Raw genomic sequence first — 72,089 nt, forward strand, 5'->3', positions numbered from 1 at the left:
ATTAATCCCCATATGGAAGAGCGGGCTTTTTAAAAAAAATTATGATAATGACATTTTAAGCCACGTTACATTTATATAGTATTTTCGTACCATTACCACTTCAAAATCTTTGATAGTGGGATGTCCAGATAGAATCCCTACTGAAGTTTTATGTTACGCCTAGTGGAGTGTAAATGATCTTGCCGCTGACAAAGCTTAAGAAGAAACTCTGACCCCTGGATATTTAAAAAAATAATCCATATTGTTTTTTAATCCCAAGTATTTTTAAATTGCTATCATGCTACTTTCCCTAGTCCTGGCTGGTGTTCTTTTCAGAGTTGCTACACTGGTTCTTTCTTTGAAACAACATACGTAATCCAGCAAGGCACATGTCAGCCAGGCTTCAGGTTGAAGCCAGGCCTGGGAAATATTTTTCAAACAATCCCGTCTTCATCCTTTCGGCCTGAGGTGAAACTATCGAGAACGCGATGGGGAAACTGCTTTGAGGGGGACGCTGGGTCCTATAAAGGGTCGTACTACTCTTGAGATACTGTGCATGGAATAAGTGAGGAGAATTACTACCACCTTCACGTAGCATCTAGAAGTGCTAAAGCCTCTGATGACCAAACCTCTCCACGAGCTTCCTCATGGGAGAGTCCGGCTTCTGCCCACCTTGGGGGCAGCTGGGACCTGGTCTTGCTAGTGATAGCCGCAAAGGGCCGTGAGGCTCAGCTGGTCATCGCTGGGTGAAGAAGCGTCAGGATCACTGTAGATCTGCGTCAGGGCTAAACTCAGGATCTCTTTCTTCTCTTTGTAAAACCGTAGTTCTTGTCCTGCTTTCCTGGCTTCCTCCAGCTCCCTCAGGGCCATTCGCAGCTCTTGGGAGAGGATTCCCGGCGACTCCCGCTCCTTCATGATCCAGTCTAGCGCCATGTGGCTGCGCATCTTCTCATCCAGGGAGTACTGGGAATAGTAGGAGATGACTTCCTGCGAACCAAGAGACGAGGTCCAGAGCATCAGTGAGGAGCAACCAAAGTACCTAGGCTCCTGGCCTTCTGACACTTCGTTTCCTAGGCCTCCACCTCCCACCCCCAGCACACAAACACCTGTGGGGGTTCTACTGACAACCAAGCCTCTCTGATGTTCATGAACTGAAACCCAGCCCCAGGACACACCTCTTAAAGGATCAAAATGACTTAAGTTGGTACCCAAAGTAAAGGTTACTCCAGGTTGAATCAAAACACTGCCACCAGGAATGACCTAATACTGTTCACAGAACAGAACTCTAACCTCACTGGAAAATATATGTTCCTTTGAAACTACATTCTTACAACAATTAGTATGAGCTTTACCTCATTTATTTATAACCCTTCTGCCCAACATTAGCTCCTTTGGCAAAGTGGAGGGAAACAACTGCACAGAAGATTCAGGAAGAACTGGGTTTGGTCACACCCACGGCAGTGGCACCCCACGCCAGTACTCTTGCCTAGAAAACCCCATGGACGGAGGAGCCTGGTGTCCATGGGGTCGCAAAGAGTTGGACACAACTGAGCGACTTCGCTTTCACTTTTACTGCAGAAAACAGGAAGCTTTGAGTCAGGACAAGACTTAGACACCAGGAGAGTCAGCTTCCTAACTGCTGTGTTGTTAGCATAAGGAAGATGACAGACTAAATGGCTCACAGTAACTATGGGAAGGACCCTAAAAATTATGGAATATAGGTATTATCATCATGGATATCATAATGGTAACTATGGGCATTGTCTCTTACTTTCTGCAAACAATGCAAAATTCATCACTGTCTTCCAATTCTCATGCTTAAAATTTGCCTGTTCACTTAATGTCATGTATAAGTTTGATGAACGCTCTTTAAGAAGACCTTGTGGAGTGGATGCGTTGCTTATTTTTATTTTCAAGAACATATGGTATTTATTTATGACCTTAACAAATTAAAAACAATCACGGAAAAGTGTTTGTAACCAACTCGGCATGTTTCAAAGGCTTTTTATGAAATCAAAGGAAAAGAAAAAAATAGCCAAAGCCATTGTCAGCTACTCATTTCTTTTCCATCTTTGACATTTTGAAAGCCAGGCTTTCTAGGCAAAGAACAACTAAAAACTCCTGGGGCAGCAGTGCATGGAAAACTTTTACATCCCCCCTCATCTTGCCGACTAGTAGAGGCTTTGCTCCTCATACAACTTCCTGTTAGCAAATTCTCAAAAATAAACTACTATCCTCAAAATCTAATGGGACAAAGGAAGAATAAATCTTAAGTGATAGTAGGGTGAGAACCATTGAGTAGGGTGAGAACCATGGGAGGGGGTTTGCCTTTGCCACCAAAAAAAGGGGCAGGATGCTTTTCATAGATAGCTAAGAAATAGTGAAACCCTGTCTCTGAAAAATAAAGAAGAAACTTCCAAACCCCAAAACTGAAGTGATTGAAAAAACAAAAAACTGAAGGTATAGAAAACAAAAACAAAAAATTGAAGTGATGGAAACACCATGTCTCCCACCTTTATAATCAGTTCTGTTGCCCACTGGGAATGTTTGGTGGGGGTGAGAAGAATCTTCCTGCTACACATAACTACCTGTTCTTGGTCAGGAGGTTTGGAGGCGGTGCAGACTCACATTTCTTTCTGCCTTGAAGCGTGGGAGGGGGCACACTGCATGGAGTAGTTGCATATCTGACTTAGGAACTAAGCCTGTCTTAGTGATCCCTCCATTCTAGCGGGAGTGTTCAGTACAGGTGTCTAAATCTGTCCTATGGCCAGCCAACATTCTTCTTAGTGTGTGTATGTGGTCAGTCCCTGATGCAACTGGACTGATATATCTAGATCTAAATCTAGATGGATATATCAGGAGCGATCAGATAGAGATATCAGATTTATATATACATATATATACATGTTAGTACACTTATCGGAGAAGGCAATGGCACCCCACTCCAGTACTCCTGCCTGGAAAATCCCATGGACGAAGGAGCCTGGAAGGCTGCAGTCTACGGGGTCGCTGAGGGTCAGGCACGACTAAGCGACTTCACTTTCACTTGTCACTTTCATGCATTGGAGAAGGAAATGGCAACCCACGCCAGTGTTCTTGCCTGGAGAATCCCAGGGACAGGGGAGCCTGGTGGGCTGCCGTCTATGGGGTCGAACAGAGTTGGACACGACTGAAGTGACTTTGCAGCAGCAGCAGCAGTACACTTATATATAGTGCACATATAGTTATGTGCACATAAATGCACATAAATTTACACGTTAGTATACATATACTTCCCTGGTGGCTCAGACAGTGAAGTATCTGTCTGCAATGAGGGAGATCTGGGTTTGATCCCTGGGTTGGGAAGATCTCCTGGAGAAGGGCATGGCAACCCACTCCAGTATTCTTGCCTGGAGAATCCCATGGACAGATGAGCCTGGTGGGCTATAGTCCAGAGGGTCTCAAAGAGTTGGACACAATGGAGTGACTAAGCACAGTATATAAATACATATATATATATATATATATATCCTCTGCTTTTAATAAATAAGGTACTAAACAGAGAAAAATTCAGATAAAGGAACCTTAGTGGAAGATGCCATACAACACAAACCTGCTTTTTATTGGTAAACTCTCACCTGTCGGGAACATTTTGTTTCACGAAGGGCTTTGAGGCTTCCGTTCCAGTGCAATAGTTGGAAAATGGTCATAAGCTCCTATAAAACCCAAATGCTTGTCATTAGTCTCAAAGCAGAAATGTGAAAGAAAGTGCCTCAGTGATTGCCAAACTCTAACTCCCAACTATATCAGGAAAATGGAATATACAGTACTGTCAGAACACTTTGAGACTTTTCAAATACCACAGTCGGAGGCTTCCGGATCGTTTTTCCTTCCCTCCTCTGTTTTATCTACATTTGGCATGAACTATTAAATAATGGACAAATACCTCTCAACAGTGTAAACACATATGCTGTAACAATTTTACACCCAGGAAGTTATATAAATATACCAGCACATCTTCGAATAATGTGTAGGCAAGGCTATTCATTGCATCAGTTTAAAGAAAATTGCCTGAGACTGGCAATATTTTAAATGTTCATTTTTAAAGGAATGCTTAGATGAAATGGTTACAAGAAGGAATGGTTAAATCCTGAAGTGCAGCAGAATATAGCACCCCCAAATACGCAACTTTGGTATATTGATTATTTTGAGCTGTAACTACTTAAAAAACCGCAAACAGAGGAAGAGGCTTTCTCAGAACTCCCCTTATCTCCCAAAAGACAGATCCTCCAAAAGGGACTTAATTGTTATAACTCCCTTCTCCAGAAGTTTCATCAACCAGGGTATACTGACTCATCACAGAAGTAGAAACTGAAGTCCCCTCCATGCTCAGCCAAACTTTGTCACTATCTTATCTGCTATCTATTCTTCTAAGGATCAATTCATCTTAAAGATTACCTCCTTTCTCCTGAGGGGCTTCCCTGGTGGCTCAGCTGTAAAGGATCTGTCTGCCAGTGCAGGAGACCTAAGAGACACAGGTTTGACCCCTGGGTCGGGAAGATCCCCTGGAGGAGGAAATGGCTGCCTGTTCAAGTATGCTTGCCTGGGGAATCCCACGGGCAGAGGACCCACGTGGAGCCTGATGGGCTATAGTCCATGGGCTGCAAAGATTCAGACATGACTGAGCAACTGAGCAGGCTCACATCCACTTTCCCGAGAGGCCTATACCCCTCTCCCTTCCGTAGTAAGATGGTATTTAATCGTGAATTCTAAGCCACCTTGTGGAGCTCCTCATTTTTCCCTGGGTATCTCTCACACATACATGAGGTGTACTTCTGTTTTTCTCTTCCTAATCTGTCTTTCATTACAGGAGTCTCGGCTAAGAATTCAGAAGAATAAAAAGAAAATAATTCTTTCTCCCTTACAACACAGTCATCCTACCAAATACAACGCAGTCACAAAGGGTGAGAAGGCTTTCTCATTCTAATGCAGAGTCTCTGTGAGGTGTTGTTAAAAGCAAGGTGTCCAACATGTATACTGTATGTTACTATTTGATTAAAAAAGAATTAGAAGATGCCTATAAATATTTGCTTATAAATGCCTAGAAGACTTCTGACAAGATACAAAAGAATCTGGGAACATGAGTCGCCTCTGGGGAGAAAAATGAAGCGAGACTTTCCTCTGACACTCGTTTGTACCTTTTGAGATTTGAACCATGTGACAGTATGCCATATGAAAATAATTTAAATTTTAAAAAATTCAGGTGAAAAAATAAATATAGAGCATATAATGGAGAAACTACAGAAACTGTAAAATACCCCTGAGTTTATAAATTCAGTCAAGAAAATGCCTTAAAATATGACCAATAAGGATGAATTGACATTAAACCACCCACAGTTTTCACATCCAATGGCCAGGGCTGAGCACAGCATTTAGCCTTTCTGTCAGCATCATCCTTTCCCTGCATGATACTGAGCATCAAGCTAACATGTATTCAACATACTGAAGATTTTGTTTTTCCAATCTGATTAGGATTAGCAGTCTTCCATTGAAGTTATCTACATTTTTTTTTCTTTCTTTTTTGATCAGAGAAACATCTACAGTGGATTAGTGGGAGTATAAACCACAGCCACATACCTATTGGAAAATAACAATACAGTTAAGGAACTTCTTGATCATGAGACAAATTATGGAAGCTTAACATTTGAACAGATGTCTTATGCCCATTCAAAAAAAAAAAGTGGACTTTTATTGTCTTTATGTCTGGTTGCTCTGGAAAACGTTTTCACTATGAAATCTGGAGACATAAGCTCAGTTTGAGATTACAGTTACCTTAAAATTATGAGGTAAAATTTAAAGAGATAAGATCATCAGAATAAATATTCTCATGTCTAAATGTCTCATGTCTGAATAGCACTATTCTCATGTTTAAATTGCCCTTAGAATGTAATGCTTTTCTTCTTTTCGGTTTAGGATTTTGTGTATGTATTACTACGTGGTAAGCACCACAAGGACACACATTGTTAGTTGCTCAGTTGTATCTGACTCTTTGCGACCCTATGGACGGTAGCCCGCCATTCCTCTGTCCATGGAATTCTCCAGGCAAGAACACAGGAGTGGGTTGCCATTCCCTTCTCCAGGGGATGTTCCCGACCCAGGGATCAGACTCGGGTCTCCCACGCTGCAGGCAGATACTGTCTGAGCCATCAGGGAAGCCCAAGAGCAGAGACTTGGTAAGGGCAAAGCCATGTGCTTCCATTAATTAAAATATAACATGGACACCAGCTGAGCCACACTGACCGCATGTCTGCCCAGGGCCCTGGATCCAGTGCCAGGGGAACTCACCCCTCTTATGACTCCTCTCCACTTCTCTCTGCCCCCATCCAGATTTCTTCTCTGCCACATCACTGTGCTACTTTGGGAAAGTGAGAATCTTTTGTTCCCTAACCAAATCCATAATCTAATCTGGCTCCGACCACGGTGTCTTTTATCAAGATAACCCCAGTGGCTGAGGAAGGCAAACTCGTGTTGCCCTCCTTGCTATACCCTCAGGCCTACTCACCGAATGCTTTGCAGACATAAAAAAGAGGATAGGAATGCTCTTTAGGTTCTGATATGAAGTAGTCTCCATGGTGTTACAGGAGGGACAATATTGACACATGTTTTATTGTAAGACTCCTCTTAAATTTTGCATTTTATTGTATATGTCCGTTTCCTTAAAGCGGAAAATGAATGCCACTCCACTCCTTTCCTTATCCTGTGATCTTCACGTAATGTCGACAACCCAGAAAGAGGTATTGAGTTTATTCTGTGACTTCAGTAACCCTCCTGGCATCGTCCTTGGATCTGTGTGGCCCAGTTTGAGAAACAACCTATTGCTAACAGAGCTCTTAATTCCATCCTCTGATAACTGTCACCTTCATAATATATTTTTCCTCCAATGTCCTCTAAGCTTTCATTCTTATTTATGAGCCAAGCCCCACATCCAGATAAATTTCTGTTGTGTCACTCAGCAACCCTCCTAACACTGTGGAACCCACAATTCTGTGAACAGAACTGGAAATCTTTCTCATATCCCTCGGTAACCTACCCCTGTTATAAAACTTCCCCACTGAGACTTGGACTGTTTTCGCCTGCAAGAGGAGGATTATCCTCCTCACCCCCTCTGGTTTGTCTAAATTTCTATCCTATCATCAAGCAGTTGTTCCCTCTGCAGTAACACAACTGCCTCTTCTTCCCTGCGGCTCTTGTTCCTAAATCCCCCAGGAAAGGTAACCTTCTTTCTACCTTCTTACTTTGTGTCCTGATCTGCAGCGCTTGCCCTCCTCTCTGGAGATAACAGACCTTACCATCGTCCTATGAAGTCTACTGAGATATTTCCACATTCTCCCTGTCCCACGTCTTTATTTCCCATCACATGACCAAGAATTGATGCTTTTGAAGTGTGGTGTTGGAGAAGACTCTTGAGAGTCCCTTGGACTGCAAGGAGACCCAACCAATCCATCCTAAGGGAAATCAGTCCTGAGTATTCATTGGAAGGACTGATGTTGAAGCTGCAACTCCAATACTTTGGCCACCTGATGTGAAGAGCTGACTCATTTGAAAAGACCCTGATGCTGGGAAAGATTGAAGGCGGGAGAAGAAGGGGACGATAGAGGATGGGATGGTTGGATGGCATCACCGACTCAATGGACATTGGTTTGGAGTTGGTGATAGACAGGGAGACCTAGTGCGCTGCAGTCCATGAGGTTACAAAGGGTCGGACACGACTGAGCGACTGAACTGAACTGACCTGAACTGACCAAGTTCGCTATCTTCAGATCTTCCTGAAGCTGTGTGAACCCTGGCTCAACCCCAGGAAATCCTTGCGTGCTTATCATTGATGCCATTGGAAATCCTTGCATTATGAAAGACTGGCAAGGAGAGGGTGGCTGTGGGCTTCTGTGAGGACTCACTTCCCAGTTTTCCCATGAATCCTCACTGCCTGGTCTTCTCAGCCTTCTTTTCTACTTGTTGAAGCCCCATCATTTGGAATGAAGTCTGCTTGGTGGGCTATCTGTCCTGCTTCTTCCTCACTGAAGTCTTTGAGCTGTTTGTAATGTAGGCTGACATAGAAGCCTGGCTTCTCTACATGGGCTTACAGATAAACAGGAAGCTGGCCTAGAGGTGGGGTTGAGACTAGGGCCAGGTGAGTGAAGCAAGACTTAAGGTGAGTCGTACAAGTTCAGGGTCTTTTATTTAAAATCTTATCTTTATTTAAAATTTGGATGTTGCATTTGTCGTAGATTTTTGCATGTTTGAGTTTTAAATGTATTGCATTATAATATTATTTGCCTTGATTACTGAAATTTTTGTTGCTCCTTCAAATTTTGTACCCCAGTTGAATGCTTGACTCTTCTTACCCTAGTCTGGGCTGTTCTGGGGATCTTGTCTCAGGGACTAGGGCAGTTTCACAAGCTTGTGATCTGTGCAGTCACATAGGCTTTGAGCTTGGTTTAGTGCTTTGCTATCTTTAAATTCATAGCAATTTTGGAACAAAAGGCTTAAACTTTCATTTTGCACCAGGCACCATAAATTATGTAGCCAGTTCCCTTTACCAAGTATTAGTTGTTCAGTTGTGTCTGACTCTTTGTGACCCCATAGACTGTAGCCCACCAGGCTCCTCTATCCATGGAATTCTCCAGGCTAGAATCCTGGAGTGGAAAGCTATTTCCTTCTCCAGGGGATCTTCCTGACCCAGAGATCGAACCTGGGTCTCCTGCACTGCAGGCAGATTCTTTACTGTCTGAGCCACAGGGAGCCCCCATAAGTAAATCCGAAATCAAATGGTGAATTGAGTCCTGTGTTTTCTTTCTCTTTAGGAACACTGCAGTTGTAGCTTTCATTCTACAGCTTTTCTGGTTCATGTTGTCATCATTAAATCTAAACCAACGACTGGGGTCTGTCCTCACAGAGCTTCCTGGTGTTGCCTCCTACGAGAAACAATGTGTGGCCTCCCAGCTACTTCGCAGGGAGAAAATGAACACTGCTTCTCTCTGGAACTCTGTCTGGGAGACTGGCTTGGTTCTGTGATTCATCAGGAATAAGAAAAACAAACAGTGTAAATGGAGAACTTGAAAAGCAGGTGGGCACCATCTCCCCACCCAAGAGAATGGATTTAAGAGGAAATTTGTTTATGGGATGAGGTTTTAAAAGGCAACCTGGAGAATTTAGCAAAGATGTAAATAAACAGCTCATCTTTGGATTGCATTAGGCTTCAGAATAAATATATTAACCAGCTTCAGTCAAAGTCTGCCTTGAATCTGACCTTGACAAGACCCAGTGGCTAGAGCCTCCGCCATCCCACCCCTGCAAACAAGAGGCAGTTTTCTCTACGGAGAGAGGCAAGGCTACCTTAAACAGGCACCCCAGCCTCCCGCGCACAAAGTGAAGGTAAGCAGAAACCTATCAGGTTTCTTCTGAGCTCTTCCCGCTTAACGGCCCCCCCTGGAAAGCCCGAGGGCAGTCAGGAGACGCCAGTCTTGTCTTTAGGCTGTATAGTCATCCATAGCTAGATACAAACACACATCTATTACCCACCGCGGGGACTGAATTGCTGTGTGGACTGCAAACAGCCCAGGCCTGTGGTCAATTCCCATTATGAGCAGAAACAAGTTGATGCATTTAACCCAGGCCCCGAAGGAATGTGTAGGAAACCAGCAGGCAGCCTGGGGCTGGAGGAAGGAAGAGGGATGTACTTCATGGCCCTCCCTGTGGGTTGCCAGCATCCCTACTGGGAGGAGGGAGTTTGGATTTTTCCTGCATCGGGCACCCAGCCTCCTTTATGAGAATTTATGAAGCATTTCCACAATATGAGTCAAATTATTATTTCACATTCTTAAATACCTTACTACGCAGACCACACAGAAAACATGCAGCCCATAGTAAGGCAATTAAAAAAAAAAAAGTTTTACTAAAAGAAGGTTGAGTACAGCCTTTCATAGTACTTGGACAGAATTTAAAAATTAAAAAAAATTTTTTTTGCCTTCCCTATATTTGGCAGACTAACCCACTGCATTAAAAAAAAAATCATTCTTTATTGTTCTGAAAATAGTTACTAAATCCTATACAAGCTACCATGTTCTTGGCCAGGCAACATTCATTCTGTAAGAAAAAAAAAAAAGTACAATATTTTTCTGTCAGGGAGAGAGGAGAAATTAAAATAAATGATTTCTTTCTTAGGGCATCATTGTGCTAAATGCTTTATAAATGTCACATTGTATAAGTCCCACAAAAAGTCTACACAATGGACATCATGATTCTTATTTTGTAGATGAGAAAAACTGAGTCTCAGAATGGCTGAGTTCACAGGTGACAAGCAGTAGAACAGGCTTGGCTCTTGGATCTGTATGATTTTTTTCAGTTGTGTTCCTTCTCTTGTGTCATGCGCTTCCCTGTTTGACTTTAGATTGTTATGGGATATAAAAAATGACTTGCCAGTTTCACTCTGGTATTCTATAGCAGGGCTTCCCCTATAGCTCAGTTGGCAAAGAATCTGCCTGCAATGCAGGAGACCCAGGGCCCTGAAGCATTTATTGCTGGGAAGCTACTTTGTCCTCTTCTGGAGACTTAAGTTAGATAAAGCTGTCGGAGGAGTCCATCTGGGAGCCTCTGGCATTTCAAGTAAAGCAGGCCTTCTTCAGAAACATATATCTATCAGTTGTCATTTTTTTAATGAGAATTTACCATATACCAGGAGCCGTTCTGAACTCCCTATGCAGTCTCGTTTAATCTCCACAATGGCACAGTGAGGTAGCACTGCTATTACTGCTACTATTATTCTTCCTGATTTATGTACAAATGAGAAAACAGATTCAGAGGTGAGCAACCAAACCCACTTCCCAGCCTGGGCTGAGAACCACTGGCTGCTGCAAGCCGCTGTCTACACCAGAAGGTGAGCTTCAAGGTCTTTTGCAAACCAAGACAAGCAACATCAAAGGTCAGTGAGACCACAACTGCTTAAGGAAAAATCTGGATGACTGAGATCTTCCTAGGAAAGGATGAGAAAAGAGCATTTTTGCTTCAATCAAATAAGAGAGTGGTGAGTGAAATTAATGAATTTTAAAATGGGCAGGATGGACATATCCAGCTGAGAAGTAAGTGGCTGTGGCACTGTAATCAGCAAAAGAATTTGAAAGGTACCAAAGATGGTATTTGAAAGCTGGCTTTAGGGTTCAGCTATACCACCACTGTAAATTATACCACGATGAACATTTTTGTCCATAAAACTTTATATTCTGATTTCTTCTTGGAATCTAACCTAAAATAATAGAAATCTTGGAAGTAAAGTCTCCCTATTATAACACTGCATATTGATTCTTAGTAGCATTGATGTATATGGATGGTCAACTGTATTCAAATTTAATTTTTTAGAGAGCATACTTTTCATTCTCAACCACTATTGAATTTTTGTCTGTCGAGCCCAATATAGGATAAGAGTCAAAATATGAACTCAGAAATCAGACTGCCTGGGTCTGAACCCAGGCTGTGTCATTTACTAAGCTGTATGTCATACTTCCTTCAATGATGATATGGGTATAATAAATACTCATATGTTTATTGTAAAGATTAAATTATGGTAAGACTTGTTAAATGCTTAGCACAGTGCCAGACAATGTAAGCATCCAATGAGTGTAAGCTTGTCTTCTTCTTCTTACTACTAATATAATTAATTTACAAATAGCAGGTAATATAGTTCCTTAGCTCTGTTATTGCTTGTCAGCAGTGGAATGAAAACAGCTAGAGCTTGCTAAATTTTTTTATTTACTTGATAGGAGATGGCAGATCTTGTTTACCAAAAATATCATAACAGATGGGGAAATTGGTAACATACATGCAGTCACCTTCATCTATAACTTCTGAAAATTAAGAACCAAACGGTCATGACCAGTATTTCAAGCTGTTTGATTTGGTTTAAAGGGGAGCTTTATACTGAAAAGCTGGTAAAGTGTTATTAGGGTCATAAGATAGTAATGTTCCCTACCTGTTTCTTAGCTTAAGTCTTCTACTTTCTTTGAAGAAGCAAAGATTGTGCCTTGTTGACTTGTTTGTTTTAGCCTACTTCAGTGCTGCTAAAAGAGAGTTATAGTGCTGGATCCTAAGAGGGTTAAATTAAAATGACCAAAATAAACGAAGAGCTGTTTGTGATAAGACTGGCATTCCCCCAGGCTTCCAGGGGCTGTGTAGCAAAATAAACATGCGGCGGGCACCTGAAACTCCAGCATGGTCTTCCCCATGTTTGACTCCAGCATGTAGTGATAGGCTCCGACGCTGGTGCTTGGGTCGTCCGCATCATCCAAAGTGCCCTTGGGAAGGAAGCAGAAAAGGAGAGCATCACGGATGTTTCCTCCTCTTCTTTGGGGGTCATGAATGAATCCTGTGGCCCCACGGTGAAACTCCTGTGGTTCTAACCCTTCAGGTGTGCACCTTACAACCATCTCCAGCTGATTGGGGATAAAAGCCTTAATCTCACCATCTCTAAGTGAAGAGGATTTTGAAGTCAATTTGAATCTAGCTTTTCATTAGAATGTTAACTGATTATATACTCAAAAAGAATAATTATACTAAAGCAGAAATTGCCACATCTCTCTAGAGTTTTTGTTGGTAGTGGCATTAATGCCACCCTAATGAGCAGCCATGAAATTAAAAGACGCCTACTCCTGGGAAGGAAAGTTATGACCAACGTAGACAGCATATTAAAAAGCAGAGACATCACTTTGTCAACAAAGGTCCGTCTAATCAAGGCTATGGTTTTTCCAGCAGTCATGTATGGATGTGAGAGTTGGACTGTAAAGAGGCCTGAGTGCTGAAGAATTGATGCTTTTGAACTGTGGTGTTGGAGAAGACTCTGGAGAGTCCCTTGCACTTCAAGGAGATCCAACCAGTCCATTCTAAAGGGGATCAGTCCTGGGTGTTCATTGGAAGGACTGATGTTAAAGCTGCAACTCCAATACTTTGGCCACCTGATGTGAAGAGCTGACTCATTGGAAAAGACCCTGAGGCTGGGAAAGATTGAGGGCCGGAGGAGAAGGGGACGACAGAGGATGAGATGGTTGGATGGCATCACCGACTCAATGGACATGGGTTTGGGTAGACTCTGGTAGTTAGTTGGTGATGGACAGGGAGGCCTGGCATGCTGTGGTTCATGGGGTCGCAAAGAGTCAGACATAACTGAGTGACTGAACTGAACTGAACTGAACTGAACCGAATGAATGGTTGCCCTTCAAGGCTGTTTTCATCCATTATTGAAATCTTGAAATGCTGACTTGCTTCATAAGACTCTTATGATTACCAAGCAAATTATGTAATTAACAGGGAAAAAATTTTCCAGTTGTATGGACCATTCATATTTTACCACTAAGATTCTTTTTTAAAAATTTTTATTTATTTTTTTATTTGAAGGTTCAAGAGAGAGGGGACATATGTACACCTGTGGCTGATTCACATTGATGTTTGACCACCGTGATTCTCAATGGGAGCTTTTCATAATAGGCTGGTGTTCAACCTGGAGACGTGGATTTTGGTTTATATTTTTTCAATTCTGGACCGCTTAATCTTTAAGAAACAAGGTGGGTGGGTGATGGAAAATGAAATTCCCCTTTAATATTTGGTTATGGGGAGTGGCAATAAAAAAAGCTAACATGAGCTCTGGAATGGCATTGGGGCCTGCCCTTCAATATCCCATGGCCTTGGATTCCTGGGAAGGTGGGCAATGGCTTTGTAAGACTGAACAAACAACTGCCAGCATCAGATAGCCGCAAATTTATAGCTTTTGAATGCAATAACATTAACACACTACTGCCGAAATATTTATGTTGGCTTTTTAAATATCCCAGAGGAAATCCATCCAGAAGCCTATGAACCATATATATTCTCCTTCCTTAGAAATTTCCATGAAAAAAATGATAAATTACATTTACACTGAGGACCCCTCCCTGCTCCTAAGTAAATTCCACACATATAAATCAGGCATCATTTTCCTAACTTCTCCTCGAAGGCACTTGAAATTTACAGGGCAGAAAAATAAAGGCTTCCTTTCATCCTCAGAGCAGAGACAGACCAGAGCTCCCTGAAGTCTCTCTGCCAGGACAACCACTCTCAGTCTCTGCCGCTGCCCCCTCATCACTTCTCTGTGTGATAAGACCATTTAAGAGGGGGGAAGGCAGTAAAAAAGGTCACAGCTGGTGGGATAATATCATCTTCCTTATCAGTAGCTTCTCCAGAATGACAGAACCTTGACTTGCATAGTCAGGTTAAGGGAATCAGGGAATGAAAGTCTCAGATAGGGTTGATCCATGCTAAAGGCGAAGCAGGAGGTAGCTTATCTCTTTGGTAATGCCCTTTGGTTTCTGCACTTTAAGGACACATAGGGAGACGCCTGCCCCAGGTGAGACCCAAGGCTTCCTCCGTGGTGAAAATGATTTATAGTTTGGAGGTACAAGGATCAGGACCACCAAATAATTCATGGGGCAAATAATCTACTCCTAGATTGGCGAGAAAATGTCCTGTCTGAATTTCTAAGACATAGTTTGGCTCTCAAAGCACTTTGCATTTAATTACATCGATTACAGAAATTTCCAGAGCTCTCGGAATAAAATAATCGATATTAAGTGTGATAACTCTAACATCTAACAAATATTAGGCATACAGCTTTTCTCATAGCTAAGCAGTTAGTGGGTTTCCCTTGTGGCTCAGCTGGTAAAGAATCTACCTGCAATGTGGGAGACCTGGGTTCGATCCCTGGGTAGGGAAGATTCCCCTGGAGAAGGGAAAGGCTACCCACTCCAGTATTCTCCAGAATACTGGAGAATTCCATGGACTGTAGAGTCCATGGGGTTGCCAAGAGTCACACACAGCTGAATGATGTTCATTTCACTTCACTTCAAGCAGTTAGTATTTCCTTAAAAACACAGATTGCAGGACCTCACGCTGGCTGGGGAATTGGCACTTTTAACAAGCGCTTCAGAAAATTTTTATGATTAGTCAAGTTTGGGAAAAACTGAACTTTATGTCTAGGTTAAAGCGGTATTCAACTGCATGCATCCTCAGGCCCTAAAAGAATCAGTGCTCCTCAAACAGCAAACACCCAAATAAACAAATCGAGATGGATAATTCGATCCACTTTGATAGACAGCTTGATTAATTGTGATCCAGGAAGGCTAAAGAATCTTGCTGAGACATGGATAGGGAGACAGCCCCAATATCATGATTTTCAATCTAAGTGCTCTTTTTGCTGAAAATTAATGATTTAACGGGGGCAAAAAAAAACAAACCTGCACAGTTCTTAAAGAACTTGTACACATTAGCATCTCCCAAGATTCAAAGCCCTCAGTCCTCTCAGTATAGCCAGCTCCCCCTTCCCTGGTGGGTACTCACACTGGTGGAGGCAACTGCTTCCTGCACACTCTCCATAATGAATTCCTTGGTGATTCGGCGAGAGGGCAGCTCGTTGAAGAGGGAGTTGATTAGGGCCACTTTAGCTGCATCCCGTCTGGCCTCAGCTCTACTTAAGCAGCACTTAAGAAGGGAAGGAGAAAAGGAGTCATTAAAGAATCTGGCATCTCATCATTTCACCCCAACTCAATGGGTCTCTGGACACTTATTTCTATTTATGCATTCACTGTCTGCGTCTATTCTCCCATCGCCATTGCTAATCCCCGTGATGGTCATGCAGACTTTCTTGCAGCCCCAGAGCCCATGCAAATGTCTTGGTTAGTCTTCAAATGTTTTAGTCTGATTTCACAGTCACTGAATGCCTACTATGTACGAGAGGCTTTCACACTCTGTTAATAAATAATAACAAAAGTAATAATGGCAACTGTTCTGTGCTCAGTGATTGCACTCATTACCAGGGCCCTCCTCAAATCTTTATTTCAGAGAAAAGAAAGTAAGGAACGAAGGAAAATGGGAGACATGTTTAACACAATAATTAAAAACGTATATTCTGGAGTCAGACTCCTTGGGTTCTGATTCCAACTCTGGAACTTACTAGTTGAAAAACCAGGGACAAACTTGTCTTTCTATGCTTCAATTTCCTCCCCTCTAAATGGGAATAATAGTGGTCCCTGTGTCGTAGGGTTGAGGATAGGCTCAATTCATTAATATAGAGAAAGCACTGAAAATACCCAGAATGTGGTAACACTCTATGAGAGTACCTCAGGCTTATGTTGTTTTAACCTTCAGGTTAGGACCAAGTGGCTTCTGTGAAAGATGGTTTGGGCTTTTTCTCTTTGGTGTTGGATGGTAATCTATAAGCCTTTCAGGTAGCTTCAGGCACCAAAGCCCTTTAAGCTTTAAACCTCTCTCAAGGTTTAGGCCACCTGCATTAAACCAGGGGTGTGGAGACTGGGAGAGGTGTCTTTGCAATTATGGATTTGGCTGGAAATTTACAGGATACTGAATTCTGAGTCAGTAGTCTTTCACTAAAGCTTGGGTACCACCTCTTCCAGGAAACTTTCCCTGACCACTCCCATTGCAGGCTGGGAGGACCAGCATCCACAAGAGGGACACACCACACTGAAGTGTAATTGTCTACCAGCGCTCTGCCGCCCAGCCCCAGGCTGTGAGCAACCTCAGGCTGGAGTCTTTGACTTAATCAACTCTCTGTCTTTGCACCTGCAACATAGTTTGTTGAATGAATAATTGAATATAGCCTAGGAAATTGAAAGCACCCATCACTAAAGCGACTGACAAAGTATTTAAGATATCCTCTTAAAGAAGAGAATTTAAGATTTACACTTATCCTTATTAATTTTAAATAGTCCCATTTCAATATACCCTTTATTGTATTCATAATCCAGTAATAGAAAAATATACTAATATGTGAATTGCAGAGGGGAAAATTGGCCTTTTAGTTCAGGCACTCTGAGAGTACTAGTTTTGCCCGAGTGTAGGATATGTTTATTATTCTTTGGAAAATCAGTTCCCTGTTAAAAAGCAAACAGAGTTTTTGCAAATATTACCTGACATCTGTAAAAGCAGCTCATTTTAATAAGAATTTGCTATATGAAACATATAATAATGCCGTTGGGGTTTTAAAATTTAGAGAATTAGATTCAGATCTGGGCACTCTTACAAAACTTTATATAACTTTCTATCTAAATAACAGCAATTTAAACCGTCTTTCATAGAGCGAGACCTAGTAAACACGACTTAGATAAAAGAAGCTATCTATTTTAAATAAGACCAGCTAAGTACTAGATCAAAGGCGCCACATACATTTACAACCAAATGGCACTGCTTCTGAGATCAAAGTGCTGCAGGGCTGAGAGAACAGAAAAAGCCTTTACCCAGAAAGCATGGAAAAGGACTCTGAGACTTAACCAGTATCGAGATTTTTAAAGAAGACACATGTCTTTACTTATTTTATTGTTTCAATGTACAGAATCTTTGGTTAAAAGGGGGGAGAAAGTGTACCAATTAATAAGTACATAAAATAAAATAAAATAAAATAAATTCTGAGTGATCAAAGGCTTTCCTTGCTATTGTTCTTTGCATTTCTGAAAAAGAAGTACTTCAAAATGTCTGTAATGTTAACCAGCCCCTTTCTTTTAAATTTTGGAGCTACAAATCCGAGCCAGTAAAACTGCATATTTTTCTTTAGCAGTCTTTTAGTGGGAACTCTCAAACTGTAAGGACCTGTGTTTGGACAAGAAATTTGGGCAAAATCAATCTACTTGGCAAATCTAAATCAGAGTGTGGATTCTGCTGTAAGAACATGCACTGTGAGAGTTACCATCAAACAGTGGGAAATGCTGCAAGAAAATAAAATATGGTAAGTGACAGGCCGTTTTATTGATGTGTCCAAACTGGTCGTCAAAGACATCATTTGGGGAGTGAATGAAGTATGATGTTATTTCAAAGCAACTTCCTGCTGGAATTGGACTCCCCAGGTTGTATGGTTTATTCTTGCTGTTTGTCAGCCAGACCCCAGTCATAAATACAGATTCATAAACCATGACTTCTCCGCTAACCATTCTTACTTGTTAACACAGAGAGACAACTTCTGTCCTTTGCACTTTGTGAAAGTGCAGGGCTGGAATATTTAATAGTCAAGATCTTACTAAAGCCAGCTGTGGATTTCTTTAGCATGTGGAGCCACGTGTCTTTCAAGTGGCCAGAAGACCCCACTCAGACATTTATCTTGATGCTTGGATGTCTTTCATTTGCCGGTAGATTATAAACAACTATAATCATTTCAAAGCCTCTCAGCTCTAAAATTAAAGCCAAAAAAAAAAAAAAAAAAAAAAGAGCATCTGCGGCATTGCTCAGGAAAACTATTTAAAGGTGGGGGTAGCCAGCCTCTGAGAAAACACCCAGCGATCTCTGCCTCCTGGTATTCACACACTTGTACAGTCCCCTCCCATACTGTACAGGGTTAGTCTGTGTAACCAACAGAATACGGCAGAAGCTATGGTACGTCACATTTGATATTAGGTTATAAAAGGCACTGTGGTCCTTCCTGGTCACTCTTGCTTTCTCTCTAGGAAGAGTCAGCTGTTGTGTTGTGAGCAGTCCAACTGAAAGGTACATATGCTAAGGATCTAACTAATTCCTACTGCCAAGAGCCTTCTGAGGGAGATTGGAAGCTGATCCTCCAGACCTCATCAAGCCTTTAGATGTCTGTGGCTCCAGGCTTGACTGCAACCTCTGGGAGACCCTGGGTCAGAACTACCCAACTAAGCGGCTTCCAGACCCCTGATCCTCAGAGTGAGACAATGAGAAGTTCTGTGGCAATCTGTTACCCAGCCACAGAGAGCTAACACGGAAACTTTGCTCCCATCAGGTAATTGGGAACTTCTTCAGCCCACCCTTGAGGTCTGTCTGTCTTAGTTGCCCAGTCGTGTCCTACTCTTTGCAATCCCATGGACTGTAGTCCGCCAGGCTCCTCTGTCCATGGGATTTTCCAGGCAAGAATACTGGAGTGGGTTGCCATTTCCTTGAGGCAGAGCTCACTAATAGTAATCCTTGTTGCTGGGTGCTGAGCTAAGCTGTTCCAGGTGGTGCTAGTGGTAAGAACCCACCTACCAATGCAGAAGACATGAGACGTGGGTTTGATCCCTGGGTCCGGAAGATCCCCTGGAGGAAGAAATGGCAACCCACTCCAATATTCTTGCCTAGGAAATCTCATGGACAGAGGAGCCTGGCAGGCTATAGTTCACAGAGTCCCAAAGAGTTGAACACGACTGAAGTGACTTGGCATGCATGCACAAGCTAAGTGTTTTATGTCGATTGTCACATTTAGTTATCACCACAATCCTGTAAGGTTTATTTTATTGTGATCTTTACTTTTCCCTTGAGAAAACAGAGGTTATATAGCCCAAAGTCATACAACTTAAAAAATTATCAAAGCAGGATTAAACCCCCTGTCTGTCAGACTTAAAAGCCCAGATTTTTAACCACAACACTATACTGCTTGTCACAGAAATGGTCACCCACCTTGGAATAGAGAAGAGATATAATTTGGCTAAAGTTCCCAGCATTCCCCAAATCAGTATAGATAGTACTTTGAGTGAGTGAGTGAAGTAGCTCAGTTCCGTCTGACTCTTTGTGACCCCATGGACTGTAGCCTACCAGGCTCCTCTGTCCATGGGATTTTCCAAGCAAGAGTACTGGCATGGGTTGCCATTTCCTTCTCCAGGAGATCTTCCCAACCCAGGGATCGAACCCAGGTCTCCTGCATTGTAGGCAGATGCTTTACCGTCTGAGCCACCAGGGAAGTCATACTTTAGCCCAAGCTAAATACTTGGTACTCCGTGGATTGTTCTGACATAAGATTCCAAGAATATCTCCTCCCATTCCCACATGATGAACTCAACTTCTTTAAAAAGAAAAGGCCAAGGGAGAAGCAGTGTAGTGTCTCAAGAAAGTGTCCTCAGTGATGAAGGCATGTGCTAACAATTATATTAATATCATCTTCTCTCCTATGTCCTTTTGGTTCTTTTCTTCACCTGGACCATAGGGAGAAGGAAAATGGAGAAAGACCAGCTGTGATTAGAACAGGAGATCAACTGTCAGCCCCTGTTAGAATTTTCTTGTGCTGTCTGGAATTGTTCCCTTGGTTAAGAATGGAGCCAAGAGACTTGAGAGTTTTACCACACAAATCTTAAGGGTTTTACCTCAACAACTTTAAGATATATTTGGTAACCCTTCAAGAGCAAAAAGTCATTTAGATTAAACTTCTCTGGCTCCACCGGATGAGAAATTCTCCCAAGACCAGCTCCTTCTGGCTCTTTATTTTATTTTGGATGTGAGATCATTGACAAGCTGCTAGGAGCCCACAGGGTATGTTATAAAGACCATTGCTAAGCCTCAGCCAGCAGTCCAAACCAAGAATTCGAAACCTTTAGTTTTCATGGTAAGATCACCTGGGGAACTTGATAACATGCACATTCCCAGTCAGAGTCTCTTCAGATGGACCGCAGTGGGGGTCTGCATTTTAACAAGCTTCCCAGGTGATTCTGAGGCAGGTGGATCCAGGGCTATCCTTAGAGGAATGTTGCTCTAGCTTCTGTCCGTTCTGTCTCATTTCTAATCAGCAGAGGCAGAACCAGGTTTTCTGTGGGACCTGAAGCTTACCCAGTTTGAGGGATTTTGTATGAGAAAAACAATAAGAAATCACACATTTTAAAAACTGGCCTGTGAGTTTGAAGTCACCTATGCAGCAGAAGTCTCACTGGCTTCATGGTTGAGAGGGAGAACGGCCTCTGGTCACCACCACATGTGGGGTTTTCCCCTTCACACCAACTAATTCTCTTATGCCAGCTGGGTATGCTACAGTTCAGTTTAGTTCAGTTGCTCAGTCGCGTCCGACTCTTTGAGACCCCATGAACCACAGTACACCAGGCCTCCCTGTCCATCACCAGCTCCTGGAGTCCACTCAAACTCATGTCCATTGAGTCGGTGATGCCATCTAACCATCTCATCCTCTGTTGTCCCGTTCTCTGCCTGCCCTCAATCTTTCCCAGCATCAGGGTCTTTTCCAGTGAGTCAGCTCTTTGCATCAGGTGGTCAAAGTACTGGAGTTTCAGCTTCAACATCAGTCCTTCCAATTTTCACCCAGGACTGGTCTCCTCTAGGATGGACTGGTTGGATCTCCTTGCAGTCCAAGGGACCCTCAAGAGTCTTCTCCAACACCACAGTTCAAAAGCATCAATTCTTCGGTCCAAATCTCACATCCATACATGACCACTGGAAAAACCATAGCCTTGACTAGATGGACCTTTGTTGACAAAGTGATGTCTCTGCTTTTTAATATGCTGTCTAGGTTGGGTATGCTACAGTTTAACTCAATGCTGAAACTGTCCACCTGGAGATAGCATCAGATTCCATAGATGGCTCTGTCTAAAGCCATCTCACCTACCAGATGACCCCACTTCAGACACCAATCACACAAGTCCAGGCTGTCCCCTGTGTTTCTAACCAAACTGCTAAAAATGACAGATTCCTACAAGTCCTTCCTCAGCATCCATCATTTGCTAGAACAGTTCAGAAAACTCATAAAAATTAGTTATAGATTATTGATTTGTTATAAAAGGATACAACTCAGAAACAGTCAGAGAAAGATGCATAGAGCGAGGTGTGTGTGGAAGGACTCCAAGCTTCCATACCTTCTCCCAGCACCACCAACCTAGAAGCTCTCTGAATCCCACCATTTAGGACTTGTATGGAGTCTTCATAACATAAGCGTGATTGATGAAATTTTTGGCCACTGGTGGGTGCATAAATCAATCTGTAGCTCATCTCCCTTATCAGATCAGAGGTTGGGGCTGAAAATTCTAAACTTCTCATCAAATGGCTGATTCTCCTAGCAACCAGGCCCCATCACTAGGAGCTTCCCCAAAAGCCACTTCATTAACATAAACTCAGGTGTGGTATAACCCTTTATTTGTTATGAATACTAAAAGATACCTTTATCACTATTATCACTTAGGAAATCCTAGGGGTGTCAGGGGCTGTTGGGCAGGGGCCAAACCAAATACAACCGTCTGGGCCACCAGGGAAGTCTATATATGTCATTATGAATCTCAATATTGCAATAGTAAATTCACCTCTGCTAACATTAAACAGCCTAATTTCTTACTAGAGAAATTACTTTTACACAAAAGTTAGGGACAGCAGGATTCAGGTTGAAAAAAAAAATCATTTATGACTGTTCTTCTAAAATTAAGCCTTTAGGAAGTCTATAGGCACTTCTAACTTAAGTCTCAATATTCCTTTTTACTCAGCAGTTCTTATTTCTTCATGATAATTTTCCATGTGTCATACTATACAACAGAAAAATTAAACCAAGATTTATTTGTGGGTCAGTGGGCTGTCCTGAAATAAACTGGTAGTTAGTCCATTTTTTAGGATGTACAGAAATTTTTGAAATTCATTGAAATAAAATTTTAGCAGTCATGTACATATTGTAAACATAGAAATGCCCAATAAGATATTAGTTTTATTGTTAATTATTGATAACAATAAAAATTGAAATTATAAGTGCATTACTACTCACAGAAACATTTTCCAGCCAGGATGGCACAGTTTATACTCTGAATATTAACTTTCCTAGTATTCCTCATTTTATTAACAGTTTTTCCCATCCTTTGTATTAGAACATGTATTGAGTGACTATTTCTGGATACTAATATTTTTCTGTCCATACACCCCAACTATAGGGCTTTCAAAAGAAAGTCTGTGAAAAGATATCAATATAAGTGACTTTTCTCCATCTTAAACAATAGACTTTTTAGAATTTTTCACATTTGCATTTTAAAGACATCAAGAAAAATAAGTGTGCAGATCCCAAATCAAGTTAGGTACACTTTACTCTGTGCCTACTGGTGGTAGCTGAGGAGCTGAAAAGTGGTTGGTTAGGAGCAGGTTTTTTGAAAAAGACCCGTCATGTATTATGCATTTGACAGACTGTGTCTACATGTAGACTCAAAGCTGAAGACGCCGTCTTCTCGGGCCAACAGCAGATCAGTGTTATTTAGTGGCATTTGCTCAATAGCATGTTGGACCCAAGGGGCTCTCCCAAGCTGGGACTTTGCAGGTGGCAAAACCAAATAAACGGACTCTGTGTGAGGTGAGAATTCTTGCCCAGATTCTTTAGGCTGTCAAGCCTGTCATTCAGGTGGTGGGGGGCATTTGCTGGTGTGACTCAGAGTCCAAGTCTCAGCAAGTGACTTGCAGAGTTTGCGTGTACGGCCTGCCAGCTCTGGGCAGTGTCACCAACACCTCGGTTCCATCCTGACAGCAAGCCATCAGCACACAGAATGCCACACCAACCAGGCCCTGAGGCTAATTGTCCCCCTCTCAGCTCTTTAAGACCTTGACTGCCCTGGTCTAAGCATGAACATGTGCATGTGTTCCAATTTATCTAATTGTAGATATATTAGCTTTTTTTTTTCCCCTTCCCAGATGGTGATGAGGAAAAGGGCAACCGTTAAGACTCAATCACCCAAGTTAATATGGTGTCTCTTCCCCTGTAGGTCAGGCTGGCTGTAAATACATTGGGAACAATTTGGAGCTCTGTGTGTGCTGGGAATGGGGATGGGGGTAGGGGGTGGGTGGGGCGTCGGGGGGATGGTCTTTGCTAGGTGTGGGGGAGGGGCTGGTCTGGGAGTCCAATTTTCAGGGAAATCTCACCCAGTTCCTGTCAACTGAAAGAAACGTTTCATGCACATGGTGGGTCAGAATGTTATTTTTATAATATAAACCACCTGGCCTCCTCCTCCTTACCACTGCTGCAAATGCTATTCTACCTAGACCCAGGTCCCTGGCAACTATTACAAAACCATGTTGTGTTTGGCTCCTGGAGGTTTTTTTTCTTTTCCCTTTTTTCTTTTCTTCTTATTCTTTTTTTCAAGTTAAGGTGAAGACAAGATGGATTGATCAGGGCTCAAAATTTTGGTTTATTTTTACAGTTGCTTTGATGTAAGAGGACTTGGCTCTGATTGTGTGGAGAGAGATGCAGGGATGGGGTGGGGAAAGGTGAAGTCAGCCTTTCTTCCTCACTCAGCATCTCCTAAGACTGTGAGCATCTTCCTAAAGTTTAACAGCAAAGGCTGGGGAACCCCTCTGGAGATTGTCCCAAGTCTATTTACCTGGAACCTTTCCCCAAGCGTTATCTTTCAGTATATGTGGAGGTTCTTTTAGGAACAGCAATATGTGACTATCTCTGTTTACTTTGCTTGATGAAAAGTCAGCCAAGAGTTCTGGGTGATAACCAGGTCTCATGAAAACAATACTCACTTCCAGTTTCACAGGCAAGCCATGAAGGCCTGGATCATTAGCTGACATATGAGTTTCAAATGGGAAGGGGTTTTAACTAATCTTCCTATCTTTGAGTCTCATTAGTTGCCAAACAGGATGCTTTCCTGTGGAGATTTCTACCAGGAATACCTCCTTTAGAAGTTAAGTTATATTGCATAGCATGTCGTGCGTCTGCGTCTATACAAATCTAGTGACAGAGAAAAGGTCATGGCTGATTTTAAACAGTAATAGTTGACATTAAAACAGCATTAGTGCAAGGCAGTAGTCTCAGTTTTATGGCAGGAACTAAATCTTTCTTTCGAGCATGGAATGTTAAGGCTAGGCCTTATTTAATAATCAGTACAAAGAGAACATTACAATTCCATTTAGCCATGACTATGAATTAATCAAATTTTCTCCTAGTCCTTCTCTCTTGGGAGAAACTTAATTTCATAAACTTAGTTCATTGTGATTTAATACTTTAAAACAAAAAGGAGAATCATGCAACTTATGAAAGTCTAAAATATGTTTTATATCTGATAGTAAAGTGCGTTTATTGCCTTAAAAATGTTGTGGTTCAGTTGCTGTCATGTCCAACTCTTTGTGACCCCATGGACTGCAGCATGCCAGGCTTCCTGTTCTTCACTATCTGCCAGAGTTTGCCCAAACTCATGTTTATTCAGTCACCGATGTCACCCAACCATCTCATTCTCTGTTGCCCTCTTCCCCTCTGCCCTCAATCTTTCCCAGCATCAGGGTTTTTTTCCCCAATGAGTCAGCTCTTCACATCATGTGGCCAAAGTACCGAAGCTTCAGCATCAGTCCTTCCAATGAATATTCAGGGTTGATTTCCTTTAGGGATTGACTGGTTTGATCTCCTTCCTGTCCAAGAGACTCTCAAGAGTCTTCTCCAGCATCAGTTTGAAAGCATCAACTCTTTGGCGCTCAGCCTTCTTTATGGGTGGTGGTATGGAGTAATGTTCTAGAGTCAGGAGAGGACTTGAATCCTAGTCCTGATGATGTAGACGTGTGCTTTTAGGTGCTCCGTTCACTCTTTTTGAGCCTTAATTTGAACACATATACTTTTGGGAAGGGGTGTGGACTAGAGATACTATAGGCCTAAAAATAACTAAAACAAATGAAACATACCTATCCTTCTTTTGGGTAGTATGTAGCTAGGAAAAGTAGTTTTTCCAGGTGACGGGCTGTAGAAAAGTAGTCTTCCCAGGCAAAGGCTTTGGTGTGAAAACCAACTGGCATAAAAATGGAAGGCCTCTTACAGACAGTGCTTTGGAAGAAGCTCATTTGCTCTGAGTGTTTTCCCACTTACTTCTCCCAACTGTGACTTGTTACACAATGCCATATATTGGTTGAAAATGAAAAGAAAAGAGAAAAATCAATCAACATATTTTTATGGAAATATTAAATGTCTCAATTTTATATGGTGCTTGGCATGATACAAAAAGCCCAAGTACCACAAAATAGGTGAAAAAAAAGTACCGCAGTGAATTAGCGTCCTAAATGTCAAATAAATTAAACTATCACATCAATGTTTTAGCCAGGGGATACATTTTTTATACAATCAAAACTCATATACATAAATAATCACATGGTATAGTATTATACTCAAAAAATTTTTTACTTTTTATTCCAAATAAGAATAAAGTGCACTAACCCAAATCATTCTAGCAGACTATAGGGAAGACTATGTCACTGGCTGGAAAACAAAAACTTGAATCACAAAACTTTTAATCAAAATATAAAATAAGAGAAAATACTCAATTAAGTTCCCCCTTTTGGATTTGGAAACAAAACAGCTGCTGAAACAATGAGTGGCTTTCCTTCTGAGTTCATCAAGAGGGGAGCCAGACGTTGAGCTGATGGCTCTTGTGTTGTTCTTATTGTAAAAAGTGGAAATTATTGCAAGTTTTTGTGGTCATGATATGTGGCTAGGGAAGGATTAACTGCCTAGACAAAAATGGCATGGAGAGAATACATCCAAAATGCATGAATTCATACTTAATGCCTGCAGTATTAGAAGATAGTTTCTTTTATAAAAGACAATAGGCACTAATGTGTTTCAGTATAACTTTCTAAAAGAAAAATAGTTTAGTAACAATAGATTGTTTTATTTATTGTTTAGAAACTCAAAAACAAATCATATTTTCACTTCTCTTTTTCTATACCAAAGCAGTTTATGAAGGCATGGTTAAAAGGCAGATTTATGGTTGATTTATCTCCCTCTGGCTGTTTTTTAGGGGGTTGTGGCATTAAAACCAACTGAAAATTCTTCAATTAGTCTTCTTGGACACAAGCCTCCCGTTTACTTCAGTGGGAGGTTTCTTTTCATAAAACCAGTGGTTTGTGTCCACCAGAGCCTTTTGACTGCTTTCCTTTGATTAATCAGAAGACTAAGCTCAGTCTGAATACCGCTTTTCTAAAGAATGAATGGGCGTAATCTCTTAGAGCTTTCATGAACCAGAAGGATTAATCCTGCAATCCAGTCCCATACTCCACTTCAAGTATTTTCAATTACTTGGCACCATTGGAGGTGACGTCCATGGCTCAGTGAGAAGGCTACTGCTGGCATAATGATTTCTCCATGTCCCAGCACATGGTCTTGGCGTTAATAATCCATCGTGAAATGATTTGCAGTGCACAAGGGTGACATTTGATTACATGAGAGGCATTGCAGGAATGAGCATGTAGGCTCTCACAGACCAACTGCTGGCAAAAAGATGATGAAATGTTATGTGGTGAAAATAGCTTTTAAGATGGTTTCTGAAGAACCAAGAAAAGTGTAAGGACATTGCTTTTGGAGAAATTTTCTTTTTCTCTTTTTCCCTTCCTGGTTTTCCTTTCTCAAATCACAGTTTTGGGGGCCAAATGGGTTAAGATTTGGCAGCCAATCACCCAAGCACATTTTCAAAACATATTTGATTCAGGAAATTCTGGATCTTTTAAAGCAAGGATGTTAACAATCCTCCTGAGAATCTTAAAATATGATGGTTTAAACATAAGGAAAAGGAAACCCTGAAATGATCAGAGAAATCACCAAGAGGCCACCTTGCTGAAGAGTTCAGTTTTAAAAATTTTGTTTCCTGTTTTTTAGAGACCACAAAGAGGATGGTAAATTTACTACATATGGAAAGTCTTACCATTTGGGATAGAAATTTATGGGATGATTGGGAAATTCATAGTTCTCAAGGCAGCAAATACAAAAACAAAACATTAAAATTTCTTAGACTTACATCCTCTAGATCCATTCATAGATCTGTCAAATGTGTTATATTCTAAGTACATTATAATAAATGTAGTTATTACATATGAACAAACATAACACATGCCTGGGTGTGAGTATGGCCAAATATTGGTTATGTGAGCTTGTGGGTGGAGGAAAAGTTACTTTGCATAAATGAAATTCAGAGAGAATTAGAAGATTTTTTTTTAAAATCAATAAGTTAAAATCAATTCACTTTTACAAACTAATCACAGACAGGAACACAATAATATCAGCTGACTTTAATGTTACTGATTTTTCCTTCCTAGCCCACCATCTTGCAGAGTTAGGTGAAATACCTTAGTTGACGTATTATGTTGTATATAACAGTATATACTGTTTTATATATCAGTCATTAGTGATAATATTCTAAAAAAGGACAAATATAAACTTCATTGATTTTTTTGATTTGTTATTCATCATTTAGCTATTCATTCAACTTCCCTGGTGGTTCAAATGGTAAAGAATCTGCCTGCAATGCAGGAGACCTGAATTTGATTTCTGGGTTGGGAAGACCCCTTGGAGAAGGGAATGGCTACCCACTCCAGTATTCTTGTCTGGAGAATTCCATGGACAGGGGAGCCTGGCTGGGCTACAGTTCATGAGGTTGTAAGGAGTCAGACACGACTGAGCAACTATCACCTTTTTCCTTTTCAATAACAATTATTAGGCACTTACTATATGCAAAACACAGTACTTGACATTTTAGCAATATAAGGATAGAGACTCTGTCCCTGAGGCACTTAACGTTGTATTATAGAGACCGAACATGCACATAAGTAGCTGTTGTTGCTGTTTAGTCACTAAGCCATATCCCACTCCTTTGTGACCCTATAGGTTGCAGCCCACCAGGCTTCTCTGTCCATGGGATTTTCCAGGCAAGAACATTAGAGTGGGTTGCCATTTCCTTCTCCAGGGGATCTTCCTGACCCAGGGATTGAACTCAAGTGTCCTGCATAGTAGGCAAATTCTCTACCGCTGAGCCTACAGGGAAGCCCCATAAGTAGTATAAGGTAAAAAACATTAAATACTAGAAAAGAAACAAGGATAACTGCTTAGGAAAATCAGAGGAGGTAGAGACTTTCAATAGGAAGATTCAGGGAAAGTTCATGGAGAACATGCTATCTGAGTGAAGTCTGGGAAGGCAGGCAGGGTTTAGACACGAAGAGAAGGCGGCGATAGAACTTCAGAAGTAGGTCACACTTGCAAATGTCTTTCTTATTTATCTTTTCAAAGATATAGTTTTTGATTTTGTTGACTGGGTTTGCCAGTTTTGGCCCTATTTCATATCAGATCCTCCAAAGGTATCCTGCATATAAGTCCAATCTACCTTAAAACAAAACAAAATCCCTGCAAAGAGTGAAATCAATGATGAAAGTCCTTTGATCCATGAACAGAATGCGGTCTCTAAGTCTCATACAGTCACAGAGCTGTGTAACTTTTGTTATGAACTTGCTTGGAAGATGGTGGGCCATTTCAATATGAATATCTGTGCTGCTTTAACTCAAAGAAATTTTCTTTGTATTTATTTGTATTAATACAAATTCTTCTTTGTATTTATCTCTTAGTATTTATTTCGTCCCCTTATTTCCTTTGTCTCTTTCTAGAACGCTTATTAGATTACTGTTTACCTCCAGGATTAGTCCCACGTTTCCTGTCCTGTCTTTTTTCCATCTCTTTGTCTTTTTGCTCTAAGTTCCAGAAAATTTACTTTGTTATTTAGTTTTCACTTTGTTATCCTTTATCAGTTTGTCTGTGATCTATGTCTACTCATCTATTTACTCACTTTTTAATTTTATTGTTCCAATCTTGTGATCCCATTTTAAATTTCCTGTTTCCTGCTTGCTTCTTTTTCCATAGCTATTTTAGGGATACTTATCTTTTCATAATTTTCTGAAGATACTTTTTGTAACACTATTTTAGGTACTCTGCTGTTTGAATTGTTTCTGTTCTTTTATTTGCCTTTTTTCTTTTGCTTTTCTTCAGATGTTTGGTGATCTTTAGATCTTTGACATTCATGGACAAAAAAAAAAAAAAAACAACCCAGATTATTTAAGCAGCTGGTAAGACCTTGCTCTGTGGCTGAGTAGGTCTGTTTTCTTAGGAGGCCTCCCCTGAATAGAAGTCTGATGCAAGCTCTGTATGAATGGGCAGCCTTTACCTTGAATGCTCAGCGATGGACCTACAGACTCACAAGGATTAGAGAATCCTCTCCTCAGTTGCTGCCTTTCTTTCCCCTCCCCTGTCCCTCATTCATGCCTAAGTGTCTAGGGTTACCTCAAGTTCTGTTCTAAAGCTTCTAGACCACTTTCAAATCATCCTCATCAGGCAATTCACTTTCACTAGTCAGAGGTAAAAATCTACTGCTGACCACAGCTCAGGGCAGAAGAAAGCAAGACCTCACTGGCTGGCAGTGTCTGAAGTTTTGAAGGCAGTTCTTTAAAATTACCCCATGCTCCTGTCAGAGTAAGTCTTCTGAAACATGCTTGAATATATCTTGCACCTGCTCAGAATTTTTCAAGTGTTTTGATTTTATATAGAATAAAGCCTATTCTTCATTGCAAAGCATGAAGACACTTACAGCTTGATGTGAGGGCCTAACCATCTTCTACCATTTCGCTGCCACAGACACACTTAGGCTCCTCTCATTCTGAAAATGCTTGTGGTTCTCTCATTCCATGCCTGTGTACACTCTGTTCGCTAGGCTGAGAATGTCATCTTGCCTTCACCAACTGGCAAAGACACCCTCAATTGCACATCTCCATTTGTGATTGCTTCCTGTGAATCCTTTTTTGACTTTCCTTAGGCAGACATAGGGTTGTGGGTCTATTTATTAAACTACATCTTCCCTTCACTCCACAAAGGATTTGAAATAATATAAAACAGATACATGGTAACAGGATGAAATAAAATGAGTGAGGCACACCAAGTTCAAAGGAAGGGTAAAGGCAGAGATATAAATAATATCAAGTATGAGATTAGTCCTAAGAATTACATGATGCAAAGTTTTATAGATTTCTACTCCAAAGAGATACACTGAAATCTTGCCTCTGAACTTCTTAGTTGTCAAAGCTAAGAGGGAAAGTTGAGTTCTGAGTTTCACATTGTCCATAAACTATAATTGAGGCATTTTTGCCAGCTATTGAAAATTAAGAAAGTTTACTATACCAAAGGGCTATTTACAAAGGTGATTGGTAAACTGAGAAGTTCTTACCTTTATGCCTTCATTGACCCTCGAATATAATGATGTAATTACTATAAATTTTTTGTACATTTCTTTCCTCAAAGTATGGACCATATATCCTCATTACTTGGCCCAGTGCTTGATATCTCCTAGTCACTCAATGAGTATTTGTTGCACACACTGGATAGTCAGATGCTGATTGTTTGTACAAACAATCTAGGGGTACAACTAGAAATGTATCATCATTTATACCCCTTTCATAAACATAATAAAGAATTAACCAACTAGAAGAATCTTTATACTGAAGATCAGAACAATGCTTGGAATACCTCTATAACCAGATAAACACATTGCATGTATATCTCATATGACTCCCAACAAACCCCATGGGTATTATTCCCTATCTCAGAATCAGGGAAATAGATAAACATTTCCCCAAGGTCTACAGATATTCAGAGCAGAACTTGGGATTAGCACAGGTGCCTGAACCCAGCCTGAACCCAGCCCTGTGACTCTCAACCTTTGCTGTAGGTTCATGCACTGGTGTGTAGTAGATTACTATTTGATTACAGATTTCATGAACATGAAGACTTTCTACTGATGGAAAGGCCCTGATGGAAGAACTTTGCCCAAGTTCCTTTGTTCTTTAAGGCTTATTCCAAAATGTTTGAGGGAAAAGGCAGCAGCTATCAGGCAAATAAAATGCTTTAAAATTCATTTTCCACAAAGCAATATCAGGGGATAGCACCCTAATTAAAAACTACTCAATTTAAAAGCCAGAACCTCTGACCAATTTTTCTCTGATGTGACGGAATATGGCACAATTTTTTTTCATTACAACCAAGAAAACTTAACGATGTTACCATTTTACAAAAAGGCTTACTCTATGTCATCTCTATCAGCTTTCACTGATCAGTTTATGGTTTCTTACCTGAAAATTGCCAAAACAGCTTCCCCCTGGGAGGGTCACATAACTCACGTAGGGTGGCCCAGGAGACGGCAGCGACTCGTAGACCACCACACCTTCACTCGGGAATGCAGCCCTCTGCTGCTGCTTGCTTTCCCAAAATTCCTGTAACATTGACACAACATTCACTGAAAAAGACAAGAAAAATAATCAGTAATTAAGGGTGGACATACCCTGGCAAAAACAATATTTTATTTGTGGGTTGGATCGTGTAACATGTCATTTCCAGTGTAAGGAAAACAAAGTATGTGTATGTTCGGGTGGGGTGGGGGTGGGGTGCTTTCAGTTGTGAAAGAGGCAAATACTATTTAACACAAAAGTGTTTAATTTTTCATGAGCATGGCTGAAGGGGTTTGGCACCATAATTCTAATGACATTGCAGCCTGTTAAAATTACAATTTAATTTTTGATATCAAATTTAAAAATCCCTTCCTTCTTTGAAAATTTTCCTTAAAAATTCTGTCCAGAGCTATGATTATCCATGAATCCCATTTCTCATAGATCCTTAGACCTGCAAAGGGAAAGCTAAATTCAAAGGTAAAAATGAAACTTTCATTGGAACTCACCTATTTTAAGATTTAAGAGGAGAAAAGCAGAAAGAAGAAAACTCTTTCATGCTCGTCTCCACCCTAATCTAAAGGAGAATGAAAGCAATTGTGTAATAAGCAAGAGGCTGGGGAAAAAAAAAAAACTGTAAGTGAAACTAATAACATGGAAACCTTGTTAAGGACCACGTCTGTTAGATGACTTCAGAAAACATAGTAATGGCTACAGCCATGTGTTTTGGATTAAATGACCTGTGATAGCCTGCAGAAGTTCCAGATCAAATTAGGTGGGTTTGTTTATCCTCTACTGCAAATTGAATTATGGAAATTAACAAGGATAATAGAATTGTAGAGGCAAAGGAGACCCTATAGGTCATGCCGGCGAAACTCTGCTCGATGCCCGAATTCCTTGCACAGTTCCACTGACAGCTGCTCATCTGCCCTGATTCTGAACATGTGGAAGGACCTGGTACTTGGCACATCTTAAGGTGGACCATCTCAGATGCTAATGGTTTTAACTATAAAAAGGTCCTTTTGGGGAATGAGCTGAACTCTGCATTCCTATAATGTTCCTGCAAGCAGGCTATTTCTCATTTCTGGGACTCTGACCTCAGAGAAGTTAATCCCCATCTTCGCAAGCAAACCCACTACATACTTGAATGTGGCATAGGAAATATGTTGTTTTTGCCTACCTGGCATTTGCTTTTCCTCTTTGTGGGAATAGCCTAAAAGCTTTCTTTAATGAACCACCTTTCTTTCAATCATGTCTTCTCCAGGGCTGAAGGCTGGATATTACCTCAAAGTCAAGTCACTTAGGGTCCAATAATTTTTGCTGGGAATAGTGGGAGACTGGATTCTCCTTTTTCACTAGATTGTTGGAGGTATGGGAGAGAAGTGTGGTGCTGCTCCACGTAAGGAGGAAATCATGGCTGAAAAGCAAGCCAGCATGGAGAAGGGCAGAACCAAGAGACAGGGAAAGACAGACTATGTTCTCATGTCATAGTCTGAGCTCCTGAACCAACACAACTGCTTTTTCCTTAAGCCATTTTGAATTGGTGTCTCTCACTTGTATATGAAGGCATACTAATGTAGAAAGCTCTCAGGTTTCCTCAAGTTCTAGATTAAATAGCTTTTTTCTTTCAAACATTCTTTGTGTAGTATGGTGTCTAGGCCCTTTGACACCCTCCTGGTATATTTCTGAATATATGTGCTTCAGAATGTAGGGCTTTGCTATTTTGCAGGAAATCAGGAGAGTCACAGTTTGATCTGGAGGCAAAAATATTTCACAACCACCTTCTAAGCTGTTGAATAGAGCACCTGGCTCTTTTACTTCATTCTTAGGTCACTGATCAGCTTCCAGCTTTACAGGGCATAGTTCAGGAAAATTATCGAGATGCCTAAGGAATTGGATGTCTGTATATATTTAAGAACTGCCGTTTTTAGTATTTAAGATGTATTTTGGGAAATAAACCGGGAACTATAAAACTGTCAGGGGAGATAATTGAATTAACCAATAAAATGTATGCTGATTGGTCGAGGTGAGCTTAGTAATCACAGACATTTTTTATTCATTCAGAAATATTTGAAGTGATATTTTCTACCAGTTGACGTCACTCAGAATAGAACTTTCATTTCCTAAATTGTGTTTCTGCTCCCTAACTTCCACTCCCTCCCATGTCCAGGAAAACAAGTATTTTTTGAGCCAGCTGATCCATCTTTCTACTTGTAGGTATCTCCAGAATTCAGCAGTGATGTCTTGAAGATTAAAGCAGTGATGTCTTGAGGCCTAAAACCAAAACCAGCGGTCTGTTGCTCTGATAGTCAGCAAGGGCCATTAGGCTGCTATTTTCAGTTAGTTCATTGCTGAATGATGTTCAGCTAAGACCTGGAGTAAGAAGATGAAGACTCATACTTATCTAGGTAAAATGAACACAAGAATTTTGGCATGTAAAACTGTGTGGATTAGAGTTCAAAGTACATACTAAGTAAAATTTATGGAGGAATAAAAGTAGCAGGTTTCAGATCTTTTATTCTGCAACTTTGAAGGATTTCTTTGATGATCTTGTGTATGTCATCACCTCTGAAAAGTGCAACATATGTACATGCACACACACAACTCATCTTTCTATCTCTATCTCCTCTTGTCGACTGGAAAAACCAGATGAATGGAGTGCAGAGGGAAGAGGGCCAGCTTGTTGTTTGGAATTTCCAAGATCAGCATATCTGAAGATGCTTTATTTATGAAGCACACGCTTCTTTATTTTTTTGAGGTAGTAACAAACAAAGTTCACAGACAGCGTCAAAGAGAACGCTAACAAAAGGTCAAGTATGCTGAACAAAACCACCCAAATTTGAGGAAAGGCCTCACGGCACAGTTTAGACTCCAGCTGCAGCTGCACCTTCACGGACCAGCCAATGACCCTGACTTTCACGTTACAAACTTAGGCCACCAAGCATGCGATATCTCTCCTTACATGTAGGGACCCATCTGTGCGTGTGCTCAGGTCCACCTTATTTCCCTCAGTCTCACGTGAATTTGTGTCGCTTCTACTGGGCATTCTCTTGCCCTTCTATTTTTAAATGTTTCTTCTCCTCACTGCTTCTCAGCAGCCATATGTATGCCCAAGACAACAATAAATGCATAATGAATCAAAAGAAGTACTCGACCTTGGGACCACTTTTGGTTTCTAGTTATTCAGATTTTCTCAGTATAGCCCAAGCTGCTGGAAAGAATATTCTGTATTACTCTCTCTGCTTCTCTATCTTCCGTTCATTTTTAACCCACCACAATCTGGCATTCTGCTACATTAAGCTTCTGAAACAACTCTGGCAAATATCACTAATTCTAACTTTCAGTCCGTATTGATTTGACCTCTAGCTGCATTTGACACAGCTGATAAATTTCTTCTAGAAACTTGCATATCCCTAGCCTTTTTGACTGTATTCTCCCTGTCGCTATCATTTCTTCTGAGTCGTTTTCATGGGTCTCTGTTCCCCTGCTCACCCTTCACGGTGTTTCGCGTGAGAGTCTTGTTTGTCTTAGTCTTTTCTGCTTCACTCTGTTGCTCTTGAATAACAGAGCCTCGCTGTATTCGTCCATCTGCCGTAATATACGCCAGTGGTTACATTCTCCTGTAACTTCAGCTTTGTTAGCAGATCTTTCCATTTGTTTGTGGCTTAAATGCAACATATTGCTCAAACTCAACCCATTTTCTTTCCCAAAAAACTCTTTTCCTGAGCCACTTAAAAAGTGATTTTATCATCTACCCAGTCACACAAATCAGAAAACTGACAGGAACTTTCAACTTAATTTCCTCTTTCCAGACCTAATAAGGGCTAGAGTTCTGTCCCTTCCATATCCCGATGACTCTGATCACCGCTTCCTCTCAGTTAATATTGCCATTGCTTCGTGGGTTCACATCTCACCATATATACCACAGTACCCTCCTGACTCCAGCCACCCTCCCATCTAACCCATCCCCAGCTGTTGCCAGGTAATCTTTCAGAACCTTCTGGTTGATTAAATCACTCCCATCTTAAAATCCTTCTGTGAGTCCCTCATTACCTGCAGAGCAAATAGCTCCTTGACAAGTCACAGAAGGCCCTATGTCTTGATTCTCTTTCTCATCCCAAACTTCTCTCCTCAAATCAAACCCCAGGCCCCTCTCTCTTTCATGCCTTTTATGCTGTTAGCAAGCCCCTTGCTTCTATCCGCCCTCTTGAATGCCTTTCCATTCTGTCATCTTCCTGGCTGGCACCTACTCATTTTTCTTTTTTTTAAAAAGATCTACCTCCAACAATAGCTTCTTAAAATGAAAACAAACCCAAAATAATCTCTAAACCCTTCCCCTGGAAACTGCAGTGCTCTGAGATAGCATGGATACTACGTGGGGGCTTGTTAGAAATGCAGGGTCTCAGGCCCCACCCCAGGCCTACTGAACCAGAGTCTACATTTTTAACAAGATTCGCAGGCGATCCAACACACATTAAAGTTGGAGAAGCCCTGGGTAGGGTAGGAAGAAGTTGCTCTTCTCGTCTCCCTTATCACGTGCCTATTATATGCCAGGTATTAGGCATTTTCTCATTTAACTCTTACAACACCTTCTAGAAATAGGTATTATCATCCGCAACCTAGAGATAAGAAGTCAGAAGATGCTCAGGGTACAGTCCAGTCACACAGCTATTAACTCTCAGCCTTGGGATTTTTAACTTCGTTTGGTCTGGATGTATAGTCTCGCTCTTTGCTCATTCTGAGCCACTCCTAATTAAAATGGAGTTTAAGTTGTTTTCATGCATGTCTACACCTATCAGGAGGATTTTAGAAGCATAATAAATGTTGGCTGAATAGCTGACGCCATTAAAGTTGCGCAAGATGTGCTGCCTTTGCGAAGCTGTTGGCAGGGAAGGCGTAGGGGACTCTGCACTAGAGTTACTTTACCTGCCCCTTTCTATGGGCCATTTTTCTGATGCTTGTCTTTGGCAGTCAAACAAAGCAAAGGGTTAATATTTATATTTCTCCACGCACATGATATGACACATTGCCAGCTTGGAATTGTCACAGTGAATGTCAGTCTGTGTCATGTGAACAGGTGTCCTGATCAACCTTCAGCCAATACTCTGCTCTGGCTAAAAGCAACACTGTAAACACCCAACAGTCACGGGCTTCAGAAGGAGCTGGGATTAAGTCTCACATTCCAGTCCCTCCTTTCAAGGAAAAGTGACTAAAGAAGAGACCACAAGAGGAACAACAGCAAATGACAAAAGACTGAGGAAGGCCTTGGAGCTGGTTTCCTGGGAGGGGCGTGAACACAAGTCAAGGTCAAGTCTCTCTGCCTGATTGTGCCTTCTCCCTGAGGGTCAAGGGGCTATAGTCTGGAACACATATTTTTTTGGCTATGCATTATTTCTCCCAAAGTTTAGTGAAATTCTTTTTGAAGAGTTTCTACATTGTTTGAATGGACACTGAAGGAAAAGGGCTTTTATTCATAAGCCAGGACAAGATACACTAATCATTCATGGGGAGTCTAGACACCAGACAGGAGAGAGGCAGTGAATCCTGAGCTGGAGATCCAGGGAAATCAGATGGGTAACAACCTGGCTGATGCTGGAGTCAGAACAAGTTGAGCGACCTTCCAACTTCAGGGTTTAACACTCATAGGCCATCCATAGGTCTTGCCTTTGATAAGGCTACTGATGTTTAACTGGAAAAATTACTATACAGAAATAGAATATCAAATGGCTGAGGCTGGGGGTATGAGAGGAAGTGGAAGGAGAGAGAATTGTTGGGGAGATCCTAGGAATGATCGCATGAAATCCAGTTCCTTTTTGTGACTTCTGTCAGATTATAACATCTGAGAGTTAAAACAAGAAAAAAACAAAATAACCCCTGAGTTGACTTTGCATATCAGACTTCTTAATCACTCTCCACTACTCCACGTTGCTTTCTCAGACACATGCAATAGACCCTGTTCTGGACTAAATATTTGTGTCTCTCACACATTCATATGCTGAAGCCCTAACTCACAATATGATGTTATTAGAAGTTGGGAACACAGGGAGATAGTCAGGTTTAGATGAGGTTATGAGGGTTGAAGTGAAGTGAAGTCGCTCAGTCATGTCCGACTCCTTGCGACCCCATGGACTGTAGCATACCACACTCCTCCATCCATGGGATTTTCCAGGCAAGAGTACTGGCGTGGGTTGCCATTTCCTTCTCCAGTGCATCTTCCCGACCCAGGGATCAAACCTGGGTCTCCCACATTGTAGGTAGATGCTTTACCATCTGAGCCACAAGGGAAGTCCTTATGAGGGTTAGACGTAACCTTATGAGGTTAGATGTAAACTAATGGCTCAGTTGGTAAAGAATACACCTGTAATGCAGGAGATTCTAGTTTGATTCCTGGGTCTGGAAGATCCCCTGGAGAAGGGATAGGCTACTCACTCCAGTATTCTTGGGCTTCCCTTGTGGCTTAGCTGAAAAAGAATCTGCCTGCAATGCATGAAACCTGGGTTCAATCCTTGGGTTGGGAAGATCCCCTGGAGAAGGGAAAGGCTACCCACTCCAGTATTCTGGCCTGGAGAACGCCATGGACTATCCTGTCCATGGGCTTGCAAAGATCTACATGGCAAATAGATGGAGAAACAGTGGAAACAGTGACAGACTTAATATTCTTGGGCTCCAAAATCACTGCAGATGGTGACTGCAGCCATGAAACTAAAAGAAACTTACTCCTTGGAAGGAAAGTTATGACAAACCTAGGCAGCATATTAAAAAGCAGAGACATTACTTTGCCAAGGCTTTGGTTTTTCCAGTAGTCATGTATGGATATGAGAGTTGGACTATAAAGAAAGCTGAGTGCAGAATTGATGCTTTTGAACTGTGGTGTTGGAGAAGACTCTTGAGAGTGCCTTGGACTGCAAGGAGATCCAACCAGTCCATCCTAAAGGAGATCAGTCCTGAATGTTCATTGGAAGGACTGATGTTGAAGCTGAAACTCCAATACTTTGGCCACCTGAGGCAAAGAGCTGACTTATTTGAAAAGACCCTGATGCTGGGAAAGATTGAGGGCAGGAGGAGAAGGGGATGACAGAGGATGAGATGGTTGGATGGGATCACTGACTCAATAAACATGAGTTTGAGTAAGCTCCAGGAGTTGGTGATGGACCTGGAGGCCTGGTGTGCTGCAGTCCATGGGGTCGCAAAGTCGGACACGACTGAGTGACTGAACTGAACTGAACTGATGAGGGTTAGAGCCCCACGGTGGGACTGGTATCTTTATAAAAGCAGAAGGAGACACCACCGTTTCCTCTCTCAGCCTTGTGAGGACACAGCAAGAAGGCTGCCATTTGTAAACCAGGAAGAGGTCTCTCACCAAAACACTGATTCTGCCAGCAACTGTATCTTAGATCTGTGAGAAATACTATTACATTTCTGTTGTTTAAGCCACCCAGTCTGTGGTATTTTGTTCCAGCAGCCCAAGCTGACTAAAACAAACCTCTTCAGTGGTTTTGAATACTTTTTTATCAATAAGAAGACAATTTGCTATGCAGTTGATAGGCATTATTGTGGGTAATTTCTTTCTCACTGTGTTTTGAAATTTGAACACGAGAGTCTCCAGAGGAGTGACTAGATCTCCAAGCAAGTCTTTCATTAAGTGAGGTTTCCCCCTTCCTCCAGCTTTCTTTCTGATTATAAAGTTCAGCATTAAAGCTTCACAGAAGGCAGTGGACCAATGAAGACATCCAACAGTGTGGACACCTTAACAGTCCAGCCTTTGACCCTTTCCAGCAGAAAGCCTCAGTTAGCTTCAGCAAAGGCAGTGACTTCGCTTGCCCTTGAACACACACTGCATGCTTTTTTCCCCATGCTTTGGTTCAAGTCCTCCTTCCTACCCTGAGTGTTGTTTCTGCCTCTCCTCTCTAACCATCCAATTTACTCTCAAATTTCAGAGGAAATGCCACCTCCTCCATCATGCCTTACTGCCTGATTCCAGCCCACATGAATGGCCTTTCCTTGAATGCTCTTATTCCATCAGTGGCCCTGTGTCTCAGCACTTAATCTCCTATAAACCATGCTAATAAAATGGATGTGGTGCTCCTGGCTAAATTTATCAAGTCAGACTTGGCTGGGCTTACTTCTGGCCAGAGGAATGAAATGCCTTGGGATAACAATTCATCTTATAGAGAAGAGCTGTATGTTATTTACCTCACAGCAGATTGTGATTCCAGAGGATGGACACTCTGGTTCATTCCTCTCTGTATCCTCCTTGGTATCTAGCACAGGCCTGTTCATCTAGAAGCAGTTGCTGAATTCATCTGGACTCTTAAACAATACTCCACATCTGAACCACGCAATGGAATGAACACACAGAAGAGAGGTGAAAGTACTCTTGGAGTACTTTTAAAGTACAATTCATGGAGAGATTAAGACTTCCTTCTAGAATAGGAGATTTTTTATATGAACCACCATGGTGCCCACACAGCGTGGGTGTGTTGGTGATAGCCATGTCTCAGCTGGAGATGGTTGAGTATGTGCAGGAAGATGAAGCCTGGGTAGGGTGATTGCTAGTTGCTTGCCAGCTAGGGTTTTACTTTCATGATAACTAGAGCTTATGGGTATGCTGAACAGAGATCTAAGTAATTTTGTCTTAAAGTATCAGTTCTCCATTTATGTTGACTGCCTGGAGGATAGTGTTGAAAAGGATTTGAAAGTAGTATCTCTGGGATCAGTGGAACAGAATACACAATTAACCAGCAATGAGGCCCTGGTCTATCTGGGGACCCTGACCTTGATGGCACAGAGTCAAAAAAGGAAAAAAAAAAGGTCAAAATAGGCCTTTGCACATAAAGATTTACAGTTTGATTGCAGAAATAATGAATTCATAATATAATTTGTTAACAAAATATTAAACTGCTACATTGTGTAACAGAAATGATTTTAAGGTAATATTTAGAGCTCTAAAATTTATGGCACAATAACTAAGTTGAACTATAAAGAAAGCTGAGCACTGAAGAATTGATGCTTTTGAACTGTGGTGTTGGAGAAGATTCTTGAGAGTCTCTTGGACTGCAAGGAGATCCACCCAGTCCATCCAAAAGGAAATCAATCCTGAATATTCATTGGCAGGACTGATGTTGAAGCTGAAACTCCAATACTTTGGCCACCTGATGCAAAGAACTGACTCATTTGAAAAGACCCTGATGCTGGGAAAGATTAGAGGCAGGAGGAAAAGGGGACAACAGAGGATGAGATGGTTGGATGGCATCACTGGATTCTATGGACATGGGTTTGGGTAAACTCCAAGAGTTGGTGATGGACAGGGAGGCCTGGCGTGCTGCAGTCCATGGGGTTGCAAAGAGTCGGACATGACTGAACTGAACTGAACTAAGTACATTTAAGGAGAAAAGTAGATAAATGTTGACTGAAAAGGACAGAAAAAATTATGTAGACGAAGAGAGCCTAAGCTGCACCTCCTCAGAAAAATGAGATTTAGACCAGGATGGGGAAAGTAGTAGAAACTATGCTCCCCTCAAAAGTGAGAGTGGCATTTGACAAAAAGAGTAGGGAAAATAGTAATGCTTCAGTGGAGGAATTGTGTGTGGGAGCGATAGGAAAGTATGCCATGAAGAAGGGGTACAATTTGATAAGCAACAGGGCAAGGGGACTTTGCTTCTTTTAATAACTGGAAATTAATTATATTGTTCCAGTGCCCAAGCCTTATCCAAGTGGGTGAGAAAGGCAGGGGCACGGATTGCCTTGTCCTTTGCCTTTGAGGTGCTGTGCTGTCTGTAGAGGCTCCATTCACGAAAAACAAGGGCACAAATGCATGAAAAAATGTGTGATTGCTCTTATACATCTGGGTGAGCCCAGGAAAAATGTTTGTCTGGTAGGAGCTTGGGCAGAAAAATCTACAAGGAGTGGGTAGGAGATGGAGGAAGAAGACTGCTCCTTTGGCAACCTGGAAGGAAGGAGCATGAAGCCTCTTAGAGGGCTTTTATCCTAAAAACTTCAGTTCAGTTCACTTCAGTCGCTCAGTCATGTCTGACTCTTTGTGACCCCATGAATAGCAGCACACCAGGCCTCCCTGTCCATTACCAGCTCCCGGAGTTCACTCAAACTCATGTCCATCAAGTCAGCAATGCCATGCAGCCATCTCATCCTCTGTCGTCCCCTTCTCCTCCTGCCCCCAATCCCTCCCAGCATCAGAGTCTTTTCCATGAGTCAACTCTTTGCATGAGGCAACCAAACTACTGGAGTTTCAGCTTTAGCATCATTCCTTCCAAAGAAATCCCAGGACTGATCTCCTTCAGAATGGACTGATTGGATCTCCTTGCAGTCCAAGGGACTCTCAAGAGTCTTCTCCAACACCACAGTTCAAAAGCATCAATTCTACAGCGCTCAGCTTTCTTCACAGTCCAACTCTCACATCCATACGTGACTACTGGAAAAACCATAGCCTTGACTAGATGGACCTTTGTTGGCAAAGTAATGTCTCTGCTTTTGAATATGCTCTCTAGGTTGGTCATAACTTTCCTTCCAAGGAGTAAGTGTCTTTTAATTTCATGGCTGCAGTCACCATCTGCAGTGATTTGGGAGCCCCCAAAAATAAAGTCTGACACTGTTTCCCCATCTATTTGCCATGAAGTGATGGGACCAGATGCCATGATCTTCATTTTCTGAATGTTGAGCTTTAAGCCAACTTTTTCACTCTCCTCTTTCACTTTCATCAAGAGGCTTTACTAGCGTGTGAGATGATTGCAATTGTGTGGCAGGTTGAGCATTCTTTGGCATTGCCTTTCTTGGGGATTAGAATGAAAATTGACCTTTTCTAGTCCTGTGGCCACTGCTGAGTTTTCCAGATTTGCTGGCATATTGAGTACAGCACTTTCACAGCATCATCTTTCAGGATTTGAAATAGCTCAACTGGAATTCCATCACCTCCACTAGCTTTGTTTGCAGTGATGCTTTCTAAGGCCCACTTGACTTCACATTCCAGGATGTCTGGCTCTAGATGAGTGATCACACCGTTGTGTTTATCTTAGTCATGAAGATCTTTTTTGTACAGTTCTTCTGTGTATTCTTGCCACCTCTTCTTAATATCTTCTGCTTCTGTTAGATCCATACCATTTCTGTCCTTGATCGAGCCCATCTTTGCATGAAATGTTCCCTTGGTATCTCTAATTTTCTTGAAGAGATCTCTAGTCTTTCCCATTCTGTTGTTTTCCTCTATTTCTTTGCATTGATCGCTGAAGAAGGCTTTCTTGTCTCTCCTTGCTATTCTTTGGAACTCTGCATTTAGATGCTTATATCTTTCCTTTTCTCCTTTGCTTTTCACTTCTCTTCTTTTCACAGCTATTTGTAAGGCCTCCCCAGACAGCCATTTTGCTATTTTGCATTTCTTTTCCATGGGGATGGTCTTGATCCCTGTCTCCTGCACAATGTCACGAACCTCCGTCCATAATTCATCAGGCACTCTGTCTATCAGATCTAGTCCCTGAAACCTATTTCTCACTTCCACTGTATAATCATAAGGGATTTGATTGAGGTCATACCTGAATGGTCTAGTGGTTTTCCCTACTTTCTTCAATTTAAGTCTGAATTTGGCAATAAGGGGTTCATGATCTGAGCCACAGTCAGCTCCTGGTCTTGTTTTTACTGACTGTATAGGGCTTCTCCATCTTTGGCTGCAAAGAATATAATCAATCTGATTTTGGTGTTGACCATCTGGTGATGTCCATGTGTAGAGTCTTTTGTGTTGTTGGAAGAGGGTGTTTGCTATGACCAGTGCATTCTCTTGGCAAAACTCTATTAGTCTTTGCCCTGCTTAATTCTGTATTCCAAGGCCAAATTTGCCTGTTTTCCTAGGTGTTTCTTGACTTCCTACTTTTGCATTCCAGTCCCCTACAATGAAAAGGACATCTTTTTTGGGTGTTAGTTCTGAAAGGTCTTGTAGGTCTTCGAAGAACTGTTGAACTTCAGCTTCTTCAGCATTATTGCATAGAAACCTGGAATGTTAGGTCCATGAATCCTAAAAACTTAAATATTGTCATTTCCATAGATTGGGCATGATGGAGATGCCAACAGGGACACATGACCTATGTTTTCATATGGGAATTCTGAGATTCGGAAGATGTAAATGTGCCATGGATTATAGAGTTTGTTATAGGAGAGTCCTCAAGTAGAGGTTTTGGTTCAAACTCAATGAAATGTGTACTGCATCTTGTCTCTCCCCATTTTATCCATAGGCAGGCAGTGTATGTAGGTAGTTAAAAGCTAGGTCTCTGGAGCCAGTCCATCCTAAAGGAGATCAGTCCTGGGTGTTCACTGGAAGGATTGATGTTGAAGCTGAAACTCTAATACTTTGGCCACCTGATGTGAAGAGTTGACTCATTTGAAAAGACTCTGATGCTGGGAAAGATTGGGGGCAGGAGGAGAAGGGGACGACATAGCATGAGATGGACATGGATTTGGGTGGACTCCGGGAGTTGGTGATGGACAGGGAGGCCTGGAGTGCTGTGGTTCATGAGGTCGCAAAGAGGCAGACATGACTTAATGACTGAACTGAACTGAACTGGAGTCAGAATGCCTGGGTCTGAATCTGGTCTCTCCTGTGCCAAGATACCTACCAAGTGCCCCTGTTCTGTCTGTAAAAGGCAGTATTTACAGGGTTGCTGTAAAGCTTAAAATGGAAAATGCTCAGAATAGAGCTTCACGCATAGTAAACACTAGAGGGTTAGCTATTATTTGTGGTTGGAGAAGGTGAAGAAAGAAAGGAAAGGGCATGATTATGTGCTTGCACATTGCATCTTTGAAACTGACTGTTCCTAGATTGGAAACCATATCATTAAACATTCTGAAAATAGTCTCATGTCTGAAAATTCTCTAATTGTACACGTTGGGCTATTTAATTTGTGTCTAAGATATGTGAAGAATTCAGAGATGGAAATGAGAAAACTCTTTTAATATCATTCACTGGTAAAGTCAAAGCTTCATAATAGCCAAAAAATAGAGGGAAGAAATACTACATGTTTTTGCAGTATTTCTTCCCTCTATTTTTTGGCTATTATGAAGCTTTTTCCAAAATCTGGAAACACAGATGTTTGTCCAGTTTTTCACTTTCTAATGAATGCTAATGGTAACAGACCTGCTCTTAGGAAAAACTACAGAAAGGGACTAACACTTATTTCAAATTAATGTTAATAACTCTTATGCTTCAGGAAAGTAGAAACATTATAGTTCATTGCCCAGTTCAATTACCTAATATGAGGTAAGTCCTGACTGGAAAGACAGTCATTTGTCAGCAATAAGGGATCTTAAAAACATGTCATAAATCTATCAGAAAAAAGGAGCCTATTTCTTTATGCCTTACATGAACAAGAATTCTAGCTGGGTAAAAATTTCCTTTGCCAAAAACTAAGGCAAATTGGAAAGGCTACCATTTTAGGATAAACCAGTTAGAGGCTTTCAAGATGAGGAACATAGTTTCAAATTGATTCTCTGCCTCCAAACAGATGGATTTATGATATGTAATGATTTAATATAATCTTTAACTATAAATTACTCTTAGCAGGTGATATTTTTAAATAAAATGAACAGCATTTTCTGTTCTAGCAATTCAATCACATATACCTTATTTTTGTAAATGTGATCCCCTAGTTTTGTTGAGGAGAAACAGGAAAAGGATTCCCAAATAATTTAAGGAGCAAGCTCCAGGCATCTTACCAATTTGACATTCATGCAAAATTGGGTTCCTTTAGGTCTTGTGCTTGGCTTGGCAAACACCAGGACAGTGACCAACAGAGCCAGCTGTCTAAATATTTATAACCATTCTCAGGCTCTGACAAGTTCTGAACAAGCTAACGGAATCTTGCTGACACCGCTTGTGTGTTGTGTACAACATGTAAGAAACTTGGGCCACGTCTTCTTTTCTGTAGACACTCTCTCAAAGGTAGCCACAACCACACACAGACATGAGATAGCCTAGAGTCTTGCTTTGTCCCCAGCATTAGTAGCTTTCTTTTAGTTATTCTCCAGAGTCAGTGCCTAGCTCCTGCAGCAGTTGGGCAGCTGATCATATTTCTTCTTTTGTTTCCTTTTTCTTTTCTTCTGATCTGGTCCCTGTTCTCCATCCTGAACACATTTTCTGAGGGAATTAAGTCCTTTGGGTTGCTTTACAAAATTAACCTCTTGGAAGACTCTCCAAAATATACAGAAAAAAGAAAATTACTTCATTCTTTTTGCTTTAATTTTCACCTTTAGAATTTAAAATTGACGAGCTATAAATCATTTGGGGGAGAAATTTAAATAATACTTTTTTATTGGAGTATAAGTGCTTTACAATGTTGTGTTGGTTTCTGACATACAACAACATGAATCAGTCATAATTATATCCATCTATCTATCTATATATATCCCCTCCCTTCCACCTCCTAGCTCTAGGAGCTCCAGAGCTCCAGAGCACCAGGCCAGGCTCCTTGTGTTAAATGAAACTTAAAAAAAAAAAAAAAATCTTTGGAAGTACAAGGTAACTTTTTAAGAGAGAGAATATCAAGGAACAAGATGGAATCATAAAGACAAGATAAAAGGTCATTAAATATACCACCATTAAAAGGCAGCACTTGAACTCCCAAGTTTTCAATGTACATCATGGTTTTCATATACATCATGGTTCAGATGATGTCATCCAATCACAAAAGCTACATAGACTAAAAACCTGATGTAATATGCTTAAGCAACTAGGAAGTATATATCTTTCCCACGTACCACTGGGCATTGGATTTGCACTGTAAGTCAGAAAGAGAAAAACAAATATCCTATATTAACGCATGTATGTGGGATCTAGAAAAACAGAACAGAGGGACCTAGTTCCAGGGCAGGAATAGAGACACGGATGTAGAGAACAGGTATGTGGGCACAGCAGGAGAAGGAACGGGAGCGGAGAATGGATGCATTGGTAGATCAGGCTTGACATAAATAGACGACCATGTGTGAAACAGCTAGCTGGTGGGAATCTGCAACACAGCGCAGGAGCTCAGCTCGGTGCTCTGTGGTGACCTGGATAGGTGGGGTGGGGGTGCGTGGGGCTATGTGAATACACAGAGCTGATTCACTGGGTTGCACAGCAGCACCTAACACAACACTGTAAAGCAATTATATGCCAATTTATTTTAAAAAGGGAGAGACTTTGTAGGACTGTTGACTTTAGATAACAACCAAAGACCCAAGAAAACAAAAAACAAACAAAAGAGCAAACACTGTTGCTTTGCTGACCAGTTCTGTTTAGTTAAAATTGTCAAATCTGTGCAAATGCGGCTTTAGGTATGTCACGAACTTTCCCCCAGTATAGTCATTATAAGAAAGCTATCCGTGACCCTGCCACAGCTACTTAACTGGGTTTTTGTACAAGGCACAGACAAAGTTCAGCCCTAAAGAGCTTGATGTACGCAGCCTCTGGTGATTCAGAGTTGAGGGTAGACTGAGAGAAGGAAAATAAGAACTGGCGATCTGAGTCAATGTGCCAGTGTGGTACATGGGATAATTTGGGCTGCTCTACCAAGGCCAGGGGCTTCCGGGGTGGCTCAGATGGTAAAGAATCTGCCTGTAATGCAGGAGACCTGGGTTTGATTCCTGGGTTGGGAAGATCTGCTGGAGAAGGAAATGGCTACCCACTCCAGTACTCTTGGCTGGAGAATCTCATGGAAAGAGGACCCTGGCGGGGCTACAGTCCATGGGGTCACAAAGAGTTGGACCTGACTGAGTGATATCAGAATACCAAGGTCAACCTGAGGCAGCACTCTGGGGAAGTCGTCTGAGGTGGCTGTGTTTATTTTCGGAACCCCTTCTTCTGAAGAAGCTGTGCCCTCCTGTCTCACAGAGCTGTCCACTGAACGCTGTGTGCAATTAGGCTGTGATTAAGGTGTCAATGGATGATGGCTTAGTAAGTCCCAGTACCATTTATCTCGTCATATTTCACCTGACAATGGGAAAAGTCTTCCTCTTTTTGAGAGGGAGAAAACCAGTGAATCAGCGACCAAAAGAGTCTGTTGTACACCTGCTAGGTGCTTGGCCCTGTGAGGGATGCCTCTGGTGGCTACATAGAGGTCAAGCTATGGCTTTGCCCTCCTGGGACTTGCAACTGAGATGTGGAAAGAAACATGCCAGCAAAACTATAACTCATGGGGCAGAGCCCTGTGCGAAAAATGTAAACTATACTGTGCAGTCCATAAGTGCCAAAGGAGCGGTAACTAAATGATGGGTTCCCACAGCTGTGTAATGGGAAGGGATCAAAATAGGGATCAACTGATTATCATCGCAGAGGAAGGGCAAAACAAAGTGAAACCATAATGCAAACAGGATTCCAAGGACACCAGAGAGAGAATGGAGAAAACGACAGGGACTGTAATAATTGCCTATTTTGTCATTATTAAACTTTCAGTAGGATTCTTTTTTCCCTCTTTTTCTTTTAAAATAGGAGTTTTAGAAACTACCTTGACAGATTAAACTGATGTGAGCATTTGAACATGGAAGAAAAGGAATAAGAGCCTTTGGGGTTAAAATGTCAACATGAAATGTATTCAATAAAGAAGATTCTTTTATGAGAGGCTTCTAAAGTTGTCTTACATTTCTTAAATCAATCTGTAGCACATAATCAGTAAAACCGTATCATTTAAACAGAAAAATCATAACTTAGGAACTCACCCTTGTGCAGCTGTATCGTATTATGGGCTGTAACTTAACACATGAGTTTCAGAAGTTGTTAAAGTTGAGCTCAGGCTAACAAATCTTAACTGGCAAAAAAAAAGAAGCCTACGGTGAGATGAGACTGCAGACCATGGAGAAGCACCAGACTTGATCCCAGGATTGGTGTCAATCAATATTCTTTTTGATTTGTGAAATCTTATTTATATATTAAGAAATAAATGTATTAAGACAGATGTTGCCATTAAGTGATCAAGAAGCCTCTTCCTTTTTTTCCATTTTGAAAAATTTTCCTCTGGCACTATTAGTACTTAAACTCTGCCAAATGAATCTTTACTGAAAAAAAGGAGAAGAGAACAGTGCTTATGCCACAGATAGCTGAACTGAAATCCGCATTTTTCTCTTGAAATAAGTCAAAATAAAAATAGTTGTATCCTATAATAAAGTAAAACTAGCATTTGAATAGGCTTCTTCAGTAGAACAGGCATCCACAGTTTAGATGCTAAAATTATCAGAGTTCAAATTATTGTAATTAGGATGTAGTCATTAATCCAAAACGAGCTAGCAAGAGGTAGAGGTTTTTGTTTTTTGTGTTTTAACCATGCTCTTTCCAGCACACTTTCTGTGGTGGAATGCAATGCAATACGTGGAGGGACTTTACTGCACAAGGGCCTTCATCTCTCACTTCCCACTCCATTCCTCTACGTGAAATGCAGAAACCATAAATGTATCATCAAATTTATAGATTTCAGATAACTATGCTAAAAAGCATGGGGCGGGGAAAATACTTGACTCTTGAGAATTTTTCCTCCCTTGCATTCTATACAGCCAGAATCACGATTAATAAGACATTTTTAATGGTTCTATAGTCTGGTCCAATTTTTCCAAAGGGTAAAAATGTACTTTTTGAAGTATTCACCTAACTGGGATAGATATAAGCTTTCATACAGAAAAGTGTCTCCTCAAATGGAAGAGTTAACAACTTTCAAATATGTGAAAAAATTTTCTTCTCATTGTGCAATGTTTAGTAAAGGTTCCACCTAATTTGTTTTCATTGCAAAATTTTGGGGAACATTAGTGAAATCTAACTCATTACTTTATAAATCAGTGCTAGAAACCAACACATTCTCAGGGTTTCAGTGACAACTAAGATAGTTTGTAACTATCTGTTTGAGAAAGTTTGTCATAATTTTGGCTTTATTTAGTGAAAGTGGTTTCTCCCTATAGGCATGTTTACATTTACAACTCTTGTATCTTGCCTGAATGGGCAAAAGGATTCTTGCTGTAAAAAAGCTGCAGTTCTCCCCAACTTAATATCAGGAAGTGTACCTTCAACAGATGTCAATACAATCTTTTCCCCAATACAACATAATTCCCTATGCTTTCAGAACTAATCTAGGATCACTGTTAACTCCAACAGCTCCCTGTTGCCTACACTGGAGCGTGATTCCACCTGCCTTTTCAGCCTTGTCGCCACCTTCCCTGATGCGTCGTTCTTGTATTGCCTGATTTGTCTTTCGGCAAACTGTTCTCTCTCTTCAAAAAATTCCCTTCCCCTCTCACTCCCCTATTACGCTTCCACTCAGATAAGCTTATTTAATGGACTCTCTCCGAATACCCAGAAAGGTCCATTTCAGCCCCACCTGTTTTCCTGACAGACACTGCCATGACCGCACAAATGGCGTAGCAACATAACTCTTCCGAGAGGCAATGTCTTGTTTCAGTTAAAGGTGAGAAGTTGGAATATAGAATTTGAATCCTGGCTGTATCATTTCATTAGGTGTGGCCTTGAGCAGGTCATCTTAAGCTCTAGCAACTTCACTTCTCTCACTATAAATTACAATAGTACCTGCATTATTGACATGCTGTGAAGAATAAACATTCTTAGCATAGTGTCTTAATCATAGGATGAGGACTTGACATCCTAGCATTACTAATGATGCATGAAGAAAGATCCCAAAGATGGCAGATAAGCTTATGATGCTCTTGCAATTTGAAGAGTTAACAGGATAGGATCTGAACATGAAGACATCTTGAAATCGGGGGGTGGTGACTTCATTTGGGCAAGCATGTGAGAATCCATTAAACTATGGCCAACAGATAGTAAGCTTACACACAAACTCAAGAAAGCTGACAAAGGCTGCTTTCAGGATAGCTCATCTTAGGTTGTGATGACACAAGAAAAGAAATTGGATGCTGCACAAAGCCAAGAATAGAAGGCAACAAGGACATATGCGTTACTTCCTCTGCAAAGAGATTCTGTCGGGCAGTACAGACTCCTGGAGATACCTGTTACAAAGTGGAGACTTTCAGGCAGTGGAGAACAGTCTCGTGTCAGCTTAGATGAACACATTACAAACCTAGAGCCCACCTCATTTGAAATTTCTTTCCATTATTTTTCATTTGAAACTTGAAATAGAGAAAAGGGGGAAAATGTCATGAAATTCATTTCCTTTCAGGAAAGAAAATAAACAAATTACAAGTTTTGTCAGATGAACACCTTGCCTAAAATAAACTAGAGATTTAATGCAATACAAAATGCCACGTGGAAGACCTCCTTGGCTGAGAAAAGCATTCATATTTTATTTCTTTAAATGAATATAACTATCCCCATGTGCACTGGTCTCAGACCAGAAAACTCCCTGGGTACTTTTCCTGACCAACTTGAAGAGAAAATTCAATTTACTATTGCTTGTTTTTATACAAATTGGAAGCCAAGTGAGGGAAACAAATTAATCAAATGTACCTCTCTTGTATTCTATGTTTCAGAAGAATAAAAGGATAAAAAAAAAAAAAACCTACCTTTGCATTTACAGAAGAGAAATTTAGAAAAACACAGAATGTTATTATTTTTCTATGCTCCTTTGTTCAACTGTGTATAGTTTCAAACATCATTGAACTGGCCTTTCATCTTGCAGGAAAGCAAGGTAGTAATTTTTCTTATGGAGTTGGCAGTGATGTGCTGAGGTGCTCAGTTCTTCCCTTTTGGCAAAAAAAGGCTGGCCTGGGGTGGGGGGAAAAGGAGCCAGGAGTGACTAGAGGAGAGGAGGCTGCTTAGAACCTGCTATTCAAGGTTGATGGTGACTTTTTACAGGCCGGGTGAAGCAGGCGTGCGGTGGTAGCAACTTAGGGCTGTGCCAACGAAAATGAGTCCATGTGCTAAACCCTGGCATATGCATGGTAGGTTGCCAAGGCAGGGCATAGGCCCCTGTGAAGTCTGCCTCAGCAAGTCTGTGAACCTGTTCCCATTTATTCCACGAGGATGGTGAGTGGTTGGATGTTTCGATAACATAAAAAATCCCTGGCACAGAAATCTGCCATTTGGCTTACTTTCATTTAGTCATTTTTCAGATTAGAAACACCTGAAGGGAGAGGCTCAGCAGTTAAAATTCACGCCTATTAAGCCTTGCAAGCAGTCGCAGAGTGTCAGCCCATTCTAGGGTAAGCAGGCAATACTCTCTGATTAAATTTAAGTTCCGTGTTAATAAACAAAATGTGTGACACTTCTTTTCTTTGCCGCATAAAAGAGTTTCCACAAAGGCCTAGATGACAGGGCACAAGTTACATTTTATTTTAACCCTTTTCTATCTTACTTTCTCTGGTAAAACGTAAACAGCTGCTGGGATTTAGTTGGATTCAGAAAGTGGTCCATATAACTTCAGATGAAGTTTCTTAAATTCACAATGAACTCAGTGAAACATTTTACCTCTATTTCTTTTTACTGTTTCCACTATCCAAACCCTCAGCACAAGAGCCCTGGTCCTCTACAATTTATCCAAAGTGTTAAGTCGAGAGCCCTTTCGCCCTTCACTAGCGAATTCAGTGCTATGGTAGGAGATAAGCAGTCTTTCCTTGCCTCTTCACTTAAAAAACATGCCAAACCTGAATAGATTCCAGGCTAGACGGGAGGGGGTGGGGAGAGATTTTTGTTAGTTCTAACACAGCTATTGACACATGCTTGAAAACAGTATTTAAAAGAAAGCAAGAAAATTAGAAACCATGAGAACAAAAGAGAAATAAAGAAAAAAGAGCAGATTTTTCCCTTTATGCCTTAGAGGGCAAATTGGTTACAATTTGATTTCTAGGAAGAATATCTTATAGAATAAAATTGCCTAACATTTCTGCATCACACATATGAGAAATATAAACTAAAAGGACATCTGGAAACGAACATTATTCAGCAATCAGAAAGCAAAAATCCAAACCATTGATGTTTTGATGGAGACAAACATATGAGATTCCCAAAGAAGAAAGCTGTAACTTATTGAAGTTTAAAAAAAAAAAAAATTCCATATGCATTTTACCTTTTGGGCAGCTCCAAAGCAAAGTTCTGTTTCAGAAGCCCTTTGTAATATGAACCCCACTGTAGATAAGATACAAGGCGAAGATAGTCTGTCTTGCAGCAGCAGGAAGTCAAATTGGTTCCAGAAACAAAGTTACATGACAAATGGTTTAATAGTATTGCCAGAATTGGAAATCTTGATTGAATTATTTTTCATAATCATTAAAAAAAGATTTTGAAATAACTCTGCCCTGCATAGTTGTTTAGTTTGTGTGTGTGTGTGTAGGGGGAACGTGTTGTTGTAGAGGTGGGAAGACATCTTATTTTATTGGCCTTTTAACTAAAGTGTTATCATTTGTTATCAAAATTTAAGAGCTCAGCGGTGATTTATTGTTAACTTTTGTTTGCAACAAAACAGTTCAAACACAGTACATTTTTAACAAAACTAATACATGGCATGGAGGACTAAACAGGTTTAAAAGGGGATATATCTTATTATCGTCTTCAAGTTATTTTTTGTTTTAATCCTAGTACCAATCAGCTTTGATTTATTTTAAAGAGCATCTGGAAAAGTTCATCAAGTCTGAGGCGAGTCTTAGACTTTAGGACAGACTTCTAAACTGTTAGCAAGATGTATCATTGAGAAAAGTAACCCAGCGACTGATACCCATAGGTGAAATGAAATCATTCTCCTGACTGAAGTCAGGAACAAGTTAAATACCACTTAGACCACAGCACACGACTACAGAGATTTAGGAGAAAACATACTTAAATAAGATGTGACTAGACATTTAGGACTATTTTCTAAAACAGTCTAAAAAAACTTTTTCCCCTGCAGTACTTACAGTCTTTGAAGACCAGAGCCGGGTCTCTGTGAGGCAAGACTTGGGCAATGATGTGTCTCAGGGATTCCAAGGTTCTGTCCATCTTGTGTCTGCCTGTGCGAGCCTGCTGCACAGTGCCCTCATGCCTGGATTCTTGCAGTCCTGGTCTGAATTTGTGCAGCTCATTGATGCACAGGATTACCAAAGAATCTCTTTTAACATCTGCCAATCAGACATTTCCCAGAATCTTAAGACCCCTCAGGGGGCCCTCCTCCCAGGCTCACTTATCTTTGTTGTATGCTGAGCTAATTAGCTCTAAAGGCTGGCTGACAGGCGGGTTCCCATTGCTTCCTTCTGTTAAACACACCCACCTACAGGCTAGCTGGGGAAGCTCACTAATCATGCGAACAGCCTTCCTCTCCAACCAGATTTTGCCTGAATGGTGTGCAGTTTTCTGACTTCGGTATTTCTTTTGGTCATTCATCTTCTGATGTGCTGTCTTCGGGTACATAGAATCAGAAAGATGATTTCTCAAGAAAGTTTCCTTAGTAGCAAAGGAATTTCCAGCTTAGAATCCATATAATCTAAACTCTTCTTTGGTAAAAGTGCTATAAAGATTGTGGATGTAGCCAGGCTCTAGATCATGCTTTCAGTTTGAATTCAGAAGCATCTCTTTGGGAGCCAAGTGTTTAATTTTTTCATCCACCCAAATTATAGTCACTTTTGATGGGCAGTGACGAGTAAAATTTCATAGTCTGTCTTTTGGCTTTGCCTGGCAACATTTGTTTCCCTCTTTATCCTTCAAGGCAAATCATTCCCAAGATTGATTTTAATGATTTAATGATTTTTCTGATATCATTCACTTCTCTTCATGATAACTTTTTATACTAAAAATTCCAGGAGAAGTAAATATATGTTTCAGAGAATACAGGTGGTTACAAAAACATCTGAAGAAAACAAAGCTGCTTTTTCTATTGAGGTCCTACACTGCTCACAACAATATTAAATAGCCTTCACAGGAGACATGTCATAGAATTCCACTGCAGTAACAAGGTTTTACACCAGATATAAAAGAATTGATTTCAGTGGCTGTAACCCACATTAGTTGAAGGATTATTGAGGACTTCTTTACTTTTATTTATTTTTCCAGGGTAGGCACAAGAGATTGTTTTCCAATTTCCAGATTCCATAATCATGTTGTACCATATGATTAACTGAATGCAGTCCTTTAAAGACTATATAAAACGTTTTCAATGTGATCAGTTTCTTCAGCTAGTTGGTAGAAGGGGTGGGCTCAATAAAAGGAAACAGAAGGAATGAGGCTAGAATAGTACTTCCTATTCGAAGGACTGTCACTTAGTAAATGCCCACAGGAATATGTATATCCCACAAGGGCTGCCCCAGAGTGCAAAGACAGTATAAAGAAAATCAATTGAAAGAACCACACTTCACGTGAAGACACAGGTGTACTTTCCATGCGCTGTAATATGAAATCATCAATGTCTTTGCCATCTAGTTTATAATTTAAGAGAAACTGGATGGCTTGGAGATGAAAAACGATTATATACTGATTGGACATGAAGGATAAGTGAATGCATAATATTTTCAGTGTGATAACGGAATTGGAAACATTCCCATTGGAAGAAGAAGAACAACAACAACAAAAAGTACGGCATTCTCAAAGAAGACTGATAATCTAAAAGCAGAAAAATTAGAAATGATTAATGCTGGGATTTTAATCAACAATGGACTTTTTATGGGATTAAATCTAATTCCAGTAGTACTTTAGATGTGTAAGGTGGAGGAAGGAACACTGAATTTGGTATTAGTATGATCTGGGATTTGATTTTTGTTATCTGTGTAACTTTGAGAAAGTCACTCATCTTGGGACTTGGAATCCTCATCTAAAAAATTTGGGGTTTGTGCCAGACGCTCTCTTTTAGATCCAACATCTGTGACTCTATGGCTGCATTGCAAATAAGCACAAATATTAACATACATTTTCTAAACTTCTGGAAAGTCATAGATTTATTTCCTAAAAGCTAGATTGTTTTCATAAAGATCACTTTTGTTTCCATAGTCAACTTTATATCCCTTCATCAATAAAAAGGGACACATATTCACAGGGTGAAATCAAAGGTACCATTAATGCTAACTAGAAGGAAGGGTAAGCCTTTATTAAAACCTGTCTTCAACCTCCAGAGATTTTTCTAAAAAGGTGAACTATGAGAATCTGTTTGCTGCTGTTTCTCAGTTGCTAAGTGTGTCTGAGGCTTTGCCACCCAGTGAGTGTAGGCTGCCAGGCTCCTCTGCCCATGGGATTTCCCAGGCAAAAATACTGGAGTGGGTGCCCACTCCCTTCTTCAGAGGATCTTCCTGACCCAGGGATCCATGGATTCTTCACCACTGAGCCACCTGAGAAGCCTGAACATGTGCTTCAGTTTAGTTCAGTTCAGTTCAGTTCAGTCGCTCAGTCGTGTCCGACTCTTTGCGACCCCATGAAACGCAGCACGCCAGGCCTCCCTGTCCATCACCAACTCCCGGAGTTCACTCAGATTCACATCTATCGAGTCAGTGATGCCATCCAGCCATCTCATCCTCTGTCGTCCCCTTCTCCTCCTGCCCCCAATCCCTCCCAGCATCAGGGTCTTTTCCAATGAGTCAACTCTTCACATGAGGTGGCCAAAGTACTGGAGCTTCAGCTTTAGCATCATTCCTTCCAAAGAAATACCATGGCTGATCTCCTTCAGAATGGACTGGTTGGATCTCCTTGCAGTCCAAGGGACTCTCAAGAGTCTTCTCCAACACCACACTTCAAAAGCATCAATTCTTTGGTGCTCAGCTTTCTTCACAGTCCAACTCTCACATCCATACATGACTACTGGAAAAACCATAGCCTTGACTAGATGGATCTTAGTCGGCAAAGTAATGTCTCTGCTTTTGAATATGCTATCTAGGTTGGTCATAACTTTCCTTCCAAGGAGTAAGCGTCTTTTAATTTCATGGCTGCAGTCACCATCTGCAGTGATTTTGGAGCCCCCCAAAATAAAGTCTGACACTGTTTCTCCATCTATTTCCCATGACGTGATGGGACCGGATGCCATGATCTTCGTTTTCTGAATGTTGAGCTTTAAGCCAACGTTTTCACTCTCCACTGCTTAGAGAACCCCAAAACAGCTTTGCAAAGACTATTAAAAAAAAAAAATCATGATCCCTAATGGGTTCTATTTTAAGAAATAATATAAAACAAGGGAATTCTAGAAAGGTGGATATACAACATTCCAGTTGGATAGTATAGTTTCTTCTTTTTCATTAGGTCCAGTCTGAAGTCTTTGCATATTCCCTTTAAAGACTTCTCACCTTCCTCAAAGCACTATTGTGAAAGTCTAGAAAACAGCTCGGTTTCTCACCATTCTCTCTCTCTGATGTAGAAAGCACCTGATGAAGATGAAAAAGCCTGAGAAGCCCCTGTGCTGTGCGCCCATGTTAGTACAGATTCTACGGTTCACACATTAGATCTCACCACCTCTAGTCATACGCCAAAAGCACAATTAGTAAAACAGGGCAGATGACTACAGTTAAAATACAAAATGATGTTTTTAGAAATCCTGTCAAGAATACCACTTAGAAGTATGAGAAATGGCATCCAACTGATATATTCAGTGTTCAGAACTTATCAGCGAGTGGTAAAAGGGGAAGGCCAAGTGCCACAGCATGTACTAAGCTCCCAGATAGGATGGTTAATAATACAGATGAGCAATCTCTTGCTGTTAACTAGCTCATTACAGGTAAAACTGATAAGGAGGCAAGCCATCAATTAAAATAAACAGAATAAATGCAACAAAGAATCATCTTCAGTTAAAACAGGAGTATCTCCACTCTCCTGCTGGTGGCATCACTTCATGCAGTGCCTGGCCCTGGAGGAGGAAGATGGGGTAGGTGAAACAGGAGAGCTGGTCTGTAGGTGAGGCTGTAGTGCAACTGGTGGGATTACAGGTCCTGAACGGTGTTAGCACAACGTATGCCAACTCCAAAGAGTCAGTTCAGTTCAGTTGCTCAGTCGTGTCCGACTCTTTGTTGACCCCATGGACTGCAGCACGCCAGGCCTCCCTGTCCATCACCAACTCCCAAAGTTTACTCAAATTCATGTCCATCGTGTTGGGTGATGCCACCCAACCATCTCACCCTCTGTCATTCCCTTCTCCTTCCACCATCAATATTTCCCAGCATCAGGGTCTTTTCCAATGAGTCAGTTCTTTGCATCAGGTGGCCAAAGTATTTGAGTTTCAGCATCAGCATCAGTCCTTATAAGGAATATTCAGGACTAATTTCCTTTAGGATGGACTGGCTGGATCTCCTTGCAATAAGTGAGCCTGAGCCAATTCAGGACTATTCAAAACAAAAACAGTGGGGAAAGATTGACAGCACCTCCTTCCAGATTCCAATGGAGATGTGTGGGGGAACTGGAAGGTCCGAAATGCCAGGTTGGCCAAAGAGGGTCAGAGCCCTGTGTAGTGTTGCTGGGGGTATGGGGGACGGGGGAAAAGGGCAAGGCCAGGAAGCAACTGCCTTTGCAGAGGCAATGACTAATGACTGTTCAGTGTCAGCTTTGTTCAGCCTCAACTAGGAAGGGGCCAGTAGGAAGAATGAATGGCTGGTTAGCATCAACTTTGTTTACTTGTAGCTGTGAAGGAACAAGTAAAAGGAATGAAATGGCTGCTCAGTGTTAATTTGTTTACTCTCAGCTGGGAAGAGACCAATGAAATGTTTGCATCAAGGAAGGTATTTATGAGAGGGGTCAGTTGCGAGAGGCAGCTTCAAGTTTACCAGACAAAAGAAGCTTAAAAACACAGGCCACATGAAAGAACCTTATCTCAGGTTATTTGTTCATTGATATTTTTCTACATTCAGGATATTAAGTATTAATCTGTTAAACTACATGAATAACAAGAAAATTAATTCTCCAATTTATAAAGGAATGTATATTCTCTAATTTTTATAGAAAATTATGAAAAATGCTTTCCTGAAGTAACTTCCCTCCCCACTGGACAGAACCACTCTAGTGAACTGCCCTTTATCTTTGCCAGAGCAGTCAGAGTCAACTCTTAACCAAAAAGCACAGTGAAAGGAAACCCCTCATTTACCTGCACCTTGTTTCAATATATTTGAGGATCCTGAATGAGCCGACGCCATGCTGGTTGTTTTGTGCCACCAAGTACTCAGCCCTATCCTGGTATTTGGTCTCTAAAGAGAAGTACAATTGATTCTCTAAGAAGTACTTTGGAGGACAAAGATATCATTGGGGGAAGACTTTGTTAGTTCACGGGTTAACAGTTCCAGGATAAATTCAGAGTTTTTTAAAAGGTGGAAGAATCTGGACGTTCAGATTTACAAGACTGGAGATGATGATGCCAATCCTTGGGTCATGAGACACGTGTTCTATGGAAACTGAACTGACTACTGGCTCCCTGTACTTCCAGGATAATATGTACTTTGAAAGAAGAGTTAAAATTTTTCATTTAGCTTGTTAGAGTGGACTTTGCCAGTGGCCTTTACGACAATATTTTATCTTCCAGAAAACGTAATCTGATTATTGGTTCCTCTCCCTCTCCCTGCACTTTCGCACAGGACCACCAACCCTGTTGACTTGCTTCCTGCTGTCCAGGACAAAACTTTGGGTGGTGGGGAAAAACCTACATAAGCTATGGCTATGAAATGATCAGCTGGATCTTAAAAGAGTTACCTGAATTCCATTTGAGTCTCTGAGCCACTCTATATAAATGAAGAGATGTGGTCTTCTGTAATGGGCATGCTGGGGGGTGAGACACACCAGTTTACATGGGCTAAGTAGCTACCTTCTTTCTTTCTTAATGTAATGCCACACTTCTGGGTATGAATTGCATGAAATGCTTAAAACTTTGCAACAGTAAGCAATTTAAAATGAAAATCTAGACTATGAAAAGAATTAGTCATTAGATTAAAACAAACCAAGGGAAATGTTTTTGGCTATGAACAAATGACAAACCTGAGATCAGTTGATGGCAACATGAGGTTCAAGCAAGCCAGTAACTTCACAGCTCCATTTATTTCAGATGCAGCTTCTGGTAAAGACTGAATCATTAGTATACTCCCAGCTCACTTCAGGCCACACTTATGGACATGCCTACATTAAGATAAAAGCCCATCCATTTCGCACTGTGAACTGTAATTTCCATTTCACTTCCTATGCAGTCACCGCCAGAGCAATGCACTTAGCGTGCAATCTGCTGACACAGAGGAAACATTATTTCTTTCCAAATTTGTTTAAAGAAGGAGGGATAGAAAGGGGAGCTATTTTTCCACAAATTGAAAACTGGAGAACGACCAAGTTAGAGGGAAATATATCTCAAGGTGCTGCAGCAGACTTGAGCTCAAGGAAAAAGAACTATTTCTTTGGTTGTTACCCTGCTTCCCTCCCAGCTCCTCCAATCAGAGATATTCCACTCAGGGCTTCAGTCTACTGACACGGATTTTCTTGGGCCTGTGAGAAGATGCAAAGGCTTGTTACGGAAAAATAAACAACAACAACAAAAAACCAACCACTTTCTAAAAATGGAGGAACTTTGTGAAAGACAGGACTCAAAGCCGGGTCTGGCTGTAGGACTGTCTTTTCTCGTATTTCCATGGCACCAGAAGACAAATCACAGTCTGTGGAGCTTACTCACTTGGAGAATTGAAAAGCTCTAAACCACCTGCTTCTCCTACCGTTTGCCTAGATGTTAGCATGAATTTTATCTTTTCTCTCAGTTCCAACCTTATCCAGTCAATGTGACTTGGGGAAGTTAGTTTACACTGAAAGTTTTCTTATCTCTAAAATAGGAATAAGACAATCAAGACTCTAAAACTCTAGGATAGGATTCTAGTTCAGATTGTCTTAGTTGGAATACTTGGGCTGACAACAGGATTAACACTTTAGATTTTGGTTTTCCTTCAGTCCACTGTCTAACTTTGACAAAGTTCCTTTAGTTCCACCCACTTCTTTAAAATCAAATAATTGCACTGCTTAAAAATCTAGAATCATTCATTTTCCTAATACATCAAGTTAGACTTATTTTTCTTTAAATAAATATACAATGGCTAAAGGTGCCTACTGTATAGTGCTATATTCAGTATCCTGTGATAAACCAGAATGGGAAAGAATATGAAAAAGAAAAAGAAAATAACTGAGTCATTTTGCCATACAGCAATGAACACAACATTGCAAATCGACTATACTTCAATAAATTAAAAAAAATTTTCAAAATCATCTTTACCACACCACCTTTCTCCACATACAGTGTAACAAGCTTTCTACCTTAATTTCTGTCGTCTGAATTTTCTGCATGATTTCCCCTTAGCAAGCTCTTTCAGTCTCCCTATTTAACCTAATCCCCCTTGCCCAAGATAGCTCACCAAAACACTCTGGCATTTCACTTCTTTTGTCCTTAGAAATTCCTCAGCACTAGATTCATGCTATCAGGCTCTTTAGTATAGTCTACTTTGAGACCTTCAGTCAACAAAAATTTCATTAAAAAAACCTGTGTACCCCTTCCCCAGATGTCACTTTATACCACACCAAACACTTGGAAAACTGGATGTTTTCTTTTTCCTAATGTAGGACTCTTAGGTAGACACCTCTTCTACCAACAGCACAGTTATATTAATCAGGGTTTTTTTTTTTTTTTTTTGATTCATTTAAGCGGTTGTACTTTTTTCTAAAAGGAAGCACACAATACTTGACAAATATCCTAATCAACATATTTATGAGGTATGCTCCTATTTATGAGATTAAAGTGACAATGACTTGATTCCACGTTATATAGTTACTTAATGTCATCATTATTTACAATATTAAGAGAAAAACTTAAGATCGTTAAATACATCAATATTAGTCTTTTGAGTATTTTTTCCCACTCCTGGTTATTATGCAACTGTGCAGCTCGTGACTGTTCTGAACCTTACCAATGCCCAGCCTTATACAGTTGAGAAAGATGGTTCCAGTACTTCATAAAGCACGTCAAGGTCAAACTAAGATGGCCCCATGCTCTCTCGGGAGTCGTTCTGAGGCGGGATGATGAACAAAGGTGGTGAACCTTAGCCCACCCAGAGCACTCAATTTGCAACATGAAACAAACCTACGGCGCAGGGGAATGCTCCCCCTGAGACCCTGAACTCGACCCTCTATCCTGCGGAAGCAGCTGATTAAACCTGTGAGGCAGCAGCTTTACCTGCGGAGTTTTTAGATTAGGCAACTCTGTGTTTTGTCAGAAAATTTACTGAGCACTTAACTAAGAGAATGATTATCTTGAGCTACACTAACCTTACAGTTAGTACCTTTTGAAAGATCTTTATGGTTCTGGAGAAAGCTCAGCCAGCCGTCTGTGCGCCAAAGAGCAGACCAATGGCCATCAACACCACAAACTTAGCCTGAGTTACAAAATTTGTTATTTATAGGAAAAGCTCATTTCAAGGGAACACCAAGTAGACAACTTACGGCTGCAAGCAAAGCATCTGTGCGCCTTGATAAAATCAGCTGAAACACCATGAAAAAAGATTAGTTTGGACTCTCCCTTTTGGTAACTAAGTCATTCGAGTAATACATACTCTACTCAGCTCTCTATATCCTTAGAGGCAGAAACTCTGAGAGGGAGTCCACGTGTTTGCACTTTTATGAGGGACTTGAACAAGAGAGGATTTTGATACCCACAGGTGGTCGTGGAACCAATCCCCAGAGGATGCTAAGGGATGCTTGTAATGTATCACGTCCTGTGCTAAGCTCCTATAAGGTGTTGCTTCGTTTTGTCTTCAGAACAACCCTGACACGGGCACCATTACATGTCTTCATTTACAGATCAAAAAAGTGAGGTTAGAGAGGGTATGGGAGGTACCTGAGCGAAGTGGCAGAAGCAGGATTTATATCTCGAACTCCCAGGTTCAACAAGTGTTTCAAATCACAATACTTTCACTACATTTGTAGCAGTAGACTTAAAATTTTTCTTATTTGTTCACTGAGTGAGTGAGTGAAGTTGCTCAGTCGTGTCCGACTCTTTGCTACCCCATGGACTGTAGCCTACCAGGCTTCTCTGTCCAGCGCATTTTCCAGGCAAGGGTACTAGAGTGGATTGCCATTCCTTCTCCAGGGGATCTTCCTGACACAAGGATTGAACCCAGGTCTCCTGCCTTGCAGGCAGATGCTTTTACCGTCTGAGCCACCAGGGAAGATTGTTCACTACGGATGCTTTAAAATCTGAGGGTTACATCTTGTCTGACAAGGCAAAGTCTCTAAATTCTAAATGAGGGTCACTTAAAAACATCTTTTAAGAATCATTATTGTGATTGGACCCAGAATTAAATTTGTCTGACTAATGGGAAATCTTAGGCTATTAAATATAAAAACTATGTTGATTTGCCTTCTAAGTTCCTCTAATTGTAGATTGTTAGGTAACAGGCACTCAAAAGTAGACTGATCAACTGAATAAAGCTGAGTAGGGTGAAGCCATATAGTTTCATTCCCAATTTGTTTTTGAAACTTTTTAATATAAGAAAATGTATTCCAAAATAGTCTGTGGTTCTGTTACATTGTCTTTCAACTGTTATTAAAATGCTTTAAAGTAGATAGATTATAAAAAATGAATACCTGCATTTAAAGACATACCTAAAATTCAAAGCTAGGTATAAATACTTTCAAAATTAGTATAATTATCAAGGGACTTGGATTTGACATTTTCTTGCATCTATATTATTATTAAAGTGAATTTATCAGAGAGGTTTACTGGGAATGGGCAGTAGAACTAGTTTTGCAAAGGTTAAAGGGAATCTGCTGTCTTTATCAAGCTTGGGAAATAATCTGCTGTTACATCTCCTGGCCAGTGGTATCAAGTATCAAGTAATTCAAGGTCATCCTGGCTGGCGACTGCGGGGTGACACTGCCATCTACTGGCCATCTCCACTCAGGGGACACCTCTCTTCCTGGCCATGCTGGTGCTGAAGGGACTGGATTATCATCAGTTACGTGTATCTAAGAACGCATTTTCACATCTCACTGCATAATAAAGTCTTTGAGGGAGAAACCACGCCTTATGTATCCTTTTTTCCTGGGGGAAATGACCCCCAAGGCAGCGAAACACACCTGTAACTTTAGTCAGCCCTACTACACCTGCAGATTCAGCCAACCTCAGACCAAACAGGACTGTAGTATGTATTTACTTAAAAAAAAAAAAAAGAAAGAAATCTGTGTATAAGTGGACTCTCGCAGCTCAAACCCATGTTGTTCAAGGGTCAACTACGTTTGTTAACTTTGATGTGAAGCATGTTCTTGACTCACCCAGCTGAGGGTATGAGAACTTTTCACTTCCCGTCCTTTCCACTCCTCCCCACCCTTAGGACTACCTCTGCTCAGGCGGCATAAAATCTGGAAACAGTAAAAAATCATGGTGGGACTGTCTCAAGTTTCTGGTCCCCATTAGCATGTTACCAATTTAAGAAATGGAAATAGACAGACATTGCTGGCTTATCCTTAATACTAGAGACTAAAAAAAATAGATGGCAGTGAATTCTTCCAGTGGCTACATGAAACACAACCAAGTCATTAGCAAATTTTCTGAAAGATAAATATTACTGTAATTATCATTCCAATGCCCAGGTACGCTTTAAAGTGCTGGGCATTGTTCCAAGTGCTTTCTGTGCATTCTCATATAGTCCTCAAAACAATACTACAAAGTAGTTATAAACCCAATTTTAACAGTATGAAAACTGAGGCGGAGGAGGAAAAAAAAAGAGGGAGAGAGAAATGAGACCTGCTTAAACGTTCCCACTGGTAAATGGAAAAGCTGGGATATGAAACCAAGCAATGTACTGGGAGAGAACAAAGAAACAACAAGCACAGTGATATTCAGATTTCAAAAACTACTCAAATATTCCTAACAAAAATAACTTGGAAAACTGTGTTGCTTTAGCAGAGAATTACTCTCATCTATTTTTTAGAAAACATGTATTGAATGAGTCAAGTTTATCAATGAAAGAAAGTTTATTTACCTATTTATATATCTGCCTTGGTCCAAAAAATACTAAAGGTGGCTTAAAAAGGGATCATAGTGCAATACAGTCAAGGTCTTAAATATATTACTCTCCCCAAAAACTAGCTGCTTCCAAACTTGATTTAATATTCTGCATGTTTTCCCGCCGTTGCTTGGTGAATGTATTTGCTTCTCCCTTCTGTAGTCTTCGTCTCACAGCTGATTTTTGCTGTTTGGTCAACTGACGTTTCACCTTCTGTTTCACCAATTCCTGGAAAGATATTATGAGTTAGTATCACTGAAAACTGATCATTTTGATAAGGAGTAAATGGTCAATAAAAGAAAAGATTTACATTGCTAATATTTTAAGATTTTCTGTTAAAAGCTTGAGTTTAAAAAGTTCCAAACACTGACAGTGTACTGTATTAACCGGCAATAAAACAAAACACTGAACTGCTACTAAACAGGAGGAATTAAATTCCCAACCGAAATACAGATCACAGCAAAAAGCAGGGTATAGCAGTATAGTAGTGAACAGTCACAATTTTTTGAGTAACAAATCATCATAGTGCCACCTAGTGTCACTAGGAAAACTGGGAAAACCAAACAATTGGCCAAACAAATCCTCAAAACCCAAACCCAACAAGATGGAAAACAAAACCACCACCACCAACAAAAAAAAACCAAAAAAAACCCCAAGACAAAAAAATTTGCTTATTCCTTTGCTTTCTAAGTAAAAGCAGGTATGGTTCTGTAGCAGAAAATTACGTCTGAAAGCACTTAGTACTGGTCAAATACACGCAAGAGCGCTTTCATAACTTTAGGTATAGAAACGACTCGATGGCAGGAATTACTCATGGAAAAGTCCTCATACAGTTTCTGGGAGAAACATATGTTTTCACATGATGAACGATCATAAATTCAAATTATTTCTTTATCACTTAAGACACAGGCTGCCAATGCCAAATGACATGCAAGATGAATATTTTGTTCATAGCAACCTTTTTGCCCCCTCTGGAGTATTCAGCCTGTTATTTAATCATATATAATCTTACATCATCCAACCTCTCCTAAAAAAACAAGTTGAACGGTGAAAGGATTGAAGCAAGGGGCTCTTACTATGCCTCACCCTGTTAAGCACAAAGCAGCATTTATTAAAAATCTGTCATTAAAAAGTAAAGACTAATGGATGTGAGAGGTAAAAAGGAACTAGGAAAACTAGTCTTCCTAATGCAGTGTTTCTTGGACCGTATGTGTATTAGTGTAAAAATCTGGATGAGTTGAGTTAAATGCAGACTTTGGATTATTTCACATAGTTAGGCAGATGGGCTTTAACAAGTGATCCTTCTTTATTTTAGTCTGATGATTCTCAATGGGAACAAAAGTAGAAGAAGAGAAAGAGAAACAAGAATCAGAATGCAAGTTCCTACAGAGGCTGATACCCTATGAGATGCAGTCTCAGGAAAGTCACAGTTTCAGAACTACCTGGTTGGTACTGCAGAAGTTTCATGACTGAAAGCATTAGGACTGGCTGAAAGTTTAACATGGGAATGCCTTTTCTCTATCTCAGGAAACAAGGCAACTGTCACAGTTCCTCACCCCAGGAGACCAGAAACCTGAATAAGATCAGCATCATAAGCCTGGCGTCCTAACATCACCAAGACAACAGAACAACACCTTCAGACTTCTGAAGTTAGTTATTTCCAAATCACAACTCTAATACTTAAAATTCTCAATCAGGTGTGAGAACAGGATAAAAAGACATATCTAGTAATAAAAAGTCCTCTCCCCGCCCACCCAAATAACTACTCAAGTCCATACTGTCCCATAAAAAAGTAAGCTTGGTACGAAAAAAGAGATAAAACTAGGAAAGAAAGCACTCAATAGATTGGAGACTGGGAAAATTGTAGAATGTGTACCATATTTAAATAAGAGTTCAGACAGAGGCCTCCAGGACAGCTCTAAGAAAAGAAAAAATCAATTCATTTTCTAAATATTCTGCTTGAACTTCCCCTTGGTTCTTTACTTCAGCGAGACCATAAGATAATCATATCAAGCAGCTAAAGAAAATAAGGAGATAATGAATTACTATGCATGCATGTCCTAATTTAGAACAATTTACAAGTCCTACAAATTTAACTTTTATGTTAAAAACAAGTGGGGAAAAAAATCCACATTAGTATATTTAAAAAAGAATGATGAAATGGGAAATAAAATACAGTTGACCCTTGAACAGTGAGGCTGTGTTAGGGGCATGAAGCCACTTGAAAGTCAAAAATCTGAGTATAACACAAGAGTCAGCTGCCTGCATAAGAGGCGCCTCTACAACTGCAGAGTCAACCAACTGCAGACCATGTGGTTCTGCGCATGCTCAGTCGTGTCCAACTCTTTGTGACCCTATGGACTGTAGCCCGCCAGGCTCCTCTGTCCATGGGGATTCTCCAGGCAAGAATACCAGAGTGGGTTGCCATTTATGTCTCCTGCATCGATAGGCAGGTTCTTTACCACTAGCACCACCTGGGAAGCCCACAAGAGTGACCCAGTGAACATCCTGGAAACGTCGAATGAATAGTTACCGGAGGAATCGTTGAACAGCTTAAAACACTGCCCACAGAAGTAAAACTCAGGGTTCTTGTTCTATGTCGATTAGTATCTTCCATATTTTCTTCATCTCTAAAAATAAAATAAAAATTTACATAGTTAATTCTTAATAGTTAATTATGCTTGATTTATAGAATTTTACTATCAATATTCTGAAATAAAGCCATTTCATTAAACTACCCCTATCTGAAAGTTAAATTTTTGATCTTTTGCTATCTGAGGCTGATTCATGAATATGTGAAATTTGTCCAAAAAAAAAATCTTACAAGAAAAATAGTGTTAGTTGCTCAGTCATGCCTGACTCTTTGCGACCCCATGGACTGCAGTCCACCAGGCTCCTCTGTCCATGAGATTTTCCAGGCAAGGATACTGGAGTGGGTTGCCATTTCCTTCTCCAAGGGATCTTCCCAACCCAGGGATCGAACCCAGGTCTCCTGCACTGCAGGCAGATTCCTTACTGACTGAGCTATGTAATGGTAATTTTAATTGTACATTAACAAATAAATACAGAAGTTTCAAAGTACCAGAGAAAATTCATTTTAAGTATGTATATTAAGAGAACACTTACTATATTTTTATTAGACTATACATTAATCAAACATGTTACATGAATAATTATTAAAAAATACAAACAATTCATACATTTAAAACCTTATCAATTTATTATTTGAAAGTAATCGTTTGAATTTTAAGGCAGAACTGCTTAAAACTGAATACATGTGGTAGCATCAAGTCAACGGTAGATAGAGTTATTTGAATTTTAACAATAAAAGTGATATTTGGTTTTATTCTGTGCATGAAAGTAAAAGTTGCTCAGCTGTGTCTGACTCTTTGCGACCCCATGGACTATAGAGTCCATGGAATTCTCCAGGCCAGAATACTGGAGTGAGTAGCCTTTCTCTTCTCTGGGGGATCTTCCCAACCCAGGGATCAAACCCAGGTCTCCCACACTGCGGGCAGATTCTTTACCAGCTGAGCCACCAAGAAAGCCCAAGAACACTGGAGTGGGTAGCCTATCCCTTCTCCAGCAGATCTTCCCGATCCAAGAATCGAACTGGGCTCTCCTGCATTGCAGGCGAATTCTTTACCAGCTGAGCTACCAGGAAAGCCCCAAAGGAATGTTGTGCCCGAACAGGGACTTGAACCCTGCACCCTCAGATTAAAAGGATGCTCTATTGACTGAGCTATTTGCACATCTGATGCAGAATACAGCTGTCATGCCATTTGAAAAAAGCACTCATTTATCAAAATCAAAGTATAGGTCTCCAGATTAAAGTGAAAAAACAATCAACGAAAATCTATACCTGAAAGGCCTGAATTCTTTGTTTAATGATGACAAAGCAATCAGATGAGGGCACTCATCTTCAGCCTCCTCAGGGCCCACGAGGATTCCTGTCTCACCATCCTGCCTGGCGTCACGTTCACGTCTGCTGTTCTCCCCGGGAAATTCAGTTACAGAACTGCTTTCAACAACCTGCCCTCCTATTTCTTCTAAAGCTTGACTGAATTCAGTCATTTCGAATCTGTGTGCATCAGCATTGTCCTCTGACAAACTCTCTTCCTTTATTTGCTCAAGGTTTTCAAGTGACCCACAACAGCAGTCAACTGATTCACCTACAGAGTTTCGTCCACTTTCATTTTCTGATCTACAATCCTCGGCTCTTTCTGACATCTCCTCATCAGAAAATGGGGACTCAGATCTCTCCTCTGTTTCAATATTTTTATCATCTGGACCTGCTGGGTGAAGCAGTTCGTCGTCTGCCTGCATCTCCTTTGTGTAGCCGCTGGCAGAAACCTCTACGTCAAGAGAATCCTCCCTCCTAGAAAAAAAGAACATTATGCATTTAGGAGAGAGAAAAAAATCCACCTGACATGGGCAAGTGTATTTAGTATTCTGATGAATCATGACTCTTAAATGAGTTTAACAGTTTATAGCTTTTAAAGGTTTTTCTCTGCCTAAAAGGTAATACTTAAATCACTTAAGTACACAAATATAAAAGACATATATTAGTTGTCATTTAAGAATAAAAGGACCGCAAAGAGCAATAGATATTAGAAAAGTTACAGAAATTTCGGTGTATTAACTTTCAGAAGGGGCTAACAATTTTAAGTTAGGTCAATCATCCCAAATTAGAAAACAGCATCTTAATTGAGCATATAGAATGAGAAAATTTGGCTGTGAGAATTATGTTCCATGAATCAATTAAAGATAGTTTCTATAGAGAATAAAGGAAAAACACAAATTCTGATAAACACTTGACTTTATTCCTTAAAAATACGTTCTTCACAGAGCATCTGCTATTGAATAAGAGTTCTTGAATTTATAAGAAACTAAGTATGTTCCTCCTCCAAATTCAGTAAGGTTAATGGACCACAGGGAGGCATAATTTTTAACTTTCCTTTGTATATTACCAGCAGTGATACTGAACAACGATTATAATGTACCAAAGGTCACTATTGAAAAATTTTTTAGATGAAAGCATTAACTTCTAAGTAAATAAATCAGGTATTTTAACAGAATTCTATCATCTTATGCAATACAGTGTACAAACCTTATATCACTAAAGGTTGGGAAAAGCTCACTTTCATAGCTGAAACGTTTCATGAAGAAATCTCTAATGCATTTCACATCTCTGTCAAAATACCTGCAAAAGCAAGAATCATTTTTATATACAGACTTTGTTGCTCATCTTTTTCCTTATTAGTCAATGACAACATCCCTGCTATTTGTTATGACACTCTTATCCTTATATGAAAGAGAAAAGGATGTTACTCAAAAGAAAAATAAATCAGTTTCCAGTATCTGGAAAACTAGAACTAAAAGCAGAGGAACTAACAAGGACTATAAGCTGTCAAGGGCATACAGTTCCTATGGTTAGAATAAACCCAAGGTTTCCCCATACTGTGACATACACATATATGAAACAAGGAAAAGAAGATACGGGCCTGCAGTTTGGGGGCCAATTTCTACTTTTCAGTCTGTCTAGTTATAGTTCCCATCAACTATGTTCACTAGAACCTCTAGTCAACTGGGAAAGTTGAAGACAAAAACAGACTAGTGACTCAGAAGAAAAAGTTTGGGGACTAATGAATGTTATGGTTATATTATCTTTATTACCCATTAGCTAATACGCAGTAAACATCTATAAGAGATTAACAATGCTATGGCTTATAAATAGTAATCTGAAGACATGCTAATCTGGGAGTAGAAGGACCTCTGAGTATCAGGGTGCTTTTTAGGTAACCAAAAAGTAGCAGGAACAGACTAAGCTCTCTAGAAGGTGTCCAGAAAGGGGGAACTGAGAGACAGGATGACATGGAATTGAAAGCACAGGAGAGAAAAGTACTCAACCTTAATTTGATCATGCTCAATTGCATCATGGAATACAAACGCATAAAGGAAAATGTTGTGTCATATTTCACAATTGGGCTTGTTTAGATGGTCAAGCAACAGGGGAAATAAGATTACCACAGTATATAAATTGATTCTGCCCTGTGTCAGGATGAGGTTTTACGTGAATTCCTTTCTCTTAACAAAATAAAAGCTAAAAACGATAGGAGGTGGTATCATTATCTGACTGGTAACTGAGGTTCAGTATAAAACCACAACTTTCATTAAGGCCATAAAAAATTATTAAATTATGCTGGGTGAAACCCTCTTGGAGGCAACTATGCAACAGAGAGAAAAGCAGAAAAAGGCAGAAAGGATGGTGTCCAGGGTCCCCCCTTCTGTGTCCCTACTTCTGAGCAGGCTTTTGTTTTAAAAATTGGGGTTCTACCCCAAAGTTTGTTTGGATAGATAGTTCCATCGCTAAGAAAGCTTGACTTTTGCAAGTTTGTCAACTTACAAGAGTAATTCAAATTCTTTTGATGATTTATAAAAGTAAAGTTTCCTCAGACTTCTAATAAACACTATTATTATTATTATTATTTTTTAAACAATATTATTTTAATGAATAAATAAATTTTAAAAACTGGATCAATGTGCATTTTTTTTCACCTTTAAAATACTGAGGAGTAAGAAAAGTTCTTAGGTGGAAAGATCCTAGCACTCTGATATCCTTATCAGCCACTTCAAAACAGTTATTAACCAAATGGCAGTATGACAAGGCTGAAAACTTTAAGAATAAATTAAAAAATGACTGCAGCACACATAAACACAGCCATGTCCAGAGTATACCATTCAGCATTGGGATGAGAAGTTGAAACCATCTGTGGAAAATCGATCATGGTAATATGGTCATCTTTATCCAAAATGAGATTGAATTCATTGAAATCTCCATGAATCAGTCCATGATTTGCAAGTTTAACAATTAGTTCCATAGCTTCATCATATACTGATGCAGGATCTTCAACATGGTGTATTTGACATCTGAAAGTATGGAAATGGTTAATTTGTCCTCATTCATAATTTTAATTAAAACAAGCACGGGTGTATTTACATATAATTTCCACTTCAAGCCTCTCTAGATTCCTATCTGCATATAGACAAGATATGATACCTCTTATTTAAAAAAAAAAAAGCTACAACGCACTCAAATCTGCATTTTCTTTCCACTACTACACATATTCTTTGTTCTGCATTCTTTATAACCAAACTCCTCTAGTTGTGCTTTCTCCAATTTTTTTCCTCCCATTCTAATGAACCCATTTCAAACAGGCTTTCATTCATCCTGCTCCAATAAAATAGCTCTTGTCAAAACTACCAATGACTTCCAAATGACTTGCCATATCCAATGGTCAATTCTTGATTATCATAATCTGGTCTATTAGCTAATCCATTCCCAGTCCTTGAGGCAGATCCTTTCACTTGACCCTTGGCCTACTAGCTCTTAAGGCGGTCCTCTTCCTGCACTGATCATTCCTTCTTAGTCTTTTTAGCTGGTTTTTCAGCTTTTCCCTGACTTATAAATTTTGGAGCACCTCAAAATCTAATCC

At 40.5% G+C, this 72,089-nt stretch overlaps 2 protein-coding genes across 2 annotated transcripts in view; both read right to left on the reverse strand.

The window, feature by feature from the left end:
• Positions 1–678: 678 nt before the first annotated feature.
• Positions 679–53,620, reverse strand: LIX1 (limb and CNS expressed 1). The gene is made up of 6 exons (XM_068981359.1): positions 53,539–53,620; positions 31,633–31,796; positions 15,373–15,513; positions 12,207–12,302; positions 3,597–3,674; positions 679–966 (listed from the first exon to the last, which is right to left on the reverse strand). Exons 1-6 carry the CDS (start codon positions 53,618–53,620, stop codon positions 679–681), a joined length of 849 nt encoding a protein of 282 aa, XP_068837460.1.
• Positions 53,621–64,582: 10,962 nt separating this feature from the next.
• The window catches only part of RIOK2 (RIO kinase 2), a 20,360-nt gene continuing 12,853 nt past the window's right edge, over positions 64,583–72,089 (reverse strand). Inside the window, exons 6-10 of the mRNA XM_068980283.1 lie at positions 71,332–71,523; positions 69,704–69,796; positions 68,456–68,971; positions 67,127–67,223; positions 64,583–64,821 (exon numbers count right to left, since the gene is read on the reverse strand). Of these exons, the coding sequence (XP_068836384.1) occupies positions 64,657–64,821; positions 67,127–67,223; positions 68,456–68,971; positions 69,704–69,796; positions 71,332–71,523 (1,063 nt within the window). The 3' untranslated portion in view covers positions 64,583–64,656. The remainder of the gene's footprint in view (positions 64,822–67,126; positions 67,224–68,455; positions 68,972–69,703; positions 69,797–71,331; positions 71,524–72,089) is intronic.

Source organism: Capricornis sumatraensis, chromosome 9 (genome assembly GCF_032405125.1).
Source record: "Capricornis sumatraensis isolate serow.1 chromosome 9, serow.2, whole genome shotgun sequence".
Lineage (NCBI taxonomy): Eukaryota > Metazoa > Chordata > Mammalia > Artiodactyla > Bovidae > Capricornis > Capricornis sumatraensis.

What these genes read in the sequence shown, in the direction of transcription:
- LIX1 (XM_068981359.1), bottom strand. Translation starts at nt 53,620, where the DNA reads ATGGACAGAACCTTGGAATCCCTGAGACACATCATTGCCCAAGTCTTG. An exon ending in GGCTCTGGTCTTCAAAGACT is followed by an intron (nt 31,797 to 53,538) that starts GTAAGTACTGCA and finishes TGTCTTTTTCAG; the next exon opens with TGAATGTTGTGTCAATGTTA. An exon ending in AAACAAAATGTTCCCGACAG is followed by an intron (nt 967 to 3,596) that starts GTGAGAGTTTAC and finishes CTTGGTTCGCAG; the next exon opens with GAAGTCATCTCCTACTATTC.